We start from the raw sequence: 60,922 nt of genomic DNA on the forward strand, positions 1-60,922 counted from the left end.
TACTGCAGAACCCCACTGAGAAAATAAAATGAGAGGATGTATAAAGAATGGAGCACTGTCCAGGCACCTTTGTGATTCACCTCATCCCCCACCCCTGGCTAGAACTTCACAGCCACCCCACCCCAAACCCCTTCCCCAGCAGTTTATTAACTTCTGGTCCCTCCACTAGCCCTCCTCCTATCCATCTGAGATTGATATACACAATCTGTTATTTTCTTCATCCAAATCACAAGATACTAGGTCTTAATAAACTTCAGAAATAATCCACTTCAGTCTTCTCACTTGAAATGAGAAACCTGAGACCCAGGGGGAATGGGCTCACCTAGAAGCTAGGTTTCTGGATTCCTAACACAGTGCTCCTTCGTTTTCACAGAAATCTCCTCCCCCACCACCCCAAATTTTCATGCTCCCCAAGCCTTCATTCTGAACCTGTGGAACAGTCTACAACCTTATCCTGAAACCTAAATTTATCCCAGCCTTTCCTCCTTCAGTGCCTATCCCCTGCCCCAATCTCCTTTTAATTATACTGTATTTAATTCTCTGGCAGCTCTTTTGTTAAAGGCTCAGAGAGGTACAGTTTCTGGCCCAGGGTCTTGGAGTTGATAGGTGATTAAACCAAGATTCAATCCCCGCTATGCATGACTCCAAGCCCAGGGTTCTATTTACTGCCCCACAGGTGTCTCGTGGATGCCTACCTCCCATCCCCTGGGATGTGCCTCAGTCCCTCTCCAGAGCCCATCATCTGCCAGGGCTGTAGAACCTAGGGCCTAGCACGCTCCACCCCAAGGTCTTTAGGAAAGCAGTAGCACCCCACCCCACCCTGTAGGCCCTCCTTCCTTTCCCTCCACCCCGCCTCCCTGCCTCCTTTTCATTCAAAAGCAGCCAAGCCAAAAGAGGCCTGCAGACAGCCCTGCGTTCATCTCCAAAAGCTGCTACAAAGAGGGCCATTGAGAGACTCCCAAGATGAAAGGCTTCCTCTTCCTCCTATTCACCATCAGCCTGCTGATTATGATTCAGGTAAGAGCAGCACCCCAGAGCCCCCGGAACCATCACCCAGGACTCCCGAGATCTGCCCGGCATGGGGGAGAGGGCATGCAGGCTCCTGGGCACCCAGCCTTCTTCCACGGGAGCCGAGGCTCCAGCACGGGAACCAAGGGCTCAGGGGGCCTGGCTCCCAGCCTTCCAGTCCTTCTGGTTGGGATCAGACTGTTTGAGGGCTGCCCCTGAGCAGGACTGTCTCCTGTACCCGAGGCTGGGGAGCACTTACAGGGTGCCAGGCACACTGAGGCACCCAAGGGGTGCTGCAGAATAACAGGGGACTGAGAGGCTTGGGAAGACAGCCCTGAGTGAGGATGGCATCAACCCACAGGGAACCCGGGGAAATGGTCCTATGGGAGGGGGCCGGAAAATGTCCAAATGGAGCCTGATCTGGTTCTGGAGGTGGCAGGAAGCTCCCCGGGAGAGGAGCCTGCGTGTTCGGCAATGCTAAGATAGAAATCTCCCACTCCAGAAACAGATAGAGTCTCGCGAGATCAACTGCTATTCCAAGAGGCAGCTTTGGCAGCATCTCACATGTTAGTCAGCATAGGAGATGGGAACCATCAAGTTTTCGACCAAGAACAGCTTGATCAAGCATCAAGAACAGCTCGATCACCATCAAAAACAGCTTAATCTCCACGAGGGGCAGTTTTAGTTGCAGCCTGATCAAGCATTGAGAACAGTTTGATCACCATCTGGCCACCTCCTCAGGGGAGAAGTCACACCCTCCCCACCCACCTACACTTTGCCAGGTGCCTTCTCACCAGCCCTGTCTCATGTGACCCCCATGACTGTGACGGGCTCTTCTCCCCATTCACAAGATGAAGAAACTGAGGTTCAGGGAGGCTCAGGCCCTGGATGGTCAAGGGCTGGGGCCACAGGCTCCCCTATCTCCTACATGCTGGAGGAGCTGGTGGTCTGGTGGACGTGAAAGGCAGGTTCTGTGGGACGAGGACCAGTAACCGCCTCTGACCCTGCCTGTGTTGAGGCAGGAAGCAGCCAACCATCCCCACAGAACCTTGTGGCAGAAGTTGTAGTCACTGGGGCAGGGAACTGAGAACTACAGTCTCGGGGTGGGGGAGCTGTCTGTAAACATCAAACATGAGATTCAACCCCCCGTGAGCTTGCCGCACTTCTCTTGCAGATACAAACTGGAGTCTTGGGAAACCAGACCACCACCCAGAAACCCAGGAATGGGGCCCCAGCTCTCGGCAGCCTGGGCGGCGGCAGCATCCTTCTCTTCTTGACTAACATCCTCATCCAGCTCTTCCACCTCAGATGAGGTGACATGCCCCAGCCCAGCCCTAGCCCCGTGCCCCCAGGACAGCTGCCACCATCACTAGCAAGAGAAGCCCCTCCCCGCCCCATCCTTGGGAGGGGCTGATGCTAGAGATGAGCAGCTTGTGGGAATTGACAGGCAGAGCCTGGGGGGCCATGGCCGACACAGCGAGATACTGACATGGAGGGGCAAGCACCACCCAGCCGGGGCTCAATAAAGTTGTCATGTACTTGGAGTGGGGTCCTGTGTGTGGTCACTGGACGTCACCAGGCCCAAAGAGCCGGGTCTGCAGCAGCACCAAGGGGCCACCTATAGCCCCATCAGCAGGCGAGGTGGCACCAGCGAGCTCGTACCTCACCTGCCCTGCACCAAAGTCCAAATGCAGAGGCCCTTCCCCTTCGAATCCCCTTGCAGGGACACGACCCAGAAACTGCCATCTTCACCCTCCCTTTAGTTGCATTTGCTTACCTGTCCCTGGGAGCTTAGGAATGATGGTCCCAGAGGACCCCACCCCCACCCCCTCCCAGACCCTGGACATTCCCAGTTGCGGAGGCTCAGAGAGCCCCCCACTCCACTGCCTCGGTGTCCTCAGAATGACAGATTCAGAGAGAAGCGCCCCCCACCCAGCCTATAGGGGTTCCCAGCCTCACAGCCATCCTCCTGTCTTCACGTCTCCAACCACTGGGGGCTGAAAAAGATGAAGAGGCCACTGTCCATTTCTTCCCTGCCTACCCATGGGCTGGGAAGGCAGGAAGGACAAACAGCTGTTCCAACCACTCCTACCCCTTCTGGGTTTGGGCTGGTGGAATTGGGAGCTGAAGAGTAGGAAGGGAACTCTGGAGAAGCCCCCAAGGGCCTCGGCCATCTCTGCCTCTTCCTGGAGGATGTTGGCCAAGGGGACAAGTGTCTACCAGATTGAAAGACTATGTCCTGCCCTCTCTGAGCTGGGTTAGGGACCAAGACCCCCTGTTCTGGCTTCTTGGGGGCCAAACCTTTAGGACTTAAGACCAGAGTTGGGGGAAATTGAGAGGAGCCCGGGTGGGCAAGGCCCTTTGAGGTGTAGCTCCCACTTGCCTTTCCCACCCCGCCCACTGAGTCCCCCCGGCACTGCACTTCCAAGTTTCTGCCCCTGGACTTGTCTGCATCCCTCTGCCACCCTCTAGCCTGGCTGACCCCTCCTCATCCTCCACATCTTAGCTGAGGGTTCCCTCCTCCGAGCAGGGTTCCCTGCCCTGTGCCCCTAAAAGGTTTAGGTTCCTCCCCTGTGCATCCCTTCACTTCCATCCCTACCCAGTCACTGAGTGTATCACCGTTCCCATCGGCATCCTCCACTGGACTGTGAGCGGCTTGAGGGTGGGGACCCAGAGGCTTGGTTCATATTTGTGTCCCCACAGCCCAGTGCCGAATCTGGCTCAGAGCAGGACCTGAGAACACATTTGGGGTGACTGCGTACAAGACCACACTCAGCGGTTAGCCTGCCTCCCACTGTTCCCTCTGGTGGCAGACGGAGGCCTTACCTGGGCCCCAGAACTGGAGCTGGGAGGGAAGAAGCCCACCTGAGTGCAGGCAAGTAAGAAAGCAGGTGAACAAATCCTCACTCCCACCCCCAAATATCAAGGTGCAGAGAGATGAGGATACCTGGGAGCATATTATAAAACAGTTTATGTTACAACTAAAAACCCTATAAAAACATTTCATCCCAGAGAGAGCCTCCAGGGCTGGGGGGTGGGGGGGAGGTTCAAAGCACACGGACAGTCCAGATCTGGGACGCCCTGTCCTTGGCCAGCTCCCACAGCACTGCGTGGTCCCGGTCGTAGCCCTGGCCACCTGGGGGAGGGGGTAAGAGATAGGGAGATGGTCAGAGAGAGCTGGGGACTCTGCTGCCTGCAGGGGCCTTCTCCCACACACATGCCCAACTTACCCTTCACATCTAGGATCCGGCCTTCAAACATCTGGCTGCAGATATGGCCTGATTCGCTGATGCTCCACGTCTGGCGGGGCAGGCGGCTCTCAGCCCACAGCACTACCTTGGAGCCTGTGCTGGGGCTGCCAATCACCTGCAGGCTCATGGTGGGGGCCACCTGAGGCCCCAGGAGGTCGTCACGCACTGGCCCTCCCCACAGAGACTCCACCAAACCCAAGACACCATTGACACACCCAGCTTTGAACCCTCGCTTGTATGGACTGTGACCCTGGGCAAATCTCCTAATCCTTCCGAGCTCTGGTTTCCTTGGGGACGGCTGTTGTGAGGGTTCAATGTGAGAAACCATAAAAGGGCTGGAAAAATATGAGCTCCTCCAGGAAGCCTTCCATGACTGACTCCTGAAGCACAGGCTTTAGCAGCAGACAAGCTTCCACATACTTACTGGCTATGTGACTTTCAGCCAGTTACTTAACTTCTCTGTGCTCTCGTTTCCTCACCTATAAAATGGGAAGTAGAATAGAACTTGCCCCCTAGTGCCCTCTAGGGATTACATGAGGCATTCACATGCAGAAACCTGCAAGGTGCCTCCCTCCAATGCCACCTTCTCGGGAAGGGCTCCCCTTGTCAGAGCTACTGATAGTTCCTAATTTCCTTTCTTATTGTATTTTCCCTCTATTGCACTTTTTAACACCTAAGGTACTAAGATATTTTACTCATTTGTTTCTTTCTCTCCACACTAGGATGCAAGCTTCAGGAGGGCAGGAGTTGTTTCTGTCTCCTCACTGTTATACTCCCAGCACCTAGAACAGGGCCTGGCACATAGCAGGTGTTCAGGAAATGTTTGTGGAGTGGATCTATCATTATTAATAGGATCCAAATCTGTCACAGGATATCAGAGCTGAGTGGTCCCTTAGAAGCATCTGGTTCAACGTTCTTGTTCTGCAGACGGGAGACAGGCCCAGAGAAGAGCCCGAAGTGCCCAGGGGTACACAGCCTGCATGTTTGTGTATCTCTCTGTCTCTCTGGCCCAAGGCTGGGTCCTGTTCCTGACTGGGAACAGGCTGGGACTCCCAAAGGTAGGCTTGTGAGGGTCTGGGGCCCTGGTGACCCTGTCCCAGTCCCTAAACTGGTACCTGGTTCTTCAGCAGCCCATCCTCGTAGTACCAGATACAGCTGCCTCCAGCCTGGGGCTCAGAGACCAGCACGCGGCCCGCCTTCATGTCCTCCATGTGGTCCGGCGCTGCCAGGAATCCCCCCAGTGCCGCATTCCAGAGGTGGAAATAAGCCCGGCGCTGGTGAGTGGGGGGAGCTGAGAGTTAGGGGTCTCTGGGCAGGGATGCTCCCACTTGGGTCCCCAATGCCCTCAACTCTGGACCCTCCAGTATCCCAAGCTCCCAAGCTCTCCCTCCTGCCCCAAACCATCCTCGACCCTGCTTCTAAGTCACTCCTTCTTTCTCACGCATGTGCTGGGGGCACATACATAGTGCACACGCACACAGTTCCACGTCTGTAGAGATACACACAGAACACTGGCAGATACACCCAAGATCCACATGGTTGTACAGGAGTGCCACAGACACAAACACATGGATACACGTCGACATGTACACTCACACTATTTGCTCCCCCAGCCAACTCCACGCCAGGTACTTATATTTGCCAAAAGTTTGGATGTGTATGGGAATACAGAGAGAAATGCATGCACTACCCATGCTGAAGAGGTACCACAGCAGGGGGGACACTGGGCTGTCAGACATCAGACCTGGCTCGGCCACAAATCACCTGGGGGTCTCGGATGGTGGTGACAGTAATAGTAATAATAATAATCACGGCTAACGTTTGTTGGGTGCCTAACCATTCAAGCACTGTTCTAAGGGCTTTACATCATTATTATCCTCAATCCTCTAAACAACTCTATCATACATAGCACCCCCATTTTAAAGATGAGGAAACTGAGGCCCATGGAGGTAAAATACTTGTGAAGATTGCAGAGCAAATTCCTGTCCACTTCTCTGGGCCTTTATTTCCCCATCTGTAAAATGTGAAGGTTGTAGATAATCTCCAAGATTCCTTCTAGCAATGTTATAAGAGTCTGAAATAGGGACCACACAAGTTTCCTCACACAAAGACACACACTTTCAACGGCGTCACAAGTACAGGCACGTGCAGTCATAAATATACTCTCATAGATGTACAGGGTGAGGGGATGACAAACATCCCCCTACAGATCACCTCCAGAGGACACACGGATACAAGTGACATCACGGACACAGAAACACCCTCAGATGGGCATGCGCGTGCGTGCACACACACACACACACTCTCTGTGGCCATGCCTCCACATACATGCACATGCACATAAATGAGACACATGTCCAGACATGCACTCACAGGTATACGGAAACACAAGTACAGACACAGTGTTTCAAAGTGAGGTGTGCTTACCACTGGTGGGTGGTACAGGAGATAATTTTCAGGCTTATGTGGATAAGCCTTACCGTTAAAAATTTAATGGTAATGAATTTATCACAGTGTCTATTAAGGAAAAATCATCCATACACATCAAACCCATGATCTTATGGGCATTACTCCTTAGGATAGGATAAAGTAAAAAAAAAAAAAAAGTTAGTTGGTTTAGAGGAAAATATTAAGGGAGATAATAGTTCAAAAGGAATGATGGTGTGACAAAAATTGTGACAAAAGTACACAAAGGCTGCGTTTGGGAAACATGGGAAACGCACAGACAAACAGCCGGACAGACTGGCCCAGACGTGCTCAAGCCGACATGCTACCTACCTGCTTGATGGGGTAGAGGGAGCCCACCCTCTGGGTCCCGCTGTACGTCAGCCAGTTGGTGATCTCGCAGCTGCCCACCAGCCACTGGCGGCCCCGGAAGTTGCTGTGCTGGCACAGCACCCAGCTGGGCCCAGCAAGTTCCACAGACACAGCGAGGAAGATAGACAGACAGACAGACAGGCAGGTAGAAGAGGAGGAGCAGCCGTCAGAACATCCTCCACCTCCTCCTCTCTCACGCCCGGACTCCTCTGCCTGGGGTTCAGGTCCCGGGAGCGGGTAGAGAGGGAGGCTGGGAGGGAGCTCTGGGGTTTGCAGGGCAGAGGAGGGTCCTGGAGAGCACCTCGGGCTGGGGTCCAAGCCCTGAGGGCCAGTGACCCTTCTCAGCCTGCACTTCCCCCCTCTCCCTCCTGGCATGGAGGGGAGTGCAGGAGAAGTGGGGGGAAGACCTGGAGGCCCCCGACCTCCCTCCCTCCCTCGCAGCCCCCGCATCCCCGCGGCACACTTACAAGCCCCCCTTGATCCGCACAGACAGCACGTGGTTGTTGAAGCCCTCGGCTTGCAGGCTCCGCAGCTCCCCACCGAGCTCGATCTCCTTCCCCTCGAAGCACTCCAGGCCATACAGGAAAATGGATGGCTCTGAAAAGTGCTGTGGCCGGGGGCACGGAGAAGGGGTGAGACCATGAGAGACCCCGACTCAGCTCCTCTAGTTCCAGACACCCCGATTCCCAGAATGGTCTTTCAGGCTCTCTTCCCTCCCGAGCTCCACCCCACAGGGCCCCTGACTCCTGGACACCGCCAGCTGAGTGTCCCCCAGATTCTCAGATGCAGCATGTGCCAGATGGAACCCCCATTGCCTCTCAAACCTCCTCCCCAGTAAATGGCACTTCTAAGATGAGTGACAAGAATAATACTGGTCATTAAAGCAGTTCTCATGTATTCAGGGCTTACTACATGCCAGGTTCTGTGCCAAGTGCTTTACCTGATCTCATTATAACTTCTCAACAGCCCTATAAGCAGGTGCTATTATTATCCCCACTTAGAGGGAAACTGAGGCTAGAGAAGGTAAATCACTTGCTCAAGGCCCTAAGGCCAGGCTTCAGAACCAGGTCTGTTTGTCTTCAGAGCCCAGCATGTAGTTGTACAGAACCTGGCTCTGTCTATTACCAGCTGCGTGACCTGAAGCAAGTCACGTGACCTCTCTGTGCCTCAGTTTTCACGTCAGAAAAAGGGAGAAGATAATAGTTATATGGCTCATAGGGCTGTGGTGAGGATTAAATGCCTTAGTGCATGGGAAGCCTTTTAAACACTGCCCAGAGCATGGTACAGTAAACACCAGCTGTTCTGCTCGTGCTACTCCCACTGGCCACCCAGTCCATAACCAAGTCCTACAGACTCCAGGTCCTTCATCAGCCCATGTCACTTCTCTCCACATCTTCCTAGTCCAGGACGTCATCATTTGTCCTGGATCACTGTAGCAGCAGCCCCACTGCCTTCCTCCCGCCCACCGTTCCCCCCATGCAGCAAAGCCATCTTGCCGTTCCACTCCTCCCTGCCCATAATCACCACCTCATTGGTCGCCCCTGCCCCCAGTCCACCCGTGAGCTCTAGCCCCTCCTGGCCCTGTCCCACCTCAGTTTCAGGACACAGCACTCTGAGCTGTAATCTTTCTGGGTTCCTTGAAGGCAGGGCTATGTCTGATATATTGCAGGGTTCTAGGACCTATCTCAGCAGGGGCTCAATAAATCCCTAGGAAGCTGACCTGGCTTTGAAGCCCTGGGGTCGAGGGGTCCTGGGGTGGTTCTGAACACTGGGTTTAAGCCCCAAAGCCCACTCAACAGTGAGAAGAGGCTCTGTGTGGGGGCTGCCCCAGCAGCAACCCCTGCCTCAGGGGTGCCTGGAACTGGAGCGGGGCACTTACCAGGGGCACCTTCTGGAGAGAGCCCAGGACCGTGGCGGCCCGGCAGCCCATGGCTGTGAGAGTAGGGAACTCGCCCTCAGAGAGAATGTGCTGCTCACCCTCAAAGTTCTTCTCATCAAACAGGATCCAGCTGGGGAAGGAAGGGGAAGGGTGGGGGGATGTGAGTAGATATTTGAGCCCACCCTCTCCTTGGCCTGCCCAGGCCCCCCTGAGATACAGCAGAGTGGATGCAGACTTGATGGGGATCCCTCGGTCCAGGGGAGGACAAGGATAAACAGGCAATGCAGCAGCAGGGACTAAGGTCAGACTTAAGAAAGGACTGAATGAAATCATACCGCCCTTCGGGGGAAATTTGGCAACATCAAGCAAAACTCCATGCACAGTTACTCAGCAACCCCATTTCTCAGAATCTATCCCAAGGACACCCTTCAAAAACATGAAATGACACATACATAAGGCTATTGATTACACACTGTTTGCAGTGGCAGAGTGGGAGCAGCCGAATGTCCATCAATTGGGGATTGGTTGAATAAACTAAGAATCTGGAGTGTAACATAGCAGTCAAAAAGAATGAGGAAGAGCTCTTAAAGGGATATAAAGTGATATCCAAACTGTTAAGTAAAAAAATCAAGGTGCGTAACAGTGTTTACAGTATGCTTCCTTTAAAAAAAATTGAGATATAATTCACAAACCATAAAATTCACTCTTTTGAAGTGTACAATTCAGTGGTGTTTAGTGTATTTACCAGGTTGTAGTATCCTTTTTTGTGTAAGAAAATGGAGGAGGAGGAAAACCAAACATATTTGGTTTCTATAATTATATGTAAATTTATATGAGTGCATATTTGCTTATATCTTCAAATAGAAACAATGGATGAATAAACTAAACACACACATACACACACACACACACACACACACGCACAAAAGATTACCTATAGGGGGAGGGAGTAGAAAAGGTAGGAGGGACAGAGATGAAAGCTATTTTTTTTTAAGTCTTGACTTTGGAAATATTATGGACTGAATGTTTGTATCTCCCCAGAATTCCAGTGTTGAAGTCCTAACCTCCAATGTGATGGTCTTTGGGAGGTAATTAGATTTACATGAGGTCAAAAGGTTAGAGCCCCCATGATGGGATTAGTGTCCTTATAGGAAGAGGAAGAGATAGGAGCTCTCTTTCTCAGCCATGTGAGGACACAGCAAGAAGGCAGCCATCTGCCAGCCAGGAAGAGAGCCCTCACCAGGGAACCAAATCAACCAACACCTTGATCTTGGACTTCCAGCCTCCAGATCTGTGAGAAAATAAATTCCTGTTGTTTAAACCGCCCAATGTATGGTATTTTGTTATAGTAGCTCAAGCTGACTAAGACAGGAACACTACACATATTTTATGTAATTAGAAAACAGAATTAAGTAAAAATGAGAAGTATTCATAAAAATTAAAGTAAACAAAATAAATGAACCTAACTGTATATCAGGTTGGTGGCATAACTGCACAGAAAAAAGTATTATTTCAAATGTCTTAAAAACACAATAGTTTGAACTGTACATACCTAATGGGATGTAGGTGAATGTTCTGAGGACAAAAAGAACAACAGAGAGACTTCAAACAGCATTCACTGGTTTTTACTGTTAGTAGTAATATCAGTATTATAATTTTGAAACACCTAGCATGCAGATTTTGGTCTCTAAAGAGCATTATGCATTAAAAGCAACCAGGATTCTTTGGGAAATGATTCCTGGTTTGAGGCAAAAAATGTACAAAATGATCCTGGAACATCTTACTGTACCAGAAAAACAAGGAAGTTATAAAAAAAACTATTGGGGTCATATAAAAAATACCCAGGAAGCAATTTGGAGGTGCTCCCATTTGCCAAAGATGAAACAATTTGAGTACACAAAAGAACAAGTGACTCCAAGGGCCTGGAGCATTTCATATACATAAAAAACCCGTGAGTTCATAACAATACTTTAAAAAATCTTCATTGGTCGGCTCTGGAGGTTGCTAGGGCACCAATTCAGAAATTATTCTGAAAATTGATAGAAAGGGGCAAACACTGACTCTTCGGAAAAGATCAAACTGCCTTTTTTGTATAAACTATTTCAGGTAAGCAAATAGTTGAAAAGGGAAAGTTCTTCTTTGTAGAAGTATTCCAGCCAATATATGTATAGGGAATAACAAAACTTAGAAAATCATTTTGTAACCTCTAAAGAAATAATGGGTCTAGGCAATTATCATCAATGGATGCTAAAAATCTTTAGGTGAAAGGTCAGGGAGGAATCTTATAATGTAGGGATCTTAATATCATTAAAAATGGGACAGCTAGACATGTGCCTCCTGATGTGATGCAGTGGCAAGTATACATACCACCTCTAATAGTCTTCTTGCCAGCAAAACAAAACAAAACACCCTGGATCTCATCAAGCCTCTAGATCTAACTACCAGTTTACAGGAAGTATGGGGCACAGAGGAACAAAATTAAAACACCACCAGGAAGCAATCAGCTAAATACAGAAGATGGGAAACTCACAGGGCAAATTATTGGGTTCTTTAAACGAATAAATGGTATAAAATAAAAAGAAGGGAAAGGTACTGTTATACATTATAGACCAAATGGACCACATGCAATGTGTGGACCTTGTCTGGATCCTGAGAAAAACAAACCAATTTCACAAAGGCAATTTTTGAGATAACGGGAGGAATTCGAACATGGACTGGGTATTAGGTAATAATAAATTATTGTTAATTTACACTATACTGTCTACAGTTTGTACATTTTCTACTAAAACTTTATTTTGCTTTGTTTGCTTTAAGATTGAATGATTCGGGATAGAATAGCTAATCTCAAGGAAGCCAAAGGAAGGAAATCATTTGCAACAAAGACCTCTAATTACAGCCTCGATTTCCAAGCTGAGCTAAGTGCTTCTGGTCAGGTGCCCCCCGCCCCCCTCCCACTCCCGTCTCCCCTTCCCCATTTCCTCACGTGCCGCCGTGGACCCGGCAAGACTGGGGCTGGAAGGAGCGGGGAAGAGAGGTCTGGTCATCCTCAAAGGAGATGTGGTCGCCCAGGAAGTCTGGACCGGAGAAAAGCTGAATCTGGCGGCAGACACGGGAAGAGATGAGAGTGAAGGAGGGTGATGGAGTGGGACAGAGAGAATGGGGAAGTGGGGGAGAGATTTGAAATGAGGGAAGAGGAGACATAGGCCCCCACCAGCTCCTTACCTTTGAGACAAAGTGCAGATTGTGCTCCCCGACCTGAAGGAAGGGACCGAAGTTTCGACATTTAAGGAGTGTGCTGGCCCCCAGCCTCAATTCCTCTGGTTTCAGAATTCCCGACCCTTTTCGCAGGTCCCTCACCTCCAGGTCCGTATTAGCCCCGCCCCTTCCAGGAGGCCCAGCCCCCAGGAGCTCCAAGCCCGGTTGTTCCACTCCCGCCCCACCCTGCGGGGGGACGCCAAGCCCCTCCCCTCTAAGAGGCCCCGCTCCTGCGGCGGGCACACACCTGCAGGACCGGCTGCAGAGAGGCGAGGGCGCTGTTGCTCGCGCCCCAGTCGTCGCAGTTGCGGTACACGCCCTTCTCCAGCACGTACTGCTCCCCGGAGAAGCCCACCTCCTCATAGGCCACCCACCTGCAGGAAGGGCGGGGCGCGGGTCAGCATGGAGGAGCCACTGACTCTGCTGGAACCGCCCCCGGCCGGCCCATCTCCCGGAGCTTCGGTCACTCACACGCCGCTGAGCACGTGGATGGCCTGCGTTCGGGGGCCGTGTCCCGCCAGCGTCACATCCGGCAATGCCTCGCTCACCTCCACGCCATGCCCCTCAAAGTCCATGGCCTCAAACAGCACCACCGCCGGGTCTCCGAAGTCCTGGGCCCCAGGGACAGTCAGGTTTCTCCCGCCCACCGACGGAAACCCCTGGGAGTGCCCAGACCCCAAGGACGCAGTCCACCAAGGGACTTTGCGGTGAGGTGGTCATTGTGGGCTGGGGAAAGGCAGCAGGAGGGAGAGAGGCTAGACCTCAGGGAACACTTCCAGGTGCTCTAGAGAACAGGGAGAGGAGGCGCAAATTCTTCCCTCAACAAGTTGTGTTGGGGTAAGTATGGCTGCGGCCACAGGCAGAGGGATGTCCCAGTTGCTCTTGCTTACCGTCCGGATGACTCGCAGGGAGGTCAGCGCCTTGTTATAGCCTCCCCAATGTGACCAATCAGCGTATTCTCCCTCCTCCAGCAGATACTGGTGACCCCGGAAACCCTCCTTCTCGTAGCCCACCCAGCTGGGGGAAGGGGGAGGCAGACAAACAGACTCAGTCACAGGAAGCCCATGGATGTGTAAGAGAGCTGCCCCCACCCCTAGGCAGACCAGGTCACTTCTCATCCTGGAGGGTAGAGGCTAGTGGGGAGGATGAGGTAGAAGGAAGGGTCCTGAGTCCTCACCAGCCCCCAAGAATTTGCAGGGACCCCACAGAGGCCAAGCTGGGGCTCTGGCCGTCCTCTGGCTGCTGCAGGTTGTAGATGTCTCGGCTCACTTCCCAGCTCTGGCCCTGAAAGCCTGGGGCCTCATACACTACAGCCTGCGGGGGAGAGGGGCTGTGTGAGGTTGGTGGGGAGTGATCTGGACCCAGACCCACCCAGCCACCCCAGGATGACTCTACCCAGCATCAACCCAGAGCTAAGCCCTCCCACTCCCTCACTGAGCCCCAAGCCCTTACCTAACTCCTGTCTCTTCTCTGACCTCTGACCTGGTCCTTACACATCAAAAGCCAGTTCCCAGTTAGCCCATCGGGTTTCCACCCCACCCCTCCCCAGTCCAGCCTCTAGCCCCCAGCTCCCACCTCTCCCACCTTCTAGTCCAGGCCTTGATAGCCACACACATACAAACACCCCACCCAAAGGTCCTCTTTGACCCTGAGGCCCAGATGCTTACCTTGGGCTCCCCTGGCTTCTCCACACTTGGGCAGCCCTGCAGAGGAGACAGAACTGAGACACCAGCCCAGAGGTGCGGGAAGACAGGTGGGGCTGGTGACCTAGGGTTTACTTGTTCCTGGGGCCCCTAACAATGGCCAACCCCATGTCCTCCCTCTCCCCCAACCCTTGGACTAATCCTCCCTCTCCTCCAATCCCATTCCCAGTAGGAGCTCCCAGGCCCTGCCTCTTCACCCAGACTACAGGACAAGGCTGCTTGGGACCACCTGCTCCTTACCCATCTCATGGGCCTCAGGGAGCCCACACTGGGGTCTGATGCACCCCAGGCCTCTGGGGTGGGGTACTCTCCAGGCTCCAGGATGCAGGGAGTGTCTTCAAAGAAGGGCTTGGGGTATAGAAGCCACCTGAGGGGAGGCAGAGCGGCAGCTGCACCCCAGACTCCCGGGAACACAGGTTAGTGGGTGGGGTGGAAGGGGTAGAGGTGGGAAAGAAGTTTTGGGGGAGAGGCCCCCATCAAGGGGACTCTGGAGGACATTTCAGGCCCCCATAATTTCCTGCAGCAGCCACTCCATTGATCTCCCCTCCTCTGACCTGGCCCTCTCTAATTGCACACAGCGGCTGAGAGTTCTTTCCAGCAGCCGGACCCGCTTAAAAACCCCTGGTAATTCCCCATTAGCCTCACAATACTGCCCAGCTGCACAAAGAGGCCTTTTGTCCTGTCCCCCTGCCTTCCTGCTGGACCTCACATCTCCCCACTTGCTGCTTTCTTTGGCCAGAGTGAACTTTCAAAGTCAGTCTCTTACTTCTGGGCCTTTGAAGGTGCTAGTATACTCTTTTCCCCACTCATTCAATTAACAAATATTTAGGGGCATCTATACCCCATGCCAGGCCCTGCTTCAGGCATCAGAGATACAGGAGTGAACAAAACATACAAAGTCCCTGCCCTCATGGAGCTTAGATTCTTCTGGGGCTGACTCATCCCAGCTGAGGAGTCTCCTCCTCCAGGAAGGCTTCTCTGACCTCAGGCTGGTTTGGTGCTGTTCTGTACTCCCACAGCCCCATGTCTCTCCACCCTGGAACTCTGGATTGCCACTGTCTGCTTGCTTGCCTGGCCCCACCCCTAGACTGAGCACTTCTTGAGGGCAGGAACCATGTCCTGTCACCTCTGTGTCCCCAGCACCCAGCACAGTGAATGTTAAATGTAGGGTTTCCAGAACAGCCCAGACTCACAGTCCTGCAGAGACAGTGGCAGATGCCACCTGCAGAGGCCTCTCCAGGCCCTGGGAGTCCTCCAAGGCCTTGGTTAGCTTCACTTGCTCCCCCTTGAGGCCTTCCTCAGAGTACAGGCTGATCTCTGGGGTAATGTAGTCCTACAGAAGGAAAGGGGTGGAAAAATGAAGTATAAAACAACAGCCCTCAGAGACTACCCCCACCCACACCTTCTTCCCCAAGTCTGTCCAGCTGGGACTCCCGGGGACTTCTCCCCAGAAGCCAGAAATGACTAGGGTGTTCTCTTGCAAGGTCAGCCAGACAAGCCTGAGACCAAAGCCCTCACTGGTCCTGCACTGGCCCTTTGGGATCTGAGGCCAAAATTCCCAGTAGGAGCCTGCCAAGTGCCATGCCCTTTGCTTTGCCTCTGGGAGCCTCATTTCCAGCCTGGTGGAGGGATGGGCGGGATAGACAGCCACTTCCTGAGGTCTCACTTTGACTCTTCTTTTGTATACAATTCCAGACTGTATACAAATCTCCATGCCTGTCCAGACTGGCCTCCTTATCCCAGGAAGCTGCACCTCATCCCAGGAAGCTGCAGGTCCTCTCTGCATTCTGGGTGTCTCTTCCTCACTAGGGCCATTTTCATTCACTCACTCCTTCATCAGATGTTTATGAAGCACCTACTGGGTGCAAGGCATATATATAAGGGCCTGTCCTACCCCTTCTCATTTGGTCTTCCCAACGAGAGTTATTACGCATTTCGCAGACTAGGAAAGTGAGGCTCAGTGAAGTTAAGTGGGCCGCCCCAGGGCGCACAGCCTGTAAGTAGCAAGACCAAGAACAGAGCACTGCGGTTTTTGTTCACCGTTGCAACCCGGCACGTCCCAGGTGCCTGATACACACTAGACACCCAATCAGTGCTGAATGAATCAAAGGAACCCAGGTCCACTGGACTTCAAAGCCCTTGTTTTTCTCTTGTACCTCATTACCTCCCACGTGAAGATGAATTTATTGTGAGAAGCTCACAGTAAATTGTCCACAAATATTTGTGTGTTTCTGGAGAGGCTTTGAAAATTCTTGTCCCCTCCTTTGCGTGGCTGGGCCACTGCCCTAGTTAAGATTCTCATCCTCTCTTACCGGGAGGATTTCAACAGCTCTGGACTCAGGGTTATTTGTCCTTCCATTAAAAACAACAACAACAGGGCTTCCCTGGTGGCGCAGTGGTTGAGAGTCCACCTGCTAATGCAGGGGACACGGGTTCGTGCCCCGGTCCGGGAAGATCCCACATGCCGCGGAGCGGCTGGGCCCATGAGCCACGGCCGCTGAGCCTGCACATCCGGAGCCTGTGCTCCACGATGGGAGAGGCCACAACAGTGAGAGGCCCATGTACCGCAAAACAACAACAAGAACAACAACAAAAAATTAAAAAAAAAAACCCAAAACATCGGCTAGGCCCTGCTTTTAGATCTTTGCTTTCTCATCTGAGTCTCCCTAGTGGCCAAGACGGCTTTGTCAAGCTTAATTTTAGCAGTTTGTAAATTTGTGTTATGAGAACAATATTATTTTTCCCCACTTTACGGATGTGAAACTATAATAAGACTATGCCTTTTCAAACCACATACCCCTCCCTCAAAATTCAGAGCTTCGCCTCGGCTGGAAATCACAGCCCTTCCTGGTCTTCATGTCTCCAGAATCCCTGTCTTTTCTCCTCCTGGCAACCAGAGGGATGTTTCTAAATCTCTAATCTGTTTATATGGCTTTTCTGCTTCAAACCCAGCCCTCATACCCTAGCTTGACCATGAGTCCTACAGGGCAGAGAGCAAATCTCCCAACCTACTCATTGCCTGGCGTGGTGCTGGGCACACAGCTGACATGAAAGAGCATCTGTGAGCACGTGAATCAACACACATCCATGGCACCTTGGCTCTGGCCATGGGCCTGAAAGCTTGGGCCCGGGGTGGGGAGGTGAGTGCTCACAGCCACCCCTACCCATTTCTGTTGCTCTAACTGAATCCTTCTCCAGCACTAGCTGGAGCTACTGGAGCTTGGCCTCTGCCTGGCCCCTGCCTCCCCAAGCCAGGCTGAGCACACCCAGAATCCTTTTCTTCCCCACTGGCTCCGAGGTCGGGACTTTACAGGTGAGAACATGATAAACCCTCTCCAGGCTCCGATCCCATATGATCTCTCCCAGAAATTCCAACTCTAGGTACCTGAGGCTGTCTCCCTCCTCAGGGCCTGGGTCTTAGGGTAGATGGGCAAAATCTGGTCCCCCACACCCAGCCACTCACCCGGACAACCCTCCTCAGGGAGCCAATGCCTTGGGTACTCCATGCTGGCCCCAGAGCTCCAAGTTCCACATCTCCTTCAGGCAGGACCAGCTTCTGGCCCCGGAACGCCGGCTCTTCGTACAGCACCCAGCTGCGGGCACAGAGACCTAGGGTCACTGAGTGGGGAAACGATGTACCCACAAGACAGGGTCTCTGGGTAGCTGAGGGGGTTTGTGCCAGGCACTTCTCACTGGGCACTTCCCACTGCCCTCACATCCCCCAGGTTCACACGCAGGACCCCGCCAGGAACTCCGCACTCACCAGCCTCGTACCACCCGTATGGAAGCCACACGGGCCCAGCCGGAAGCATCAGCAGTGTCTTCCCAAACCTCCCTTCTGCTGCCTTGGCAGCCAGGCTCCGAGAAGAGGATCATCTGGAGAAGGCACAGAGGGGGTCTTCAGGCCCTGTCCGCAGGCCCCCCACCTCCTGCTGCCCCACCCATTTGCCCCACACACACCCTACCTTTCCAGGCCTGGTGTTCAGTTTGCCCTGGGTCTTCAATGCTGAGCTCTGGAATGGAGAACGGTGATAGATCTTATGGGGTTGCCTCCTTACTGTCTCCCCCAACCTGCCATGCCAGGAACCCCACATCCTCCCTATGGCCCTCCATCCCCAAAGAGCTGGCCCACAAAGGATGCTACACTTGCTCCCAACCCCCAGGTGCCTTCATCACTCTGTCCCTGGAAGCTGTCCCCTTCCCCAGCTTCCAAGATATCAAGCCCTTTGTAATCCACAGTGCAAATCTGCTGTTTGGATAGGGAGACGGAGGCCCAGAGAAATGTGGTCACACTGAACTAGACCTCAGACCCACACCCCTGGCCCCTGGAGACTCTGCCCCCCAGTATCATGGTCCTCACACCATCCAAACCCTGGCCAAGATGAGGCCAGGCCCCCCCCACCCCCGTTGCCCACCCAAGGCCTCACTTACCCACCCCTCCGGGGACTGGGCACATGCGGGCTTCTCTGGAGGTGGTCTTTCCCTGTAGAGCAGGGGCAGCTGTCCTGGCATCTTCTTGAGCCCTGGTGCCCCATTGGGTGGTAGAGCGGATGGTTTTGTGCCCAGTGGTTCCAAAGTGGGGGCCTCCTTGAGGGCAGGCACCAGATCCCCAAAGAGAAGGCTGCCTCCAAGACGGGAAGTGGGCCGGCTGCCTGCCTGCCACTCTGGCCCGACTTCTGGGTGGGCGCCCTTGGCACCTGTTGTGTGCTTCTTCATCATCTCCAGAAGAGAGCAAGAGACCTGGGGGGGTCGGGCAGGTTGGGAGTCCCAGGAGGGGCTGGGCCTGGCTTTCTCCTGCCTGCGCTGGAGGTTTTCACTGTCGCTCAGGTAGGGGTTCTGTGGTTCTTCCTCCTCCTCCTCTCCCTTTTCCTCTTCACTTTCTTCCAGTGTGGGCACCCACTGGGGGCTGGGTCCCAGCTCCCATGGCCCAGGCTGGTCCTCCTCGATGGCAGGCAGCGTGGCGTATATGGCCAGGGAGGAGGAGCGGGGGGCTCGTGGCAGCCGGTGAGTGCGGAGGATCTCGGGGGGCTCCATACTCCGCAGGGTGTCCAGGAAAATCTCCAGGTCAGCGGTCAGGGCCACCTCCTCCTCCTCCCTTGACGGCTCCGGGAACGTCTTGCCCTCGGTGGAGTCAGGGACAAGCTGGGACTCCAGGTTGACCTCTGCTCCCATCAGCCTTGGGGCAGGGGGGCCTCCTGGGCTGAGGGATACCTTGCCCCCTGAGGAGGAGGGGGCAATGAGAGCAGTAGGGCCCTGGACAACTACTTTCTGGGTGGAATATGGGACAGTAGAAGCACCAGGGCCCTGGACAACCTCTTTCTGGGTAGGAGATGAGATGGGGCTCTCCTCAGATTCTGGAACCTCCCCTTCCTGTTTGGGGGGAGGGACAGCAGGAGCTGTCAGGCCTTGACCAGCCTCCTCCTTGGTGAGAGGAGGGGCAAGGCTGCCTTCAGTACTCTGGACAACCGCTTTTTGGGTGCTAGGGCTGCCTTCTGGGGCCTGGGCAACCTTGGTTGCTTCAGGGGATGAGTCAGCAGGAACCCCAGGGCTCTGCACTTCCTCATTCTGGGTAAGGGAGAAGATAGGGACATTTTCAGGGTCCTGAACAACCTTATTCCTTGGGGAGGATGGAGCAGAAAGACCTCCTGGGCTGGTGACAGCCTTCCTTCTTGTAGAGGATGGAGCAAGAGATTGTCCAGGGACTATAACAACCTCAGTCTTCACCGTGGGCAGGCTGGTGGCAGCAGGGGGATCTGGATGCCCTTCCCTTTTGACGGAGGACCAGGCCTGGGGTCCCCTGGGCTCGAGAGTCAGCTGGGCCCTAGCATGAGTAGGTACTTCAGGCTGCTCTGGGGGGTGACCTAGGCCCAGGGAGGGGGTTTGGGTCTGGAGTCTGGGAGAGGAGGGTACGGGTGTGTGGCCCTGAGAGGTCTGTAGAGGGAGCTGGGTGGGGCTGGACGCTCTCTGCACTCTTGGGACCTCATGGACCCTGGCATCTGGGACTTTGTCCTGGTCTTGGTCCGGGTGGGTTGCAGGGACATCCTGGTTCTGAGGCGGGTGGGCATAGTCCGGGAAGCCTGTGGGAGCCAGGACAGATCTGTCCTCTGGCTCTGCTGTCCCCATCTCAGGCAGCTGCCCCGGGGCTGCACCCTCTGTGCTGCCCAGACCTGGACTCCTTGTCACAGCAGCCAGGGGCCTGGGAAGCCCGCTGGCGGGTGGGCTCCGCCCAGCAGGCACAAGGCTACTTAGCAGCTCCAGGGCCTGGCTGCGGCTGGGTGAGTCCTCGGCTCGGGGGCTCACCACCACTGCCCGCACCACGCGGGCAGCATTGCGGCCCCTGGGCAGGGCCTTGCTCGGAAGCGTTAGCCCCACAGAGTTCGTCACAGAGCTGTTCACCTGTCGGTGCACGTGCCCTCCCACCACCACGGTAGTCCGCACAGTGCGTGTCACCCGCCGTTCCTCGAGGCTCCGGGAGCTCCAGCCGGTGAGACTCACACCTGGGTTGGGCCTGGGCTCATGGGGCCCATGCACCGGCGCCAAAAACTCAGTCTTGGCCGTGGCTCCTGGGCTCGGTGGCTCAGTCCTGGGGTCCTGGGGACTGCCATCACCCTGGTCCACAGCCTCCTTTGGCCTTCCCACTGGCCTTTTCTCCTTGGGGGGCAGTGTGTACTTTTTGGAAAAGATGGGCCCATGGCTCTGGACACTTTTGGAGCCAGCCCCGTCCACGGGACCCTGGTGATTCATAGTCTCTTCTTCCCGTGCAGCAAAGCCATTGACTTCCTCCCGACGGTGGCCATACTCAGACATCTCCTCCTGGGGGACTTGCAGCCAGGCCCCTGATACCAGGGACACCTTGTGAAAACGGAGTTTGCTCTCTTCCTGGGTAGGGGGCCGCTGCCGCCATGTCAGTGTGGTGCTCATCACTCGGGCCTTGGCCCGAGCTGGGGGCCCACTGGCCTCCTCCTTGTTGGGCCCCAGCGACGGATCCTGAGGTGCCCTTGGCTCACTGTGGTCCAGCTCACTGCAGAGGGTGCCGGGAAGAGGAGAGACAGGGTCAGGCGTGGTCAGGGTGGCTGTCTGCAGTGCAGAATCACTCCCCCTGCCAAGGTCAGGCTGAGTAACCTCAGGCAAATCATGTGAGCTTTGGGGCCTTTGTTTCTTTATCTGTAAACCGGCACGATACTCTCAGATCTCCCACCCCTCTCCCTACTTTCAGGTGTTCTCCTATGCCAGGGTCCTTCAACGGGTGAAGATAAGGCCTAAGCCTAGAAGGAGAGAGAAGAGAGAGAGCAGAAAGGCATATGGGTCTGACCCACTGGTCTGTGGATGGGGCTGGGACTCTGCCCAAGGAGCCCTGGGGCTAGTCCTCCAGGAGCTGAAAACTAGAAAACCAAAAACCTGAGAATTAGGCAAGTGATGTTCTGACTGTGTTTCTGATCACTATAAAGGGAGGTAAGGAAAGACAGCTTTGGCCTCTAGCAAAGCTGGGTTCCCCCTGGCCCTGTCACTCACTAGCAGGATGACCTTGGGCAGCCACTTCTCCCCGGCAAGCTTCAGGGCTCCCAGCCACAGAACTGGAATAACAAGAGTATGTGCTTCACAGGGTTATTGTCAGCATCCAGTAAGAGAGAAAGAATAAAAACTCACTTTATGAGAAAAACAAATATCGTATATTAATGCATATATGTGGAATCTAGAAAAATGGTACAGATGAACCTATTTGCAGGGCAAGAATAGAGACACAGACGTAGAGAACGGACGTGTGGACACGGTGGAGGGGGGGAAGGGGAAGTGGGATGAATTGGGAGATTGGGATTGACATATATACACTGCCGAGTGTAAAATAGATAGCTAGTGGGAACCTGCTGTATAGCACAGGGAGCTCAGCTCAGTGCTCTGTGGTGACCTAGATGGGTGGGATGGCGGGGAGGGAGGTCTAAGAAGGAGGGGATATATGTGTACATATAGCTGATTCACTTTGTTGTACAGAAGAAACTATCACAACATTGTAAAGGAACTATACCCCAATTAAAATTTAAAAAAAAGAAATAGATGTTAAAAGAAAAAAACTCACTTTATAAACTAAAACACTGGCTTATAAGCTTCCTCGTAAAGAACAAATTATTCACTATGGAAAACAGTATGGAGGTTTCTTAAAAAACTAAAACTAGAGCTACCATATGATCCAGCAATCCCACTCCCGGGTATATATTCAGAAAAGATGAAAACTCTAATTCAAAAAGATACATGCACCCCAATGTTCATAGCAGTGCTCTTAACAATAGCCAAGACATGGAAGCAACCCAATTGCCCATCAACAGACGACTGGCTTAAGAAGATGTGGTATGTAAATACAATGGAATATTACTCAACCGTTAAAAAGAATGAAATATTGCCATTTGCAGCAACATGGAGTATTATACTTAGTGAAGTAAATCAGACAGAGAAAGACAAACTTTATATGATATCACTTGAATATGGAATCTAAAAAATAATACGGGGGCTTCCCTGGTGGCACAGGGGTTAAGAATCCGCCTGCCAATGCAGGGGACACGGGTTCAAGCCCTGGCCCGGGAAGATCCCACATGCCGCTGAGCAACTAAGCCCGTGTGCCACAACTACTGAGCCCACGTGCCACAACTACTGAAGCCCACACGCCTAGAGCCTGTGCTCCGCGACAAGAAAAGCCACCGCAATGAGAAGCCCGCGCACCGCAATGGAGAGTAGCCCCCACTCGTCACAACTAGAGAAAGCCCGCGCACAGCAACGAAGGCCCAATGCAGCCATAAATAAATAAATAAATAAACAAACAAATAAATAAACAATAATAATACAAATGAATCTATATGCAAAACAGAAACAGACTCACGTACATCGAAAACAAAGGGGAACGGGAGGGGATAAATTAGGAGTATGGGATTAACAGATACAAACTACTATATATAAAATAGATAAGCAAAAAAAATAGATAAGCAACAAAGATTTACTGTATAGCAAAGGGAACTATATTCAATATCTTGTAATAACCTATAGTGGAAAATAATCTGAAGATACATATAACTGAATCATTTTGCTGTACACCTGAAACTAACAATTATAAATTGTTATTAACTACACTTCAATTTTAAAAAACAGAATAAATTATTTATAAATTATAAACAAGGGACTTCCCTGGTGGTCTGGTGGTTAAGACTCTGTGCTCCCAATTCCAGGGGCCTGGATTCGATCCCTGGTCAGGGAATAAGATCCCACATGCATGCTGCAACTAAGAGTCCGCGTGCTGCAACCAAAAGACCCCACGTGCCACAACTAAGACCCAGCACAGCCAAATAAATAAATAATTTAAAAAATTATAAACAAACATTCCCGCTTTGCACATGAGGGGGGGAAAGGCTCAGAGAGGTTAGGAAACTTGCCCAGAGTCACACAGTAGCAGAGGCAAAAGTTGAACCCAACCCTAAGTGCTTAACCACTAAATCAAATTCCCTGATGTATCTGGTAAACTAAGACTCTGTGGTTTGGGGGTTTACTTTTAAAGGAGGCCACACAGTCCTGGAGGGGCCAGTCAGCTACTCCGACTTCCAGGCTGCACTGAGCAGGGCAATCCTATTCTCAGGCCTCAAGGACCCAAAAGGTCAGCTTGTTCCGCATCAGCCTCAGTAGCAGCCTGTCTTCAGCTCCTCCTCTCTGTGAGGCAGCCCCCAGACCATTATAAAGGCAGTTAAGGCTGGAAATGGACCCATGCCCCCAACTTCCCTCCTCCCTCTCTATTCTCCTCCCTCCTGAGAGGCTGGTAGAACCCAGAACTTTGGCCCTGTCCTGTGGCCCCAGCAGCGACTCAGGTTTTATGAGGGGCAGAGATGAATGGGGGTGAGGCCCAGGGAAGCCTGACCTGACTCGGGGACCACTGGTGGCTGTGACAGCATGTGGCCTGGCCCAGGACGGGGTCTGAGTGGCCCCAGAAAAGCCTTGTGTATGGGGGAGGTGAGGGGCTGAGATGGATGCCCAGTCCTTTCCCCAGGCCAGAATTCCTGAGAGTGACACACTCAGACACCTGAGGCCCTGGATTGCAGCCCTTCCCTGAGGCCTGACCCTCTCCTCTGTCCTCCTTGCTGAGACTCCCCTGCACATGGAGCTTCACCCCTTGATGAGCCCCTGTCCCAAGTCTCATCTCCATTTCTGAATAACAATAACAACTACCATTCACTGAGATTCCCTGTCCGTGATGGCAGATAGTAAGGGTCAAAGCCTGGGTTCTAAGTCATTTATTCATTCATTCATTCAGCGCTAATCGTGTCATGTGACGCGCTAGGCCCTGGTTAGGCTCATCCAAAGCCAATTTTCTCTTGGAGGTGGTATCCTAGGAGTCCAGAAGTCAAAGAATTAGACATAAAAACAGGAACCACATTTGGAAAGCCTCCATAGGCTTTGGCAAAGCAACAGGAGAGCAGCTTCAGAGGAAGCCATTGGTAATCAGATCAGATATATCAGTGACCTATGATTCTATGCTTCTTTCAACCTAACCCCTGGACAACACCCCTGATAGTCATTCATTCTACAAGCATGTGATCATTTGTTTCTGCTTGCATACCTCTAGCGACAGGGAGGTCGCAATTTGACAGCTGACCTGTCCCATCCCTGAATAGTTGTGATGGCTAGAATGTTCTTCAAACTATGCAGGAATCTGCCTGCCTATAGCCCTCCCCCATATTGTCCTCCCTCTGAAGACACACCCCAATGACCCAGGATGCCTCTCCCAGGCCAGCAGAAATGCCCATTTCCAGAGCCCTCTCTTCTTCAGGGCCCCGGACCATAGGTGGATTTGTTACAGGTTAACCTGTGGCTTCCAAATCAGGTGTGTGGGGTTGGGAAAGGGAGAGGCTGAGGAGGGGGCGGGGGGAGTGTGGGAAAGAGCCTCTTCTAAACCGACACGTCCTGGATTCTCCCCACTTACCTGTGAGTCACCCACAAACTAGGTCAAACCAGCCCACAGGCGTACAGCTCATGCTGCGTCACACACACACACGGCACAGACGCACAGAGTCACACAGGCACTAAAACACACATAGCTGCTTACCCCAATGTACGCAGTCAGACACACAAACACAGAGGCAGTCACAGACACTCGGGGATATACACACAGGGACACAGCAGACACACAAGTCACACACACACACAGAAACACACAAACACAGTGACACATGCACACACATTCACAGTACACACACACACACAGAGTCAACTCACAGCCCCCAGCCCTCCTCCCCTTGAAATTCACCCTTATTTGAACGGATGCACACACTTGGATGCATACACATCTTACATTTCCAGACCCAATTGCGTTGCGCCTCCCCACCCCCCCATATTTGCCAATCCTGGCCCAGAGAACCCTCCCCCAGAAAGGGAACGGAGAAGGATGACACCCCTGGAGGTCCGCTTCCTTCCTTTCTAAGTGAGCGCTTGCCTCCTGCGAGTCTGTCATTATCCACCTGTGCCCAAAATAGTCAGGGAGTGGAAGATGGAGCCCAAGTCCCCCAGGTGAACCGCCTGCTCCTTCCTTTCCCCTCTCCAAGGACTGCCCCTCCCACTCACCCTCCCTCTCTCTGCAGCCCTTCTCCCCCAGCTGGGGCACAACCTCCCCCCGCAGCGGGTCTCTGAGCCAGCCTGGGTCGCACACGTCCCTCTTCCTTGTCACAGAATCATTACCCTGACTCCGGCCCAGAGGCCTGGTCATCCCTGGTGCTGCCTCTGCTGACACAGTACCGCCAAATCTGCCTCCACGAGGTTACAGAAAGCTCTGCAGTCCACACAGCAACCACACTCAACACTCCACTGCTTGCACAGGGCCAACGAGGCCTCCGTTAGAGGCAGGAGAGAGAAGTAGTTAGAACACAGGTACCCGGGTTCAAATTCTGGCCCCTTTACTTTCTGCTTGACTTTGAGCAGGTGATGAAACCTCTCTGAGCCTTAGTTTCCCTATTGTAATTGGGGTGGAAAGGTGGAGAGCAGGATTAGTCAACTTCATGGGGCTGTTGTGAGGATTAAATAGAATTACGCTTAGAAAACAAACCATAAGTGACAGCCACCACCATCATCATTAGGAAATTTTCAGAGCCCTGTTTGAGGCCCAGTGCCCTTCCCGGTGGTTCTAGAGAGATCCCATGTTCATCCCCTCTTCAGTGAGTTTTAGGGGACACGTCCTTCCACTTCTGAGCCCACCAGGCAGATTCAGGAGAGTAATTTCCACACAAATTAAAAACGGAGGCTCGGGAACCTCAGTGCCTGTTTCCGTGGCCGCCAACACAGAACCCTGTGGGGTAATTATTGCTGCGATTGAAGCTTTATTAATAAGCATCCCTGGGCTTACCTGGTGGCGCAGTGGTTAAGAATCTGCCTGACAATACAAGGGACACGGGTTCGAGCCCTGGCCCGGGAAGATCCCACATGTCGCGGAGCAACTAAGCCCGTGTGCCACAACTACTGAGCCTGAGCTCTAGAGCCTGCAAGCCACAACTACTGAGCCCACATGCCACAATTACTGAAGCCTGTGCTCCTAGAGCCCATGCTCCACAACAAGAGAAGCCACGACAATGAGAAGCCCGCGCACCGCAATGAAGAGTAGCCCCCACTTGCCGCAACTAGAGAAAGTCCGCGTGAAGCAACAAAGACCCAAAGCAACCAAAAATAAATAAATTTATTTAAAAAATCATCTGTGCTATTTCAGCAGCCCAACTCTCTAGAGTTCAAAGTATTTTCCTGTAACCACCTCCTCCTTCCTCATCTCCAGCTACCAAATCTATCTGACAACTCAAGGCCCAGAGAAGTTAAGCAACTTGCCCCAGGACATACAGCATTTTGGCTGAGAGCCTCTTCTCAGGCTGGGAATGTGGTCTCCGGAACAGAACAAGGGAATGAGGGGATGTTGCTGAGGATAAGGTGATCCCTCCCCCATCCTCTCCCTGACAGGATATCCCCCTCCTCAGGTGGACAGAGGAATAGGGAAGCACTGGGCCCCAGGAGGTAGCCTTTGGATGAGGGGAGGGAAAGGAGGGCAGAGTTGGGAAGGGGAGGGGATGGCAGAGTCAGCTCACCGCCGGGGAACTGAATGAATGGGCCTTGAGTTGGAGAAGCCCAGAGACAAGATAGAGACCCAAGAGGGGGCACCCAGGCCGGTTTCCCCTACCCCACGTTGTCCCACATGGGGCGAAGTCGACTCACCATCTATGCGGGGACCCAGGCATCTGGCCAGCCTGGAGCTCCTGCTGCTGGGCCGTGCTCCCCTGAGGTGGTGGGGCTCTCAGCCGGGGCTCCTGAGGCAGGTCCACCAGGCACCCTGTGATGGGGCGGGGGCCCTGGGGAGGCTCCTGCCAGCCCCTGGATTCCTCAGGGCCGCAGTCGTGGGGAGCTGGTTGGGCCAGTTTAGGCTCCTGAGTCTCCTCCCCAGGTGCTTGCCCACGCCCCTGCAGGGTGCCGGTGATGTGGTAGCGGGTTCTCCTGGCAGAGGGACACTCACGTAGAGTCTGGGCTGGCTCGGGTAGGGCTGGCCCTGCGCTGGTAGGCTCACCCTTTGCCCCCTCTGCCCTGGGGGAGGATGCTGGGCGGGGCCGCACGTCTTCCCGGTTGCTGGGTGGCTCAGGCCTCAGAGGAATCTCCGGGGCTGTGTACAGGGGTTGCAGGCAGGTGCAGCCTGGAGATCCTTGGTCCAAACATCCAGGAGCTGGTGGTGGGCATGAGGGACACCTGGTCCCAGCAGGCTCTGCTGAGGTCACCGCCAGTGCCAGGCTCTCTGGTCCCACAGAGGCAGAGTTGGCCAGGTCAGAGGCGCTGCCCACTGCTGGTCTCTGTAGGCGCCCCAGTGGCTCAGCAGACCTCCCTGAGCTGTGTCGTCGCTTCCAAAACCAGGAGCCACGGCTCCCTGCCCAAAGGTCCAACTCTGAGAGGCTCTGGGCTTGGGCCTGAGGGAAAGCAGAGGCAGAGACCGGGTGACAACATCGCTCCCCTGCCTTCTGGGTACCCCTGACACCCCGGCTGCCCTCCTTGTCACAGAAGAAGCTGAGTAGAGCTCTGACACCAAGCAGAGCTGCCTTAAGGAGAGACTGCCTCTTAGGCCACAAGATCTGGACAAAGAGGCAGCGCTCTGGAAAGGCCCTTCAGCATTTAACTCACCCCTTCCCATTCTACACATGAGGAAAAGTGAGGCCCAGAGTGGACACTGACATGACTTAAGTCACACAGTGAGGGCTCCTGATTCTCAGGCCAACTGCTGATTTCCCAGGAATCCTCTGGCCTCCAGCCCTTTGGCACCAGCTGCCCTGGGCATTAGGGGCTTTGTGGGCATGTCTGCCACAAATGCCTGTGGCCTCTGCCCGCTCCTGGCTTCCAGAGAGCCTGCAGCCAACTCCCCAGTACCCTCCCAGCCCAAGATTCCCAAACACACCTGGGAGGAGGTACTTGGGCACAGAGATGTTCTTGGGACAAGATGGAGCCTGGAAAGAGGTTTCGCCTAAGTGGGACAACACTGACTTCTGTCCACTGTCTTCCCCTGGGGCCCAGCCTAGTTGTGGGTGTGAGGGGAGAGGGTTCAGGACCACAGACCCAAATGGACACTGCCACCCAAAACACCAGTTTTCAGGGATGGGTTTGTGTCCCTGGCAACAGAGAAGCCAAGTCTGGGGTCAAATTCCTCCTGGGGGGACCCTTGATCCCAAATGGCTTAATTTACTCATCTATGAAATAGATGCAGCCTCTCGCTCCCCAGAGGCTGAACATCTCAAGAAACAGGAGGGTTGGATGATTCAACTGGGGGCCCGGAGCAAGGCAAGCTGGGCTTGATTCTCAGCTCTGTTACTTTCTAGATGCAATACCTCTTGCATCTTAGTTTCCCCATGTGTACAATGGGCGCGATAATAAAAATATTGCTTCCTGGGAGTGCTGTGAAGATTGTATGAGATAATCCATGCGGAGTGCCAGCAGTGCTCAATTAAATGCTAGTAATTGATAGCATTCAGGGTCACAGAGAGATACATGGCTGCTTGAGCCACCTCCAGAGGAGGCCGTCTGCTCCTCCAGGGGGTGGAGAGTGGGGAACCTTGTCTCTGTCCAATCCATGGCTCAGGTCCCCAGTGATGATGGGGAAACTGCAGGCAGACGGTTAAGCCACTGGCCCAGCATCACCCCTGGGGGCTATGCCAGGAGGTGGGGAAAAGAGGTCAAAGATGGGGAAGGTCAAGCTAAAGGAGGGAGTGTGGAAAGGGGGTCCTGAGAACAGGTACTGCCCCTACATGCCTCCCCCAGGGGCCCCGACATTAGGAAGCTGTCTTCTGAGCATCTAGGCCCCACACTGGAGGTTCTACGTTATTTCTCACAACAGCCCTAAGAGGCATTACTGTTCCCATTTTGCAGATGGGGAAGCTGAGGTTCAGAAGTGCGAAATGATCTGCTCAGGGTCACACAGTGAATCCGTGGCAGAGGAGGGATGAGAGAACTCCAGCTGCCTAACCTGTAAGTCAGGGTTCTCAGGGCCGGCCCAGCCCCTCCCAGAGCCTCTGCTCCCCCATACTCCGCCACCCTTGTATTCTCTCCTACCTTGAGGCTGACTCTGCTGGTGCTGCCCTGGCCCTGGGCCAGGTCAGGGCAGCTCTGGCCACCCCAGGGCCTGGGAAGGAAGCACAGGGAAAGGAATGAAGGAGCCTCGTCCTCTCCCACCCCCAGACTGGACCTGGTGGCTCTCCCCGCTCTTCTCTCAGGGCCCACACAGGCAGGATGAGCACCTGAAATCTTGGGGGGTGGGGGTGCGGGGCAGGGGAGGTCTATGCAGCAGCCTCCTCTCTGCTCCCTCCCCCAGCTGTCCACTCCACCTCCAGAGACAGAGAGACAGGGATGGGATGGGCCTGGGACCAAAATGGGGACTAGGCCTGTATCAGGCCCAGAATACAGAAAAAGGACAGTACCCTAATAATTCAAAAGTTTGCCATTTGCTGAGGCCCACCCTATGCCAGGTTTAGCACTAGGTGTCAGGCCTACATAATCTCCTTTAAGCCTCACAAATAATCCTAAAAGGTAGATATTATTGTCCTCATTTTTCAGGTAAGGAACTGAGGTCCAGAGTGGTAAAGTGACTTGCCTGGAGTCACCCAGCTAGTGAGCCCTGGAGTTAAGACACTAGGGTGGTATCACTCCAAAGGTTGGTTGGGCATCACCACGCTAAAGGGGGCAAGATGAGGAAGTGCCTTGGCTGCCCCTCCGTACACTCTGCCCCCCACTCCAGACAATCAGCAGGGAGCCGAGGCCTGTGCCTCAGGGCCAGAGTCCCATTCCCACAGCCAGTGAGAACCAAGTCCAAGTGCATACATAGGAAGTATCATCACCCTGGGCCAGGAGCATGTGAAGTCCCTACCCTGCCCTCCCTGTCCCTGACTCACCCGCAGCCCTGCCTCCTCTCAAGTGGGGAAAGAAAGGGAGGAGCAGTGCCATCTGGGCCTATAGGGCAGTTTCCTGCCAGACAGGGTAAAGGGAGGGGGTGTGACTTCCAGGGAGGGCACTGGCAGGGTGTGGGCACCCCCTGCGGCCACCCAGGCTTCCAGGTATAGGGTGGCTAGGCCCTCCCCTCCCTTCTCTCTTTGGTGTGAGAGAGCAGCACAAACTCCTCCCCTCACTCTGGCCCCACCACGACCCGCCTCCACTCCTCCCAGGGTAGGCTGGAGACAGCCCTGTCATGATAAGATCAGAACAAATTGCCCAGTCACTGCACAGAGACACAAACACCCCGTGCCTGAGAGCACACGCCATGTTCTTTGCAGATACAGGGCCTGTGAGCTACTGGGGTCCTCTTTGCTATGCCCCTCCCAGCCATTCAGCCTGGCCACCCACAGAGCCTTTTCCCTTTCTCTCAGACATCAGGTAACAGTGAACCAGCTAGGAGAGATGTCGCAATTTGTTCAGGGTCACGTGGCCAGTGGCATCTAGGGTTAGGACGGAGCTCCGGCCCCCTGGCTTGCAGTCCCGAAATCTCTCCAAGCAACAGAGCAGCCCAGTGCTTCAGGATGTGGGCCCTGGAGTCAGACTGCTTAAGCCTGTGTCCCAGCCCCACCACTTCCCAGCTGTGTGACTGGGGCGTTGACTTCACCTCTCTGGACCTCCATTTCCCTCTCTGACTCACACAAAATACCCGCCTTGTCTGGCTGCTGTGAGGATTAAATGAGATAATCCAGGTACAGCACCAAGCAAGTGACAAATAGAAGTTTAATGTTATTACAATCTGAGATGACCTCTCCATGGCATTTAAGGGTGAATGCAGTGCAGTCTAAGCCAACTCAGGAACCTGTCATACTCATGACAAAGGGACGTGAAGACCAGAGCTAAACTGGCCTGTGATGAGAGAATCAAAGTCCACAGGGGCAGGAGGAGCCACCATATTTGCCTTTCAACTATCTCTGGAGAGAAAATCAGGAGTTCCCTGGCATGCCACCTGCCAGATTTAGGAAATTGCAAATTTGTTGTAAAGTTTCATAAAAGCACAGGAACTTTATAATATAAAGTCCACATAACCAAAATCGTGGTACACCGACAGGTATATTTTTATGCTCCCAGACACTCATACAGGCTTATTTGAACATCAGGTACACTCCAAGATACACACCCACACCCTTGGGCCCAGGGGCGCCCCAAGCGGCCCTCCTCCAAACCCCTCACCTATCCCGGGATCTGGCCTCCTCCGGGATCGGTTTCCCCTTGCACTCCCTCCGGACCCCTAGCCCGGCCAGGCGGCGAGCCAGGCGGGCCCCCAGGCCCCCGCGCCGCTCGGCCATGGCAAGGGCAAGGTCCCAGGCTCAGGGCGTCAGGACACCTGACCGGTCCCGGGCCGCGGGGGCCTCCCGGATCCCGCTCATTTGCAGAGAAACGCCTCCTCCGGCCCGCCTCCCTGAGCAAACAGCGCCCGGCCCGCAGTGCGGGCGCGGGGTGAGGACCGATCCAGATGCTGCCCAAGCCCCAGGGCAGGGGGTGCGCTCTGCAGGGGTCGTCCCCACCCGGGCCACCCCCCTTGCTTCCCCCACCCCACCCCCGCCCCGCTCCAGCTTTCGGCCCTGTCTGCGCTACTTCTTTAGGCCCCCGGAAGCGCCAGGGGCCCACCGGGTCCCGGTGCTGGAAGCCTTCAAGCTGGGCCTGCACAAAGTAGGACGGAAAGGAGGGTCCTGGGCCTAGAAGGGGCCAGGAGGCTGGACTGAGCCAAGGCTCTTTCCCGCCCCCCCGGAGAAGGAGGGGCTAGAACGCAGGGGCGGAGCCAAGGGCGGGAATGGGCGTGATTGGGGGGCTAGCCTGATTGGTTGGCATTTTGGGCGGAGCCAAAAGGGTGACAGGGTGGGCTTGGAACCTAGACCTCGATACTGGTGGGGACCGACGCCGACCCTGCCCTTACCCTGCCATGGTGGGCCCTTATGAGAGTTCTCTCTCTCGATCCTGGAGACCCTATGACACAGCGGGAATCTCGCCTGTGGGGGAATCTTCCCCTGGTGGGGAAGCCTATCCGAAACCCACAGGGATGGGAACGGCGACCCCTGCTGGAAGTTGGCCAGCTATTATGATTGTTGTGATTAGACTGTTGTGATTATAACCTGGGCCTCCTGTACCCCCAAAGGGCAGTACCCTTTCCCACCTGATGCTACCTCTCTTAACTCTCGGGGGGGGGGGACCTTGCACATTGGGGGATCCTCTGGGACTGCAGGAAGAAAGGCCATCAGGAGGGTCCCAGTTCCCCAGGCTCTCTGCCAGTTCTTCCCTGCCGGCAGTCCTTGTAGGACCTCTACCCCTTTCCCCGAGCTTGGTGCCTCCTTAGCCGTTTGGCCTCTGTGATGACTGGTCCTGACATACGGGGGGACATCTTGCTTGTGGATCATGAGTGGACACTGATATCCTTGTGTTCCTACCTCTCCCACAGGGAGCTCAGATCCTGGCATGTACAGAGGGAGGATGCCGCACCTGACCACGGCAGGGAGTACCAGCTGAGGGGGCACGTAGGAACTGTGAGACAAGAACGTTGCGGGAAGCAGCAGACAAGCATCTGGGCAGGTGCTGGAACATCTGTTCAGAAAAGAGGGCAGTGTGTCCTGTGCTTGGCAGCACGGTCTGCACCTTGCAGCGACCTGGAAGGCTGGACTGTCCATCGGCGAGCTGAGATGGTGGGGCTGGTCCCAGAAAGGTCCCAAACAGAGTGGAACTCAAACCCAGCCAGAGTAGATGGCTGCAGGCACCCACCCCACGCGGTGGGTAGCATAGTCTCTTCCTGGCTGTGTTCCCTGAACTGCCAGGTGGAGTAGGGTGTGAAGTCTGGCAAATACATGGTGACCTCCCCCTCTGCTACTGAAGCTCAGGAAGCCTCAACTCATCATAGAGAAAATCCTTTAATTTGTCTGCCTCTGCCCCGGCCCCCTCCCCAGGGCAGTCCTGGCACCACTGCTCAGGCTGGCTGCCCTTGCTTTCCCCAGGATGCTGAGGACACCTTGACCTTGTCCACGTCCCAGTCTATCTGCCTCTCTGATGGGGCCACCACAAGATCTAGTGCCCCCTGGTGCCATCGGGCAAGGCAGGCAAGAGAGGCCAGGGGCAGGTGGCTGTGAGCAAGGCTACAGGGCCGTGGTGCATGCAGCCGATGGTGCAGCTTCAGGTGAACGTGCTGGGTGAAGCGACTTGGGCAGACACTGCACTGGAAGGGCCGGGCCCCTGAGTGCAGGCGCAGGTGAGTCTTGAGGTTGCTGGAGCTGCTGAAGCCTTTGTGGCACATCTGATGGGAATGGGCACTGGCGTCAGCTCTACCCACCTGGTTGACCCAGGATCTCTGCTCCCCCTCCCCATCTTGAAAATACCCCCCTACCACCTCCCTGTAATGCAGGCCTGGAAGCTTTCCCCCCATGATTCCTCCCTGGGACCCACAGTGTCTGGCAGATTGTAGCCAGTCAGACTGGGTTAGTATCTGGGTTCTTTTACTCCCTGCATGACCCTGTATAGGTGACTTCCCCTCTCTGATCTTTGCTCTCCTTATTGGTAACATGAGAGTATTAATACCTAACCTCATAGGTATGGTGGACTGAATGAGATAATCACATAGAACCCTTATGCGTGGGGCTGCAGCTTCAGTGGACGTAATTAACATTTCCTGGGAGCTGCTACATGCCAGGAACTGGTCTCGTGTACTAGTCTTCTCCAGGACTCTGGAGAAGCAGGACTAAGCACTACTCCTATATTACAATGAAAACGCAGAGGCTCAGAGAAGTGAAGCCACTAGCCAAAGCTCACACAGCAAGTTGGAGGCAGAGCTAGGATTTGAACCCAGGTAGCCCGGACTATAACCACTATGCTGCTTTCATTTCTGCCTCTTTAAAACAGGGAAAGAGTCCGGGCCCTTCTGACCTCCCAAGGGACATGGTGAGGCTCAAAGAGGGAGGGAACTAACATTGAGCTGATGTTTTAAGTAGTGTTTACATACTTTGTACACACTATAGCATTAACTCCTCCAACTATGCTGGGAAGTAGGCAATGGGTATCCCCAGGACCCCAACTTCATTCTTCTCCCCCCACAGACATACATCTCTTTTCTCCTCTCCAGGCCCAGGGGGTGACCTCCAATATCACGTCCTGGCCCTTCCCTTCCACCTCCCTCTTCCCCCCAACCATTGCCTCCTGTCCTGTCTCCACTTGCTCAGGATGGTTGGGGAATGGAGGCCATGGGTGCCACCCCCCAGGGGCCTAGAATTCTTCCGCAGCCTGCAGGAGTACAGGGGAGGGGGAGGATGGTCTCACCGGGCACTTGTGGGGCCGCTCCCCAGTATGCACCAGGTGGTGCTTCTGCAGGTGGGCCAGCTGGGTGAAACTCTTCTGGCACAGGGCACACTGGAACGGGCGCTCCCCGCTGTGCACACGCAGATGGACCTGAGCCAGGTGTGGGAGAAATGCTGCCAACTGCCCAGAGCCCTCCAGCAGGGCCGGGGATCCTCTTCAAATCTCTACCCACATCCCCATAGGGCCCCCTTTTGGCATCAAGGCCTCTCAATCCCCCTGCATCTATATCACCTCCCTGAAGGCCAATCTACCATTCCCCAGGATCCCCTCTCTCTCTCTGCTGCCCTGCAAGAGGGGAGATGGCTGTGGTCAGCAGGCCAGGTGAGGGGTACCCCGTGTGTGTGTGTGTGTGTGTATCTTGTGCAGTGCTTCTCGAAGTATGGTCCACAGACCCGCAGCATCAGCATCACCTGGGAGGGTGTTAGAAATGCAGATTCTCAGGCCCCACCCCAGACCAGCTGAATTAAAATCTCTGGGGCTGAGCCTAGGAATATACATGTTTACTAGCTCTCCAGGTGGTTTGAGGCTCGTTAAAGTTTAAGAATTCATGCCCTAGAGGATGAAGAAGGGCTGTTCTCCAATAACCGTAACTTTTCCTCAACTTCAGCAGGTACCAGCTCCCCCCAGCTTCCAGCCTTTGCTGATACACAGAGATGTGCCCATGGTTGCCCCCTGCTGGACGATGCCTATAATGATGCTTAACAGCACAGTGCTGATGTGCAGGATCCCACATGAAAAAGGCTGGTTGTCAGGTCTGTGGTCTAGACTCACTAAAATCTACCTGTTCCCCCACCTGAACTTCAAATGAGTAGACAAGAGGAGGCTTAACTGGGAATCAGAGAGGATGGTTGTTCAAGAAAGGACTTTGCCCTAGATGTTGAGAGACTGAGATCAAGACCTGACTGCACCATTAAATCAAGGTAACCTTGGGCAAATCTTTTCTCAGTTTCCCTATTTTTAACTTAAATGAGAGGATCTCATAGACAGTCTTTTAGTGTGGAGAGGACTCGTCTCTACGGATGTGAAACTGAGGGGCCAAATGAACCAGCCAAAGTCATAGGCCCTAGAGGTTGCCCAGGCGTTCCTTCTGGCTGTAAGGTCCTTGATTCCAGAAGCAGGATGGGAGTGGGGGGGTCATCGAAGGATGCCGAGGGGAGCCATGGAGCCCAGAGGCAGATACCTTGAGGTTGGAGAGCTGCCCAAAGCTCTTGCTGCACACGGTGCACTCGTACAGGATCTTGCCATTCTCTTTCTTCAGCGGATAAGGCAACGCTGAAGAGCCCGCCTGGGAACCCGGCAGGGCCGACTTTGCTGGAACCGCCCAGCCAGCATGCTCCAGCCCTGTGGCGTCGGTCCTGGCAGCTGCAGAGCCTGGATTCCAGGCCTGGGAGGGTTGGATTTGGCCAGAGGCTTGAGAGGCCCCTGGGTAGGGGTACAGGGTCTCCCACTGGGTGCTGGAGTGCCCGGCCTCATAGAAATTCATCAGCAAGCTGGGCACAGCCATGGTGGTGTAGGAGGTGTTCTGGGGCAGCATGAAGAGGGGGGGACACTGCACAGAAGGTAGGCCCCCACAGGTGACCAGGTAAGGTGAGGGCAGGAGAAGTGGGTATGCAGGATAGAACGGGTGGAGGTGGGATGGGAGTTCTTTGGAAATGGGGGTGGGTGGGGGCCAGGAGCAGAAAGCCAAGGGGCTGGGGCTCTTTTTTTCTTGCCAAGGGTTTGGGAAAGAGCTGTTGTGAGGAGAGAAGGGTGGGCCAGGGGACCCCTCGCCAGCTATTTCCAGCTGGCTTCCCATCTTGTCCCTGCTCAGAGGGTACTTGGCTGTGAGTTTCTCGCCATTGGAGGAGCCGGCAGGCCGCCTTGGTGGCTGGTGCCCTGAGCAGGAAAGGGAAGACGGTCAGGGCCACACAGACTCGGGTAAAGTTCTGCTCTGCATCAACCTGCCTGGCTCAGAGCTGAGAGAGGGCTCTAGCCTGCACACCATATCCCCTCTCTGGGCTTTCCTGGTCTGCAATTGCCCTTGCCAATAAAAGAGGCTAGAATTTGTGCAGCGCATAATTAATTTCAGAGAGTGAAAGCGATCGATTCAAGAAACCTATTAGATGTACAGGTGGAGAAGCCAAGTGGGCAGTTGGGTGAATTGGTTTGGAGATTAACAGAGCAGCCTCAGCTGGAGACATAAATCTGGGTGCCATGGGCCCAAATGAGATCCCATAAAAGGTGGTCCTAGATCTGCTGTGTCCAAAATGGTAGCCACCAGACACATTTAAATTGATTAAAATAAGTACAGTAAAAACTTCAGTTCCTCACTTGCATTAGCCACACTTAAAAGGCTCAGTAGGTATGGTATCAGACAGCACAAGTACAGAGCATTTCCATTATTGCAGGAAGTTCTATCAAACTGCTACTCCAGATAAAGAGAGCAGGAGAGGAGGGGGGGGAAGAAGAGAGAGGAGAGGAGAGGGGGAAAGAAGAGAGAGGAGAGGAGAAGAGAGGAGATGGGAACAGGGGAGGAGAGGGGAGGGGAGGGATGAGGCGGCAGCTCTGGACTGAGTTCCTGAGCAGGGGAAGACTTAGGAGGTAAGTAATGGAGAGCAAGCAAGGGAGACGGAGGTGCAACAGCCAGTGAGGTAAGAGTTAAACTGGGAGTGATATAAAGTAAAATACTAAATAAGTATAAAGATTAAAAAGTAGATTGTCTGCTTGGATCCTCATTTATTCACTCAACCAGCTTTACTGAGCTGCTTTACTCTGTGCTGGGGAAATAAAGGACACAGCAGCATGGTCCCTGCCCCCCAGATCGAGTTGCATAAGGAAATGGGGGTATCGTAAGCAATAAACGTAGAACATAGGTTAGTGAGATTGTACTTTTGTGGAAGAAGAAACTGGCCTCCATGATGTCATAGAGCCAGAAAGGGCAGAACCAGGACTCCACCCCTGACTCCCTGACTCCCAGTCAGGGCTCCTGTCTTATAAAATAGGCCCCTCTAGCTCAAACGTTCTAGGCAGACAACGCCACTCTCAACCCACCGGGAATAGCTATGCCTACACCAGATCCCATACCCGTGCCTGAGAAAACCACTGCCTACCTCTGCTCACGTGTCACCACCTGAGAGCCCCTCGCACCCCCAGGCAGAGCTCCAGCTCAAAATGTGGCAGTAACGCGTGCTTGAGGCTCTGTCCTCACGAGTGACACTGGGTCCGCAATGTCTCTCATCCCCAGACCTAACAGTGCTTCCCACCTCCAGCCTCCACCAAGGTGCAGCCCCGTGCCCCGGGCTTACCTGTGCTCAAGGCATCCTCTCTGAGACCCTGCGGGGCTGTGCCCGGGGGTGCCAACTGCAGGGTGCACAGGTATACGTCCAGGCCCTGAGGGCAGGCTGGCAGGGAAGACCTGGCCAGTGCCAGTGGCAAGGGGCACAGCCAGCTGGCACAGGATGGGCCACGGGCATCCACTGTGTCTGGAAGTGGCCTGAAGGCTGGGAAGACCTGGAGGGCAGGGGGAAGGGGCTTGGGGACTAGGGACTGGGAGTCCCCTGGGATAGTCCCTTGAGATGGTTCCACCCCTAGTTTAGTTTCCAAAGGGGGAGGAGAAGCTAAGACCACCCCCCAACATACACCGGCCTCCACCATGTCTGTCACTCAAATGGCTTCCCCTGCCCTCATCCACGTTCCCAAGGGACTTACACATCCGCCCCCAGGATTACCCTCCCCCTGCCCCAGAACCCCTCACTCAGCCCTGTTCTTCCTCCTACTCTTCCTTCCTGACCACCCTCAGACTATCTACTCGAATGGAGCCAAGGTGAACTTAGAGAAAATCCTCATCAAAGACTGTGTACCCCACAGGAGGGCCCTGAGCCTCCTCCCTCTAAGGCCCAGGTCACGGTCACACAGCCAAGCTTCCTGCATGGCCCTGTCCCTTCTCATGCCTCACAGGAGAGTCGGGCCCCTGGGGCACGGGAGAGGGTCTCTGGCACTTCCAAGGGCCCATTCCCATGACGTGCCGGGGTAGGGGTGCTCAGGACCAGAGGAATCTAGGTCCCTTCAGATTTTCCCCCTACTTCTTCCTAACATCCCCTCTTTCCAGAAGCAACCTGGCCTCAAAATTGGGGAAGGGACCGCATCTTACCTGATCGCCTTGGCAGAGCTGGAAGTCCGAGTAGGGGGACAGGGAGCCTCCTGTGCTCCCCAGGGGCTTAGTCTTGTGGCAACAACCCAGCTCTGGAGCGGGTTCCCGCTTCATGCCCCCACTACCTGCTGGGAAGACAGGTCAGTCACTGGTGAGCAGTGAAGGTCCTCCAGATAAGAGCCTGTCTTCGAGGGCTGGCTCTCCCAGGACACCACTGTGCGGCCTTGAGTCAGTCACTGCCCCTCCTGGCCTCAGTTTCCCTATCTGCAGACTGGGAGGGTTGGACTGGCTGATGTGAAAGGACTCTCTCAGCGATGACATCAAAGCCAATGATGCTTTCCTGGTAAGGGCAAGAAGAGGATTGAATGGAGACTGGCCAATCAGAGGCAAAGAGCAGAACTGGCCTGATCCCCATCCCTGGGGAAGGGAGGAGAGAGGAAGGTCCTCATGGAGGTACTTCCAGGTGAGCTCAGAGATCTGAGGAAACATTCCAGACCTCCTCAGGGCCACAGGGAGTTGAGAAGCTAGTCCAAGACTCTACCAACCACAGGCTCCTCACTGAGGGGCGCCCCTGCCCCCCAGCTCATCCACACAGCTTTTCTGGGCCACTGAGGAAGCCCCAGTGTCCTGCCACCCAGACTTCCCGGGCTCAGCTTCCTCAGCAGGGGCGGTCTGAGCGAGCGGACCCAGAGTCCCCCGGTCCTGACTGGCCTGACAGGAGGCTGCCCTGTGCCAGCTGTCTGCTCGGCTAGCGCCTCACTTCTCTGCTGCTTTCACTGAGGGCCGCACAGCCCAGGGACCACGCAGCTTGGCAAGTGTCCCGAGGCCCTTCCCCTTCCCCCCCATAACCCTCCTTAACCCCCCGTGCCCCTCAGAGCCTGGCACCCTCACGCGGGTGTCTCATTCCTCCAAAACCCGGTCTCCTCTCCCTCTTCCCTGACTCCTCCTGACCTGCCCCAGGTCTCAGAACACCCCAGAAGGAGAGGCGGCCTGGGTGAGGCTCTTCACCTGGCTCAGCAGAAGTCCCCTCTGGCTGGGGAAGGAAGCAGGTGGGCAGGTGGGCAGCCAGCCTCTGTCTGTGTTTGAGGCCCCCGTGGGTGTGAGAGGTGACAGGAAGGCGCTACATTTGAAGTTGCCACAAATAGGAAGGGGGGGGCAGGGAGGCAGGCAGGGGCCCTCTGGGACCTGAGAAGGGCGAGCCGCCCACCTGCCTTTACCTACCTGAGACAACACTGCCAGAGCTTGGGGCCACAGTAAACTGGAGCTACTGGGATTTCAGTGTGCAGGCTGGGATGGAGTGGGGTGTGGTTAACTCTGGTTCTCAGAGAACTCAGATGGCTGAGCAGGAGGGGGACAGAGTAGGGCTCAGAGGCTGGAGCTGGGGTCCTTCCAGGGATGCGGGCCCAACGGGGACAGAGACGGGCAATGATGTTGACAGGGAAGACAGTGACAGTGGTGACAGGGACAGAAACAGGCAGAGACAAGAGCAGGCAACATAGGGTGAGGCAGGGGAGAAAGCAGGAATCCGATCTCACACAGCAGGGGCCCAGCAGGAAGCGAATACATCTTCCTCCTCTTCATCCCATCTCTGATTTTTCAGTTCTGGGGAATCCTTTCTCTAACTTAGATAGAATGCTGAGGCGCCCCACTCTGGGCAAGAGATAATTCAAAGACACAGCAAAATGCTAGTAAGGCATGACTAGATATCAAAAGGGAGACACTTTAGGCCAGAAACAGCTTTAGGCTAAGCAATTTCATCGTTCCTGTGAGCAGGAGAAGGTGCATCACCCCCCAGCAACTCACTCAGAGTCACACAGCAAATAGCCAAGAGCTCTCTAGTGCCAACCCTCAGGTTCCACTGTCTCTTGGCAATGTCAGCCCACCCCCAATGCCACCCCCACTGCTTCATTTCTGCCCCTCATGCTCTCTTCCGAAGTGCCATTCCCAAGGCCCAGACCACCCTCCCCATCCTCTCCCCCCACCAACCCTGCACATACCAGTTGCCCTCTCAGCATCCTTCAGGTTAGTGAGGACCCCTTCCCATGGCACTCCTTGCCATCTTGGTCAACCAGAACTCCACTTCCCAAAGCTGGAGCCCTCCCAGCCTCCCAGGACACAGCCTGCCTCCCCTCCAGCCTTGCCTGGAATCTAGGGGTGCAAGAGCCTCACTGGGTACCCGCGGAAGGCCCCACCCACATCTCGAAGGAGGGTTCACACACACCTCTGGCTTCCATCTGCCAACTCTGCCCCCTCCTGGCATCACACTCTGCTCCCAGCTCACAGAAAATTGTACAACCTCTTGGTTAGGAACAAAAAAGGAAAATGGCCTTGGAGATTTCCAGATCTCCAATCCCTGAAAGGCCTGGTTAGGAGTGTCCCAGGAGGAGGGCTGGGGACACATTCCCTCAAGTTCCCACTGGAAACAGCCTCTACCTGCCAATCCCTTCCTTGCTCCCATCTCTTGGGCCTTGCCAGGTTCTCTGTCTTGTCAGCCTCCAGGTCCACTCAGATGTCACCATGTCACCATGTCCCACATCCCCCTGAGGGGTAGCACAAGGGGTAAGACCATGGCCTCCTGGGAAACCTGGACCAATGCCTGGACCCAGATGAGAGACCCAGGCCAAGGCAAGTCCTTGGAGACCAGAGGGGGCTTGAGAAATGATCGTGGAGGGGAAGCAGGGTTGAGGAGCCTTCAGTGCTGAGCAGAAAACACCAGGGAGGCCTCAGAAAAGAATCAGTGTCCAGAGCAGAAGAGCTGGAGGGGTGGACAGGGGTCTTCAGGCTCCTGGCTCACTGTGCGCTTGCTTTCTTCATCTTTCTGTTAATTAAAAAATAATACAGATGAGTGGTCAACGATTCAAGCAACATAGAATATAAAGACCAAAAATGGAAGCTCCCCTCCTTCACAGTTTCCCAGTGGTGAGTGTGAATTGTTTGGTGTTTATCCTTCCAGACATTTATCCATGAACCTACAAACAAGTAAATGGACTTAAAATTTTTGTTTTTATACACAAATGAATTATATGATAGCACTGTTGTGCAGCTCTTTCTATCAACAGCCTACTGTGGCCATCATTTCATGCCAGAATGTACACATCCTCTGCCTCATGCTTTTTTCCTGACTATATAGTGTTCCATTGCAGAGGACCACCTATATGTCCTCTGATGGACATAATATGTAGCATTTCTCTGTTGGTGGACTACAATTTTTCCCTGTTCCACACAAGGCTGGAAAGGATCTCCGTGCAGAGGTAATATGCAGAGTGTTTAAGAATATTAGGTCTCAGACACAGAAAGACAAATATTATATGATACCACTTACATGTGGAATCTAAAAATAATACAAATGAACTTATTTACAAAACAGAAACAGACTCACAGACATAGAAAACAAACTTATGGTTAGGAAACATGAAAGAGGAGGGGGAAGGATAAATCAGAAGTATAGGATTAAAAGATACACACCACTATATATCAAATAGATAAACAAGGATTTACCAGGTAGCACAGGGAACTGTATTCAATATCTTGTAATAACCTATAATGGAAAAGAATTGGAATAAATAAATAAATATATATATATACATATACATATATATATATATTTTTAAACAATGTTAACTCTGCTGGATTTAATCCCAGTTCTGTGACGTTAGGGCAAGTCACTTAACCTCTGTCCCTCTTTCCTCATCTGTCAAATGGGGTTAGTAATAGCACTTGCCTCACAGCGTTCTTTCAATGATTCCTCAAGATAATTTATGTAAAGCCCTGAGGACTGTGCCAGGCCCAGTGCAAGCACTTGACAAATGTGGGTTACTGTTAATATTGTATATCAATCTTTGCCTAGTTAGGCAAGTATCTGCAAGTCAGCTTCCTAAAAGCTGATGATGAATGTTCCTGGCTCACTTTGGAAGACCAGAATTTGGGCAGCACACTTGGAGACATGAACTACATTCAGTTTTATTGCTTTATTCATTAAGCCCTGGTTGGAGACCATTGCTCTCCTCCAATGCAGTCTTGCCCTCACACCAGTCCACATACCACAGCAATAGTAGCTCCTGGCATTCGAGCCCTCCCCATGTGCCAGGAACCCTGCAAAGCACTTTGACCAGCTTTGTCTAACTCCATCAACACAATGGCAAGATGGATGCTATTATTTCTGTTTTTTTTAATTTTTTAAATTTTTTATTATTATTTCTGTTTTACAGACAAGAAAACTGAAACTCAGAGAAGGAAAGTTACTGGCCCAAGATCACATGACCCAAGTTGGGGCTGCGATGTCCCAGAAGAGAAGGAGACCTCAGGGAAGAATTCCTGGGGCAATTCAGGGGCACCTATGAACAGACCAAAAGGGCCACAAATGTGGTACAGTAGAGTCTGGATTCCCTTCAGAGGCCAAAGGACCCTCGGAAAAGTAAAGATGAATAGAGACCCAAGTAAAGGACTGGGGAAACGTGCTGCAGAATTAGCATCTGGCACCGTGCAAGCTCCCCAAGATCCTGTCATTCATTCATTCACTCACATATTCATTCACATATTTATTGATTGCCAACTATGTATCAGGCATTGGACTAGTTGCTGGGAATAAAGCCCATAGGAACATGACACAGACCTGGCAATTTACAGCCCACTTATCAGAAGGCTTGCAGGATGTTGCTGAAATAAAAAGTTGTGTGCCACTATCAAAGCTTATTATCATCAAACAGTTTGGGAAGCAAAGTAGAGCCAGGAGTGTTGGGCTAGCTTGTGCAGTACAAAGAGAAACAAAGTGGAACCACAAGCAAAAGCCCCACTTCCTCTTCAAAAACCTCAAAAACTTCTCCAATCCATAACCACTGCCACCTCCAACCTTGAGGACAGTCAGCTGAGCTCCTGGCTGGCTCAGTGCTGGGGTCCTGGAACTCTGTTGCATGCATAATTTTGAGGGGGCACCCGATCAGCCAGGTCAGGAGGGGGGTCTAGGACCATCATTGCTTCAGAGGGTTAAGAAGCTCTGTGACTCTGACAGGGTTGAGGGTGGAGAGCTCAGCCCAGTCCACAGTGTGCTCACCTGCCCCCGCTCTGTTGTTGACACCTCCCTCCCTCTGCCTGACACCCACTTATCTCATCTCCCCGGACAGCCCAGCTGTCAGTCAGATGCAAGGAGCTGGCTTTTGGCTTCACACCCCAGGGTGGGGAGATCCTGAGATAGGGCTCGCCAGCTCTCACATTTGCAGAAAGGGCCTTGAGATTCTTGCATCTTCCCCTGCACCCACCCGTAAACTTCCAGTCCTTCTGTGGACAAAACTGTAGATATATCTTCAAATGACATCTGAGATCATCCCACCCATCCCCTTATCTCAACCATTTCAAGAGGATAGGAGACAAAAAGAGGTCACACAGCTGGGATTCAAATCCAGTAGCGCTAATGTACTCTTAACCACCATACAGCACTGCCTACCATATACACGGATGTCCTATCCAGCCTTGTGTGAAACAGAGAAAAATTGAAGTCTGCCTATATGCCCACCATTAGAAGAATTGTACCTATTATGTACATACATGCAATGGAATACTACGCAGCTAGCAAAAAGCAAAGGGTAAATCTACTGAGTGCCTCCTGTGTGCTAAACCTCTTTATTTATTTATTTATTTATTTATTTATTTAGCGGTACGCGGGCCTCTCACTGTTGTGGTCTCTCCCGTTGTGGAGCACAGGCTCCGGCTCAGCGGCCATGGCTCACGGGCCCAGCCACTCCGCGGCATGTGGGATCTTCCCGGACCAGGGCACGAACCTGTGTCCCCTGCATTGGCAGGCAGACTCTCAACCACTGCACCACCAGGGAAGCCCTAAACCTCTTTATAGTCATCTCATTTAATCTTCCTTGAAATCTCTCAAGGTAAGAACTATTAATGTCTCCATTTTATAGATAAGCAAACAAAGATTCAACAAGGGTAAACCAGGTAGCATCCACTCAAATACCTACAGTGGCCATGCAGTTAACAAAGAGTGGTCCAGGAATAAGTATGATCCAAATGGTACCTGACACTCAGCCTTGGTGTCAGGATTAACAAGGAAAGGTGGGGACTGAGGTAAACCAGAGAGCTTAGGCCATTCATAATGACTCAGCATATTAGAGGCCAGTGCTGCCAAAGGCTCTGACTTTTCTAGAGAATCTGAAAATCAGGATTCTTACGTGAAATCTCTAGATTTTTTTTTAAGTTGGTTCAAGTGTTTTAAAATAATGTGCCCACCAATCAGAACAGATCTGTGTGTCAGATTCAGCTGCCTCTGTCCAAGGTCCCAGATCCCTAGCTCTTTCCTGTCTCCAAAGGATATGACCCACATTCCATCAAACATTCAAAGAATATCAATTCTTGACAAAATCTCCTAAAAAATAGAAAAGGAGGGAACACTTCCCAACTCGTTGTATGAGGCTAGTATTACCCTGATACCAAAACCAAGGACATCACAACAACAGAGAAATATCTCTTATGGATGTATATGCAAAAATCCACAACAAAATATGAGCAAACAGAATCCAGCACCACAAGAGAATGATTATACACTATGACCAAGTAAGATTTGTACCAGAAGTGGTTTGACATCCAAAAATTGACTAATGTAACACACTATATCGATAGAATAAAGGAAAAAAACCACACAATCATCTCAGTAGACACAAAGAAAGCACTTGACAAAATCCAACACGCTTTCATGATAAAAACACTCACTCAACTAGGAATAGGGAACTTCCCCATCCCAATAAAGAACGTCTACAAAAAGCAAGTGGCCGACATTACACTTAATGGTGAAAGCCTTGTTGCTTTCCCTCTCAGATCAGGAACAAGACAAGGATGACTTCTCTCACAACTTCTATCCAACATTGTCTTGGAGGCCATAGCCAGGGCAATTTTAGGCAAGAAAAAGAAGTAAAAGTTATCCAGATTAGAAAGAAAAAGTAAAACTATTTCTATACACACATGACATGATCTTATATATAGAAAATCCTAAGGAATCCACAAAAACATATTGGAATTAGTAAACGAGTTCATCAAGGTTGCAGGATACAAGATCAACCAATGGTGCTGAGAAAATTGGGTATCTGTGTACACACAAAATTCTCACACCGTGTACAAAACTGACTTAGAATGAGTCATAGACCTAGAGATAAGAGCTAAACCATAAAATTCTTAGAAGAAAATATAGGAACAAATCTTCGCGACCTTGGTTAGTCAAAGCCTTCTTAGATACAACATCAAAAACGCAGGGAACAAAAGGGGAAAGAAAGGTAAATTAGACTTTAAAACTTGTGTGCTTCAAAGGATTCCATCAGGAAATGAAAAGGCTAGGATGGCTGTAATTAAAAAAAAAAAAAGTGTTGGGGCTTCCCTGGTGGCGCAGTGGTTGGGAGTCCGCCTGCCGATGCAGGGGACACGGGTTCGTGCCCCGGTCCGGGAAGATCCCACATGCCGCAGAGCGGCTGGGCCCATGAGCCATGGCCACTGAGCCTGCGCGTCCGGAGCCTGTGCTCTGCAACGGGAGGGGCCGCAACAGTGAGAGGCCCACGTACCACAAAAAAAAAAAAGAAAAGAAAAGTAAGTGTTGGCAAAGATGTAGAGAAATTGGAACACTCATCCATTGCTGATAGGGATACAAAATGGTTCAGCTGCTGTGGAAAACAGTTTGGTGATTCCTCAAAAAGTTAAAGAATTACCATATGACCCGGGAATCCCACTCCTAGACATATACCAAAAGAATTGAAAACAGGTATTCAAGCAAGTACATGTACACGCAAGTTCATAGTAGCACTGTTCACGATAGCCAAAAGGTAGAAATAGTCCAAATGTCCATCAACAGATGAATAAATAAATTATAGTATATATATGCAATGGAATATTATACAATGTGGATGAACCTCCAAACCACTATGCTAAGTGAAAGAAATCAGACACAAAAGGTCACATATTATATGATTCCATTTATATGAATGTCTAGAATAGATAAATTCATAGAGATAGCAGATTGGTCATTGCCAGGGGCTGAGGGGAAGAGGGAATGAAGAGAAATTGCTTAAACGGTAAGGGATTTTACTTGGGAGTTATGGAAGTCTTTTGGAACTAGATACAGGTGGTGGTTGTACAGCAGTCTGATGACAGTGAATTGTTCACTTTAAAATGGTTAATTTTATGTTATGTGAATTTTACCTTAATAAATTATTTTTTAAAGAAGAAAGTGAAAAAGCAACTCACAGAATGGGAGAAAATATTTTCAAAGCATTTATGTGATAAGGAACTTGTATCCAGAATATATAAACAACTCTTACAACTCAATAATAAAGAACAAATAACCAAATCAAAAAATTGGCAAAGGATATGAACAGACATTTCTCCAAAGAAGACATATAAATGGACAATAAACATAAAAATTCTCAACAGGGCTTCCCCTGTGGCGCAGTGGTTGAGAGTCCGCCTGCCGATGCAGGGGACACAGGTTTGTGCCCCGGTCCGGGAAGATCCCACATGCTGTGGAGCAGCTGGGCCCGTGAGCCATGGCCATTGAGCCTGCTCATCCAGAGCCTGTGCTCCGCAACGGGAGAGTCCACAACAGTGAGAGGCCCACATACCGCAAAAAAAAAAAAAAAAAAAAAAAAAAAATCTCAACAACAGCAAAAAAAGCTCAACATTAAAAGTCATTAGAGACATGCAAATCAAAACCACAATGAATTACTATTTCACACCCACTAGGATGGTTATAATTTTTAAAAAAATATGATAAAAGACAAGTGTTGGTAACAATATGGAGAAATTGGAACCCTTATACATTGCGGGCAGGAAAGCAAAATGCTGCAGCCACTGTGGAAAATAATTTGGTGGTTCTTCAAAAATTTAAACAGTTACCGTATGACTCAGCAATTCTATTCTTAGATAATATATACTCCAGAGAATTGAAAACATATGTTCATATAAAAACTTTTATATGAATGTTCATAACAGCTTTAGTTGTGATAGCTAAAAAGTGGAAACAACACATAAATCTAATATATTTCAATTTAAAAAAAAAAGAAACAACCCAAATGTCCATCAGTTGATGAATGGATAAACAAAATGTGGTATATTCATACAATGGGATATTCTTCATCTATAAAAATAAAGTACTAATACATTCTACAAAGTAAACATTAAAAACATTATGTTAAATGAAAGAAGCCAGTCACAAAGGTGACATATTGTATGATTCCATTTATATGAAATGTCCAGAATAGGCAAATATATGGAGAAAGAAATTTGATTAGTGGTTGCCTAGAGCTGGGGGTTGGGAGGGGGAAATTGGGAGTGTCTGCTTTTAGTGTGATGAAGATGTTCTAAAATAGGTCATGGTTGGGCTTCTCTGGTGGCACAGTGGTTAAGAATCCACCTGCCAATGCCGGGGACATGGGTTCGATCCCTGGTCCTGGAAGATCCCACATGCCGTGGAGCAACTAAGCCCATGCACCATGACTATTGAGCCTGCGCTCTAGAGCCCGTGAGCTACAACTACTGAGCCTGCATGCTGCAACTACTGAGGCCCACCTGCCTAGAGCCGGTGCTCTGCAATAAGAGGAGCCACCACAATGAGGGGCCTGTGCACCACAACGAAGAGTAGCCCCGCTTGCCGCAACTGGAGAAGGCCCGCGCGCAGCAATGAAGATCCAACAGAGCCAAAAATAAATAAATAAAATAAATAAATTCAGAAAAATTAAAAAATAAAATAGGTCATGGTTAAAAAAAATATATGATCGTGGTGACTGCACAACTCTGGATATACTAAAAACCACTGAATTGCCCACTTTAAATGGATGAATAGTACAGTATACACTGTATTATATATTAAAGCTCTTTAAAAGAGAGAGATAAGTATATTCTTGCCTTCTTTTTTTTTTTTTGCAGTACGCGGGCCTCTCAGTGTTGTGGCCTGTCCTGTTGCGGAGCACAGGCTCTGGACGCGCAGGCTCAGCAGCCATGGCTCACGGGCCTAGCCGCTCCGTGGCATGTGGGATCTTCCCGGACCGGGGCACGAACCCGTGTCCCTTGCATCGGCAGGCGGACTCTCAACCACCATGCCACCAGGGAAGCCCCTATTCTTGCCTTCTTAACACTAGAATGCCTTCCTGGAGTTTCCATAAATGCCTCCTGCTAGAATGGGAGCGCCATGAAATGAGGGCTCTAGTGAAGTATCCATCAAAACCTACATGTCATTTCTCCAAAGAAGACATACAGATGGCCAACAAACACATGAAAAGATGCTCAACATCACTAATTATTAGAGAAATGCAAATCAAAACTACAATGAGGTATCACCTCACACTGGTCAGAATGGCCATCATCAAAAAATCTACAAACAGTGAATGCTGGAGCGGGTGTGGAGAAAAGGGAACCCTCTTGCACTGTTGGTGGGAATGTAAATTGATACAGCCACTATGGAGAGCAGTATGGAGGTTCCTTAAAAATCTAAAAATAGAACCACCATATGACCCAACAATCACACTACCGGGCATAGACCCAGAGAAAACCATAATTCAAAACCACACATGCACCCCAATGTCATAGCAGCACTAGTTACAATAGCCAGGACATGGAAGCAACCATGGAAGCAATGTCCGTCAACAGACGAATGGATACAGAAGATGTGGTACATATATACAATGGAATATTACTCAGCCATAAAAAGGAATGAAACTGGGTCATTTGTAGAGACCTGGATGGACCTAGAGAGTGTCATACACAGTGAAGTAAGTCAGAAAGAGAAAAGCAAATATCGTATAATAACGTATATATATGGAGTCTAGGGACTTGCCTGGTGGTGCAGTGGTTAAGAATCCGCCTGCCAATGCAGGGGACATGGGTTCGATCCCTGGTCCGGGAATATCCCACATGCCACGGAGGAAATAAGCTCGTGTGCCACAACTACTGAGCTTGCGCTCTAGAGCCCGCGAGCCACAACTACTGAAGCCCGCACACCTAGAGCCCGTACTCCACAAGAGAAGCCACCTCAAGTGAGAAGCCCGCTCATCGCAATGAAGAGTAGCCCCCGCTCGCCGCAACTAGAGAAAGCCCATGCACAGCAACGAAGACCCAACACAGCCAAAAATAAATAAAAATAAATAAATACATATATTTTAAAAATAACATATATGAGGAATCTAGAAAAATAGTATAGCTGATATTATATGCAAAGCAGAAATAGAGACACAGACGTAGAGAACAAATATATGGACACCAAGGGGGAAAGGGGTGGGGTGGGAGGAATTGGGAGATTGGGATTGATATTTTTGATACTATATATAAAATAGACAACTGATGGAACGTACTGTATAGCACAAGAAACTCTACCGAATGCACTACGGTAACCTAAATGGGAGGAAAGTCCAAAAGGGAAGGGATATCTGTATGTGTATGGCTGATTCATTTTGTTGTGCAGTGGAGGCTAACACAACATTGTAAAGCAACCATACTTCAATAAAAATTCAAAAAAAACCCCAACAAAACCTGTATGTCAGGCTCCCCACACCTTCAACTTAATGGTATGTGAGCAGGAGCAGGCCCAGAGCAGAGTATTTCCACGCACATGCTCTGCTTTGGAGAAATGGTGATGGAAATGGTGGCTTGGCGCTCAACATCCCTTGCTCCCTCCTAGCATGCCTTCCTGTACTGCACAGGAGGAATGTGAAAAAACTACATTTCCCAAACTCCCTTGCAGCTAGGACACTGATTATGAATATGGTTGTGCTAATCCAGATACATTTGGATGAGATTTGGAAGGTGAAAGTGAAGAGGTCAAAGGCTCTAAGTCAGCCTTTTTTACAAGAGTATCAGCAGCAGGACCAGAGTCAAAGTTTGGAGCATCTTTTGTTTTCTTTTTCCTTGTGGATCTGGCATAGGTCTGGAGCCAGCCCTTACAGATTCTCCACCTTTCTGAGTGAAGCAAAGGGAGCAGCTCCCCAGCCTGGTCAGTTCTGTAGAGTTGTTCTGGAATTACTCCTGGAGGCCTAGTCTAGAACCAGCTCCCAGTCCCTTCTTGTTATTTTGGAAGATTTAATGCACTGTATGACACCCCTTTCCAATTGGCAATAGCAGTTTATTTATTTATTGAAACTATCATATGCTTTTTTTAAAAAATAAATTTATTTATTTTTGGCTGCTTTGCTTCTTCGTTGCTGTGCGCGGGCTTTCTCTAGTTGTGGTGAGCGGGGGCTGCTCTTTGTTGCGGTGCACGGACTTCTCATTGCAGTGGCTTCTCTTGTTGCAGAGCACAGGCTCTAGGTGCACAGACTTCAGTAGTTGTGGCATGCAGGCTCAGTAGTTGTGGCTTGTGGGCTCTAGAGGGCAGGCTCAGTAGTTGAGGCGCATGGGCTTAGTTGCTCCACGGCATGTGGTATCTTCCCGGACCAGGGATCAAACCTGTGTCCCCTGCATTGGCAGGCAGATTCTTAACCACTGCACCGCCAGGAAAGTCCCAATAGCAGTTTATTTATTTGCAGCTTAGCCTTAAGGAATACCCCCGCTTCGCCCATGTTGTCTTGCGTGAAGACATGTAATCATTCTGAGCCTCTGTATCCTCATCTTTAGAATGGAAGTAAGAATACCTCACTGAGGATTACATATGAAGTATTTTAAGCTAGCATACTACTTGACAATAGTTTCATGAACTGAAGCTATCTGGTTCAGTTCAGGGGTCCTCATAGCTTGGACTCCTGTGAGGTAACAAACAGACTCAGGCTACACCCTCCTTCCTCCCAGAAGTTCACCCCGACATTTCCTATCTCTGCATCCTTAAAACCCAGAGCCAAGTGGTGCAGGTCCCGTTGTGTCAGGTATGAGAGAGTAGGGCAGGGGAGAGACCACCAGATTGGGGCTTGGACCATCTAGAAGCCAGTAGCCCTCCTTTACAGATGAGAAGACTGACATTTAGGGAAGATAAAGGACTTGCTTAAGATCAACAAGCCACAAAGGCAGAGAATGGATCTGAAGGCACTTTTGTCTGACTGCAGACTGAGGCCTTTGTTCAGCACACTGTACACAGACCTATTACTTTTGGCACGTAATCCACTCCCCACTCTGTTTGAGGAAAGGAGGTGGCAACCTCATTTCAATGAGAAATTACCTTGAGAGACAGCCCCCTGGATTGCTCAGTGGGCAAGGACACCACTCCAGAAAACTGGGGCAATTTGGGTACCACAAAGAGCATTCAGAAGGCAGCAGGTCCTTTGCTAGGATCTAGTTGAGATGACAACTCTGACTGTTCACCCAAGGAGTCAGGAGAGAAAGATCTAGTCACTCGGCTGACGTCGACCTAAAACATGCTATGCATGAGGTGCCACAATGGTTGTGGGAACCTGTGCTGTAGCAGGGAGCCCAGGCAGGGACTGTTAGTCTACCCTTGCCTGCCCATCAGCAGGCCTCAGACCTTTCCAAGGACACCGTTCCCAGGGCCCCAGGACTTTCACACCTTCAGAGAGGGTCCCCATCCCGCCAACTGCCCACCTTTAAGGTTCAGTGGGCAACTTCCTCCTCTAAGACCGGACCTCAGGTCAGCAACCTATCCCACCTCTGAGGGTCTGCAGCCCTCATTTCAGGCAGACTGCTCCTCAGGGACACAACAAATCCTGCCTTGTGTCATGATTACAGGGGGAAGAATAGGAGGCCTGGGCTGACCTCAAACCTACATCAGCCCCACTGTACTTGTGTGGCCTTGGTCTGTTACTGAGCTTCTATGAACCTCTTTCTTCACCTGTAAAACAAGGTTACTAATACCTACTTTGCTGGAGAGGTAAAGAGAGGTAAGCATGTACTGGGGCTCCTGTTCAGTAGATGGTCGTTCCTTCCTCCTGGCCCCTCTTCTGCTATTTCCTTTCAGATTATACCATCCTTCAGGGCAGAGGCAGGACCTTATTATCTCTTTAACCACAGCCACACCCGCACCCAGATGCTGCCTGACAAAACCTGTTGAATGAATCAACAACTAGAAGCCTATGGTTTACATCACTCCATTTGTTTCATTCATTCGTTTGTTGAACAAAAGTGTCTTGAGTCTTAACCAGGTGCCAAGCCCTGTGCTTGGTGCCAAGGATATAAAACCCAAGGGGCCCACAGGCTGTGGTAAAACAGACATGTGTGATATTATAGTCCAGTGTTATCACTGAGCTAGGGGCATCCAGAGGGGAATGTCTAACCTGGGGAGGTGGGGACAGAGTTGTCAGGGGAAGTTTCCTGGAGGAGGTGGGGCCTTGTCTGACTTCATTTAGTATCTGTGTCTCTCCAGCCATTAGAATGGAAGTACCATGAAGGCAGAGATTTTTGTTTTGTTCACTGCTGTGTCTCCAGCACCTGAAAGACTACCTGGTACATAGCAGGTGCTTGATCAGTATATGTGAATGAATGCATGAAACAGGCAAAGAAGAAGAGTTTTGCTCAGAGGCTTGGAGGCAGGAGACTGCTTGGCTCCTCTGGGCTCCTGCATCACTTGCTCTTCTTTCAAGGGACACCATAACCCCATACAGGGCTCAAAGGCTCTCATACCCCTGTGTCAATCTCACAATAGCCCAGTGAGGTGAGCAGGGCAGATACAACTCTCCCTACTCACTGATGGGGAAACTGATCTTTGGAGAGAAAAAGTGATTGGCCCACGGTCCCATGGCAAATAGGTGGACTTGCTGAGAGGAGAACTCAGGTCTCCCAGCTCTGAAACCTGGCTCTAACCTGCTACCCTGAGGGCAGGACTCAGCGCAAGCTGCAGTGCTCAGCTGAGCTGGGTGTCTCAACCTTCAAACCCAGAGAGGGGACCTCAGCAGGCAGTAGAGGAAGATCATGGTCCTGAGAATGGAGACGGTATAATAATAGTAATGATGAAGAGGAGGAGGAGGAGAATTAGAACTTTTCTATTGTTATGAGACTTTTTTTTTTAGTAAGTTCAGTGCTAGACATCTATTCTTTCATTTATTCCTCACCACAACCCTGTGAGGTAGATATTCTTCCCCCTATTTAACAGATAAAAAACTGAGCTCAGAAAGGTTAATTAACTTGTTTGAGGCCATAGAGCTAATAAGTGGTAGAGCTGAATCATAAGCCAAGTCTGTTGAGCTTTTTACAATCTTTCCTCATCTACAAAGGGCAAGGGATATAGGACAGGTGTGATGCTATGATGCTGTATTCATGCTGGGGGCCAGGAGGACCTCAGAGCCCTGGCCAGGAGGCACTGCCAAGGTCAGACAGCTTTCTCCTGGCAGCAGAGTCTAGGGCTTTCGGTACCGGGAAGGCCCACGGTTCTGACACAGAGCTTCTCCTGCTGCCATAGCTGTCACACAACAGACACTTACAGATGCCTAGGTGCCTAGCACAGCTGGGATGTAAATGTAACCCAAACACCCAGGCTTCCCCATTTATTGGGAATAAATGAGGGCATGTTAATAAAAACGACTTAAATTTCACTCCAACCCAACCTTGAAACTGCCCTCAATTATTTCTCCTGTGGCAGTTGAGTATTTTGGTTAACAGACCAAGACCCTAAAGTCAACCAGACTAAGTTCAAATCCCATCTCTGCCACTCTAGCTTGCACCTTGAGCAAGTTCTGTGACATGCCTCAGTTTGTTTCCTTACCTACTTACAAAATAGGAATTGTAACAGACCGAGGTCTTGGGATGTTAGGAAGATTGTAGCAGACAGTGCATGGAAAGTGCTTAACCCAGCACCTCGCCCAGAGTAAGGGCAGGATGAATGGAGCTGCCGAGAGGATCTTTCTGAGAGGTTCTGGGGACAGCTTGGTGGGCTCTCAGTCATGCCACCTGAGGGATACTAGCAACTGCCTCCATGGGAAGCCAAGGATGCTGCCTCTGGAGCTCCTCCAGCACTGGGCCAGCAAGTCACTCTTAGGACATGTTCTGCTCTCAGTGATGAGAAGGGTGTCCCACTCATGCCCCAGGTCCCGCTTTGTCAGCAGAAGGTGAGGGAGCTGAAAAGGCACCTCTTGCTCTCCCATACATCAGAGCCCATCATGGTAGCAGCTCTTGGGACTCTGACAAGTGGGCTTGTTGATCAGCCAGACTCCATGGCTCTGGCTCAACATCATGGCCATTTCATTCCCCAGGGAACTCCTCAGCCCTCGCACCCGTGGGCCTCAGGGGTCCATGCCAGCCCCTAATGTCTGAACTTCAGCAGACTCCACACCTGCTTCTGGTCACCCAAAATCTCCTAGGTTGGGTAGGGAAAAGACTCCAGTAAGTGATAATGATGAAAGCCTTTAAGAGACAAAGAGAGAAACTGTTGCAGGAGCACAGAGCAGGGAGTCTTTTTTTCTTCCTGCCTGGACCAGGGAAGGCAATCTCACCGTGTCACTAATGACTCAAAATGCTTCCATGGCTCCTCAGACCCCCAGTTTAGCCTATGAGGCCTTATATGATACAGCCCCTACCCAGGCCACCACAAAGTATATGTGACCTCACTTCATCCTGCAGCTTTATTTCACAGAAAAAGAAATAAGGCTCAGAGATTTTAAATGATTTGCTCAAGGTCACAAAACAAGCTAGAATTTGAACCCAGACCCAACCCCAGAGCCTGTGCTCTAAGAATCACAGAGTCATTTTAAAAACTAAATGAGCAACTTGTAAAAACACTTTGGAAAGCATACAAGAGAAATTAAAGACACCATTCGTAGTAAATGTCTTTTGAGTTAACTTGAAAATATTTTTCTCATCTTGATCAAAACTCTCAAGGAATCCAATGATAATATCACCTCTAGATTTGGTCACTCTTAAGACATCAAAGGTGACCAAAGGGGTCAACAAGAGGTGGTTTACAAAACTGAGTGTCCTCCTTTCTGGACAGGGTGGGCAGGCACAGATTCTGGAAGACTGTTCCCTATGAATTAGGGCAATACCAGACTCTACTCTGCCCTCAGCCAGAAGGAGCTGTGTGAAGCCCATTGCCCAGAGCAGCATCAGGAGCTGAGAAGTTGTGCTCATTCAAGACGGGTTCTGGCCAGCTCTTCCCAAAGTTTCCCATGGAACACTTATAAAGTAAGGATATTTTAGCAGAACACTACCAGGAGGTCATGACCTCCAGATTAAGGGAGACAGCCCAGCCTCTAACAAAACAACAGAGGTGTCAAATTAACCGCTACAAGAAATGATCAAAAAATTGATTCCTATTTTGAATAGACAGTAAGCATTGAGTATCACAATCACAGGCTGAAATTATGAGACAAGTTGCAAGACATAGTAAAATGATCAAATGTCTTGACTGCAACTTAATATGTGGTTGGTGAATACGTTCACATGGAAGTGAAAATATTTGTTGAAATGAAACAATGCATTTATGCATTGGAGATGAGTTCGTGAAACTCATAGGAATTCTTGATGTGTTCGTTCAGGTCCTCCAATAAGCAAATGTCAAGAGGGGATTAGATGTGGGAGAGATTTATTAGGGAAAGTACCTAAGAGGGAAAACGTGCAAGGAGCCAGAGGAAGCTGGGAGAGCCAGCTGACCACAGTGCAAGTGAAATCCCCATGGAGGACAGAGGAAGGAGGGAGGGCTGGGCAGGAAACATCTTAGACTGGAGTGCAATTCTAAGAAAGTTTCAGCAGAGCCAATGGGGAGTCCTCAATGCAAAATTACCCATCACAGGACTCCCTTGCCTCCCAGGATGGCCCTGCCTTCCTGTCCTTGTTGACTCAGTCACTGCCTGGGAGCCACCCATTGGAAGTGTGGCCCCAGAGATTCTGTGGTGAAGGATTCCGGCCATTATGGTTGGGGCACACATGACACTTGGTTATGACATACCATTTATTAAAGGCGATAAGTATGTCACAGCAAGACCAATCATAGAAACGTGTTTAGTTTTTATTACGCAAGTATTTTTCCAGTACTTTTTTTTTTCCTTTATTTTTTTTTCTTTTTGCGGTACGTGGGCCTCTCACCGCTGTGGCCTCTCCCGCTGCGGAGCACAGGCTCTCGACGTGCAGGCTCAGAAGCCATGGCTCACGGGCCCAGCCGCTCCGTGGCACGCGGGACCCTCCCGGACCAGGGCACGAATCCGCGTCCCCTGCATCGGCAGGCGGACTCCCAACCACTGCGCCACCAGGGAAGCCCATCCAGTACATTTTAAGAGAAATAAATATCACAAGCCTTAATTGTGTTTTCAGAATACTCCATGAAGTCTCAGGAAACATTTTGGAAAATTCTGGATTCCGTGAATTCCTGGCCAAGGGATAACTGGGATTGCGGAAAGAGGACACAGGACAGAGCTGGGAGATCTGGGTTCTAGCCTGATCCTGTCACTCACTTGCTGTTCGAGCTTCTTCAAGTCACTTCATTAGTTTCCACACCTTAAAATGGATGCGAGGAAGAGGAGCTCCTATGTGTCCCTGGGAACCTGCTGTTTAGAGCCCCTTAAAGACAGACTCCTGGACAGAGGATCTATAGCAAAGTGGCTGCTTTTGTGGCATTAAAACCTTCTGGTCATGCACCTGCACCTTGTGCCCCCATGGGCGTGCCAAGCAGGGACCTCGTTCCCACCATCCTCTGCCCCTGGCTTCTCCTGAGCAGACTGGCTCAACTTCTGGTCTTGTGGTTTCCCTCTGTCAGCTGTCATAGCAACTGTGGGTGCTGAGAAGGGGGAGGCTCTGGGAGGAGCTGTGGTAGGCTGGGGGAAGGTGTCACCTTCCAAAATAACCCCCGAAGAGAGACTGGTGGCCACTTTGAAGCAGATTCTCATCACCACGCTGTTTCCAGGAAACCCCCAGAAACTGAACAAAGGAGAGGCTTTTAAGAAATGAAGCCTGGTGCAAGATCCTTAGCCTTTCTGGACAGATGGGAGACAAGCCAAGCATCTAGAAGTCCAACCAGATTTGGAGGGGGATCAGGGAGCAGAATTAGGAGGAGGGGGCAAGGTTAGTGGTGAGAAGGTCAGGGTATGAGATCCCCAAGAGGAGGGCCTGTCTCCCCCATCTGCCTAGGGGTTCCTTGAAGGCTGTGTCCTGGTCTCCCCTTGAGATGAGGAGGCCCCACAGTGTGGGCTCTGTATCTTGCATGAGATAGGGAGTCTCAGCCAGAGCCTCTGAAATGCAGCCTCGTCCACTTGTCTGCCCAAGCCTAGCACAAAGCTTCTTCCTGTCTCCCGGAAGTCTGCCTCTATCAGTGCCCGCACCTCTTATCTGCCCCCTGTCCCGTCCTCCACCCAGGGGTCCAGCCCCACCACACTCTTTCCAGAGCCACTGACTGATTTCCAGCTGCAACTTCCTCTGGACTTCACTGGACTTTACTTTGGCCTCCTTCTCAGCACACTTAGGCCAGTTGTTTTTTTTTGTTTTGTTCGTCTGTTTGTTTTAATCTGTTCAGTCAGAATCCTTCCTTCCTCTGAGAGGGGCAGAGGCCTCTAGCTAACCCATCACCAATGTACTCCTGACAATTAGCTCTAACTCTGAGCGAATGCAAATGGTCCACAAGACAGACCGCATCCAGTAAATGATAACAGTGGCCACCCCTGACTGCAGGCTGGGCATCTGCCAGGCACAATGCTAACTTCACACCTGGCATCTCAGCTCATTCCTTCCTTCAAGGCTATTACAGAGCTCCCATTGTCCTCCAGCCCTTGCTAGGTACTGGAGACACTGCAGTCAAAAGCAGACAATGATCCTTGCCCTTCTGGAGTTTACATCCTCACAGCAACTCTGAGGGTAGGCATTCTTGCTCCCATTTTCTATTACCTAAGGGAAGAAAGCCAGTAAGCAGACTCCACGCTCAAGCTCAGCCCTTTATAAGGCAGAAGGCTTCTTAAGAAACATGAGATTTTGGACTTTACAAACTGAAAGCACTAGACTAATAGGAACCGGCTTCTGCATAACACTTTCAGTTTATAAAACACTTGGCTCCTTGAAGAGATGGCTGATCTAGTGCTGGGCTGAGGAAGTACAGGTAAGCCTGGAACAGCTTACTTTGCCAGAAAGCAAGGAAGTACTCAAAGCAAGACGAGGACACAAGGACCTGGGAACCAGTTTGAAGGGGGTCCCACTGGCCAAATTGGGGGCAATTTAAACATGAGAACAACTGATGGTAATTGATTATAGCCCATTGAAAAATGAGAAATCCATGAATCCATTCTGATATAAATAAATTTATTTTTTTAAGTCTTTATTGAATTTTGTTACAATATTGCTTCTGTTTTATGTTTTGTTTTTTTTGGCCACAAGGCATGTGGGATCTTAGCTCACTGACCAAGGATCCAGCCCGCACCCCCTGCATTGGAAGGCAAAGTCTTAATCACTGGACCTCCAGGGAAGTCCCCCATTCTATTATAAATAAATGAATGAATAAATGGAGAAGGAAAAGCTCTTCTAACAAATGTAGAAAGATAACGTAATTAGAAAATCACATTTGGTAAACATCAAAATAATAATCACTTTAGCCAAGGATTAATCAATGGATGCTAAAACTACAGGATGAAGGTTTGTGAGAAACAGGAACTATATCATCACAATGTATGTCCGTCCCTACAAGATACTCACTGAATACAAAGGGAGAAAAAGTAGCAACTTGGCAATGGAGGAAACTGACACCTCAACCAAGTGATTCAAGTTCAACATACAATGGTTCAAATTAATATCATTTATCTCCTGATATGATATACTGAGAAAGATATATCAACTTCTGTGATATTCCTGCCAAAAATGTAAATTTTCAATCTAATCATGAGGAAACATCAGACAAACCCAAATTGAAGGATATTCTACAAAGTAACTGGCCTACTGGACTTCCCTGGTGGTGCAGTGGTTAAGAATCTGCCTGCCAATGCAGGAGACACGGGTTCGACCCCTGGTCCAGGAAGATCCCACATGCTGCAGAGCAACTAAGCCCATGTGCCACAGCTACTGAAGCACTCTCACCGTATCTAGAGAAAGCACGCGCATAGCAATGAGGACCCAACACAGGCAAAAATAAATAATAAATCAATTAATTAATTTAAAAAATAACTGGCCTATTATTTTTTTAAATGTCATGTCACAAAAGACAAAAACCAAGGAATGATTCCAGATTAAAAAGACAGAGATGTGAGAATTTAATGGAATGGGTGATCCTGGATTGATTCTGGACAAGAAATAACATTATTAGACCCTTAACAGGACAATTGAAAAGACTCGAGTAAGTTCTGTAGATTGTAGTGTATCATCCTGGCTTTGATAACTATGTTATGATTATGTTTGAGAATGTCCTTGTATTTTTAGAAAACACTCTCTGATGTGTTTAGGGATGAAGGAACATTATGTCTGCAATTTACTCTGAAATAGTTGAGTATACATAGAGAGAGGGGGAAGGGAGAGAGAATGATAACAAATGAGGTAACTTTTTAACAGTTGGGGAATCTCCGTGAAGGGTATACAGGAATTCTTTGATTCTTCTTGCAACTTTTCTATAAATCTGAAACAATCTCAAAATAAAAAGTTAAAAGAAAACATTTTACCATTAATTATCTCATTGGCTTTTTTTTTTTTTTTGTGGTACGCGGGCCTCTCACTGCTGTGGTCTCTCCCATTTTGGAGCACAGGCTCTGGACGTGCAGGTTCAGCAGCCATGGCTCACAGGCCCAGCCGCTCCGCGGCATGTGGGATCTTCCCTGACCGGGGCACAAACCCGTGTCCCCTGCATCAGCAGGCAGACTCTCAACCACTGCACCACCAGGGAAGCCCTCTCATTGGATTTTCATGTATAAGTTAAAAGCGAAGGTCTTATTACATCCTTATTTTACAAATGTGGGTAACAAGAGTTTGGAGAACTGAGCGTACTGGCTCAGGCTGTTCAGTTAGTGGTGAATCAGAGTTTGAATCCAGATCTCTAAGCCTCAGAGGTTCTTCCATGTGGGTCTGAGGGATTAGTATGAGCTAGTACCGATGGGGATGTACCCCTCTTTTAGGCTCTATCTATCCTAAGAAATCACATCATTCAAACCATTCTCACCTCTCCCCGCCCATCTCAAAATACCTAAGCAACTCAAGTGGACTGGGCACACTTTGTCTACACCACCACCTGGGAAAGGGTCCA

At 51.3% G+C, this 60,922-nt stretch overlaps 3 protein-coding genes across 4 annotated transcripts; 1 reads left to right on the forward strand and 2 right to left on the reverse strand.

Moving 5' to 3' along the window:
• The first annotated feature begins 875 nt into the window (after positions 1-875).
• On the forward strand, positions 876-2,552 carry CD52 (CD52 molecule). Its single transcript, XM_082613827.1, has 2 exons — positions 876-1,017; positions 2,183-2,552. The coding sequence occupies exons 1-2, from the start codon at positions 964-966 to the stop codon at positions 2,318-2,320; spliced, it is 192 nt and encodes a 63-aa protein (XP_082469953.1). The 5' UTR covers positions 876-963; the 3' UTR covers positions 2,321-2,552.
• A 1,454-nt stretch (positions 2,553-4,006) lies between these two features.
• On the reverse strand, positions 4,007-31,784 carry CRYBG2 (crystallin beta-gamma domain containing 2). The gene is made up of 22 exons (XM_082614492.1): positions 31,605-31,784; positions 29,499-29,568; positions 27,132-27,868; positions 18,345-20,934; positions 17,879-17,926; positions 17,677-17,789; positions 17,377-17,506; positions 15,107-15,246; positions 14,154-14,280; positions 13,878-13,913; positions 13,388-13,524; positions 13,101-13,227; positions 12,682-12,821; positions 12,458-12,584; positions 12,178-12,210; positions 11,939-12,051; positions 8,956-9,085; positions 7,544-7,683; positions 7,038-7,161; positions 5,375-5,533; positions 4,239-4,398; positions 4,007-4,144 (listed from the first exon to the last, which is right to left on the reverse strand). Exons 1-22 carry the CDS (start codon positions 31,718-31,720, stop codon positions 4,056-4,058), a joined length of 5,586 nt encoding a protein of 1,861 aa, XP_082470618.1. The 5' UTR covers positions 31,721-31,784; the 3' UTR covers positions 4,007-4,055.
• Positions 31,785-33,081: 1,297 nt separating this feature from the next.
• On the reverse strand, positions 33,082-40,990 carry ZNF683 (zinc finger protein 683). Of its 2 annotated transcripts, none has more exons than XM_082615062.1 (6): positions 40,872-40,990; positions 38,875-39,002; positions 38,030-38,234; positions 35,926-36,620; positions 34,707-34,835; positions 33,082-33,690 (listed from the first exon to the last, which is right to left on the reverse strand). In XM_082615062.1, the coding sequence occupies exons 2-6, from the start codon at positions 38,986-38,988 to the stop codon at positions 33,367-33,369; spliced, it is 1,467 nt and encodes a 488-aa protein (XP_082471188.1). In that variant the 5' UTR covers positions 38,989-39,002; positions 40,872-40,990; the 3' UTR covers positions 33,082-33,366. The 2 variants fall into 2 exon arrangements, with proteins under 2 accessions (XP_082471188.1, XP_082471189.1); XM_082615063.1 differs by having other exon boundaries at positions 38,875-38,999; positions 40,872-40,930.
• Between the last annotated feature and the right edge of the window lie 19,932 nt (positions 40,991-60,922).

This window comes from Mesoplodon mirus (assembly GCF_964341445.2).
Source record: "Mesoplodon mirus genome assembly, chromosome: 3".
Lineage (NCBI taxonomy): Eukaryota > Metazoa > Chordata > Mammalia > Artiodactyla > Ziphiidae > Mesoplodon > Mesoplodon mirus.

Excerpts from the sequence above, each read along its gene's own strand:
- CD52 (XM_082613827.1), top strand. The coding sequence starts at position 964 with ATGAAAGGCTTCCTCTTCCTCCTATTCACCATCAGCCTGCTGATTATG. Across the intron at positions 1,018-2,182 it reads GCCTGCTGATTATGATTCAG|ATACAAACTGGAGTCTTGGG; the intron begins GTAAGAGCAGCA and ends CTTCTCTTGCAG.
- CRYBG2 (XM_082614492.1), bottom strand. The coding sequence starts at position 31,720 with ATGGCCGAGCGGCGCGGGGGCCTGGGGGCCCGCCTGGCTCGCCGCCTG. Across the intron at positions 29,569-31,604 it reads GAGGCCAGATCCCGGGATAG|GCCCTGGGGTGGCCAGAGCT; the intron begins GTGAGGGGTTTG and ends CTTCCTTCCCAG. Across the intron at positions 4,145-4,238 it reads CCGGATCCTAGATGTGAAGG|GTGGCCAGGGCTACGACCGG; the intron begins GTAAGTTGGGCA and ends CCCCTCCCCCAG.
- ZNF683 (XM_082615062.1), bottom strand. The coding sequence starts at position 38,988 with ATGAAGCGGGAACCCGCTCCAGAGCTGGGTTGTTGCCACAAGACTAAG. Across the intron at positions 38,235-38,874 it reads AGCTCTGCCAAGGCGATCAG|GTCTTCCCAGCCTTCAGGCC; the intron begins GTAAGATGCGGT and ends CCTGCCCTCCAG. Across the intron at positions 36,621-38,029 it reads AGAGGATGCCTTGAGCACAG|GGCACCAGCCACCAAGGCGG; the intron begins GTAAGCCCGGGG and ends TTTCCTGCTCAG.